The following is a 72,089-nucleotide window of genomic DNA, read 5'->3' as shown; positions in this document are numbered from 1 at the left end:
CTCTTCAGTTCTGGTTTGTTGACTGAGGGTGCTTCAGTCACAGCCCAAGTACCCACCTCAAAGGGAACAGAACTTTGATAGGCATAACAAAACTTTGTCACTGTAAAAAACTCCAAACCTAAATCAAATCAAAGCAACAAACAAAACAAACAAACATGCTACCGGACAAAAAACTTTGTCCGAAACATATTAACATACAAATGGTAACAACCTAATCTTCAATGCAAACAATTTAACCAATGTAACTCTACAAGTAAAATACACCTGGTATTTTGGGTAAAAGAGGTGTCCCTCTACTGTGTCAGTACTCAATCAATCTACTGAATAACAACACAAAGAGAATTATGCAACCTCATCAATAACCTGCCTGCACAAGGTCATTGCTTATGCACAATAATCAAACACATGGTAATACAGCCAGCTGTAATATCCATCTTGGTAAACAAACATCTAGTAGACAAATATAAATCCTGCTAGATGGCTTGTATTAAAAAAACTTTCCAGTAACTACAGGACAACCATGTAGAACCCCTTTAATATTCATTGGAAAAGGGATAAAGTTAGTTGTGAAGGACTAACTAAATATCCATCAAAACAGTTGTGTGCACACCAATGGCACAGCAAATATGGGTGAGGAGGATAAGAGAGGTTCATCCTAAAGTACTTGTTGATTAGCACTTGTGTCCAAAGGCCCCTATTAGGATCAGGTGCTGTTTGTCCTAACTGCATCAATTTTTTTTTAGTATGTAAGAGAGATGGTCACTGTACTTAGGATTTGACAATATTGTATTTATTCTGGAAATAGTATGCTTATGTCCAAAAAATGCCAAAATGCTGACATTTTTTTGATCCTGCTTTTGCAACATTCTAAGCTTTCCACCTCTCTACTTTTAATTAGGAGAATTTTGTACAAGGCAACTAAAGGACAAGCAAAGAGAAGTGGAAAGAAAAATCCTGTTTCCTCCAGTCCCCTACAACATTCATCTATACTTGAAAATACCATCCAGCTACAGGGTCAGTACTGAGTTGTAGAGTTCCTGAGACAAACCAAGTCATGCATAAGCAGTTTTTGGGGAGAGTTTTTCATTGCAAGTGAACAAAACTTGAAATCTAATGAAGCACATAATCATACAAAGCACAGAATCTTCTGGTTTGAAAGAGATCTGAGAGAACCTAGTCCAATCCCACAGCCCAGCAGGGTCAGCTACAGCAGGTTGTGCAGGACCATATCCAGATGGGGTATGAAATATCTCAAAGAATGGATGAAGTCTAATCAAAGTCCTAGTGCAAGTTTGGCTCCCTCTGATTTTCAGGAATGACTGACATATTTTCTTAGGAAATTGTCAGCTTGGTTTGCTGCTATTGTTTCAGTTTCTGTTGGTTCAAACTAACAGCTCTGCAGCAGTTTCTTCTGCTTCTTTTCCCAACAGAAGGGCTGACTAATTATTTTTAAGCACTCATTTTTTATAAAAGCTGAAATCAGCAAAATCTTAACAACTGGAATAGTCTGTACCCTTAAAACATAAGAATATTGTATTCTCTGGCCATAACCTTCTGTCATCCAGCATGGGAACAGAGTCCTGGGCTGACACATAAAAGACAGCTAACTAAAATGCCACAGTATTCTCTTCCTGGTGCCAATTCATATCTAAAAGCTGAGAGAAAAATACACTCCTGGTGACAGCTTTGAAACAAGTCAATGTGTGACAGTAATCAGTTCTCTTCTGTCAAGTTGGATTCCAGAAAAAGAATAGTTCTTTTTAGGCTCTGTGCCAACATTGTCAAGGAATAAGAACAAAGGCACAAAGTAGTACTTGGCTAAACCCCTCAGAAATAAAAACTATGGGCTTTCAGTGAAAAGGGGTGCTGGCTACCTGAGGAAAGGATAATTCTGGTAGATTGCAGAGAAGTCAAGCTGTAATGGCTGGCTCAAAGAAGGGCTCTGACACAGTGAGAAGATAAGAGGACGTGTCTGCGCAACAGGTTTGTGGAATTTTTGCAGGATGACAGAAACAGAAAAGAAAGATTTAATAATGCAAAGAAAAAAAAAGAGAAGAAATAAAATTACAGAGGGAGAATCAGGGGGCTTCATATCATCTACAAGGATATGATAAAAATCAAACAAAACCAGCATGCTGGTAATGTCAGTGCTATCTGCTGGAGTGAGGGACTGATGAATAGCAGTGTTTATGGTAGAAAAACCAGGGTTCAGAGCCTTATCACATCAGGGAACAAAAATCAAACATAAAGATGAGACTGAGCAACATATAGTCCCACCCCTAATGAGGGAAAAACCTCTCCTATGTTTTTCTGTCTCCGAGCTTTTTCTTTTTGTTAAATCACAAGAGCAAAAAATCTGAAATTAGAGAGCAGAAAACCTCTTATGAACTTCTGGAGTGACAACATCACTGAGAGAAAATGGTAATTTCCTTTCTCAGTCCCTAACTGAAGGTCTGCTTGGCCTTCCCCTTCACAACAGAGGCAAAAGATTTTAACAATACTGAAGAAGCTGTTCAGCAAACCCAGGCATGCAAATGTGAAAACCACATCTGTAAAGCAAAAAAGCTTTGACCAGCTTTAGTCAGTAGCCTAAATGCAGCCTAAGAGACACCTAGGGAGCATCACAGAAACCAGGGAAGAGACCTCTGGACACCATATCTAGTCCAACCCCCCCACTAGGCTGCTGTGTCTCTATTTCCTCAGCTTCTCCACTTTACATTTAAAACCCAATCCTCTTTGCTTTGATTGACTTTTAACTTCAGCGACCATGACGTAGCTGTTAGCCTTTCTGTCTCTAATGTCGCTTCACATGCTGATAGAAGGTGTAATCCATATCCTTAGCATAAAATCCTGAGATATTTAAAAATTAAGATGAAACTTCTTCCTCTTGGTTCTGTGCAAGTCACCAATAACAAACCCGTCAAGTTTCAGGTAGCCTTTCTTAACAACAAAGTGTTTCTTCAGTAGTTAAAGGACACTGTGCCTCTAGCCAAAGTTGGTTAAGAAATTTCTGCACTGTAAATTGGAACAGAGAACAAAATCTGATTTAATATACAAAATAATTCTCTCCAAACGTCCCAGGCCCTTCCAAAACTCATTAAACTTCATGATTTCATAATGATGTGCCAGCTAAAGAGAATAGCAAGGTGTAGAAAAGGCAAAGGAATGATGTAGTGAAAGAAGAGAAACACTGAATCTTTATTGCAGAAAAAAAAGGTTGTCTAAACATGGATTTACTGCCCTTGCCCGCTGCCTTTCCCCTTTGTCTTTGAATTCACTCAACAAATCTCTGAACAGAGCAGTGACTAAAGAACAGGGCTCACCATACAGGAGTCAAGCTTTCAGCAGCATTTGTAGATTTGTGTAAGCTCTTGCCATGGTTTTACAGCTGGATTCCTGCTGAGTGTTTGCTATGTAACTAACAGAAGGATAATACTCATCAACTAACTGGACAGGGCATATCTTGGGCTCTGACCTTAGGACTAAACTTATTGAAAACAAATCTCAGCAGAAGTGGAATCTTGCCAGGAGCTACAAGGCAGTATCAGTTGTCTCCAGCCCTCCAAACCTGAGGCAAAAGGACTCGTGCTGAACCTAGGGTTCAAAACAATGTTTGCACCGTGCATCCACCTCTTGTGTCAAGTGCTTTTAATCTCTCCTTTCATGACTGGAGACCGGTTCTAATCATTTGTATTGCACAGATTTTCTGACATGGTTATGCAAACATGATAGAGCCAAGCCTCAAGGCACTCGGTATTTTCCTGAAAAGAAAAAACAAACAAACCAGGAAAAGTTTGCTGAAAGTAACCAAATAAAGTAGTCTGAATGAGCTCAAAACAAGACGTAAGTTGTAGTTAACTCTAGGCTCCTTCTCTAAATGCTTGTGTGTCACATCTGAGACAGCCAGAAAGCAATCCCCGTCATTTAAATCACATGGTTTACGGGGCTGGGGCTCCAGGAACATCATGACATTCGTAACGAGGACTCGGCAAGGATCGCCCCTATCTCTCTGGAGCCAACGCGCACCTCGCTGTCACATCCCCGTTCCCACACTGCAGCCGGAGCACTACGCCAGCAACTTCTGCGGCCGTCCTGAACTCCCGCAGCCGCCACCGCTCCAGCGAACAGCTCCGACCGGCTGCGCCTCCCGCATGTCCCGGCCGGGCTCCGGCTGCCAGGCAGCGGTCCGCAGGTGCGAGGAGAGCGGGGCACGGCGCTGCCCTAACGGGGACGGTGCCTCCCGGGGCTCCCTGCGGTCCCTGAGGTGCCGCGCTCGGCCCCGCCGCAGCCCGCACCCCCGGGAGCGCAGGGCCCCGCGGGGCCCGGCCGCGAGGGAGGGCCGGGGGAGGCGGCGGGGCGGGCGGGGGAGGAGTGAGGCGGAGGGCAGGGCCGGGAGGCGCCGCAGCGCCGTGGACGCGCCGTCGCTGCCCCGACACGGCCGGAGCGGAGGGTCCGGTCCCGCCGCCTTCGCCGCCGCCATGGCCGGGCGCCCCCCGCACGCCGCCCCCAGGTAGGGCCCGCGCCCCTCCCCGCGCGCCGCCGCCTGCGCGCTCCCGGCCGCGCCGCTCGGGGCCGCGCCGCGCGAGGGCGGCCGCGGAGCCGCCGGTGCCGCCGGGTGAGTATCGGCGCCGGGCACCGCGCGCTGCCGGGCACCCCCACCGCGCTCTCCGCGGCACAGCAACCCGCGGGGCGGACGGGCTCCCCGGCCCGAGGAGCCGCGCTTGGGTTCCGCCGTGCCCGCGGCGGAGCGGAGCCGCTGCCGGGCGCGGAGGGGCTCCGGGAATTGGCGTGCGGCCGCGGAGGGGCGGGCGACGCGCCGCACCTGCCGGGAGGTGCTCGCTCACCGCCGCGGTTTTGCCTCTACGGCTAAAGCAGCAACTAGAGGGCTTTTCTTACAATAGAAAGCAAAAATAGCCATTGTCGTCTAAATTCGCTCTAACAGCTGGTTCTCATGCCGTAGCATCTCGAGAGAGTCGGTAAGTTAATTAGTGCTTAATGATACCTTTAGGATGTTGTGCTTAAACCACTTCGACGCGTGTCCGCTACCTAGTTAATCAGATTGCTTCACGATGAAAGAAAAAGCTAAAAATCACTGTAGTTGTGTTACCCTGGCTCCACCGAACGCGCATTTATAGCGGTCATGAAGAACCGATTAGCGCAAAACTTCCTGCGAGACGGAAATGGATGTACGGATAGCAGGAGCCTACCGGAGATGCAAGATGTGGTTAAGCATAATTTTCAACAATCACAAGTAAATTGCATTTTGATAGTAGCAGGCAGACAGAAGTATTATAGAAATTGTACCATTTAAAACTATGATAGATAAAAAGCATATGTTGTCAATTATTACTATTCGTTTTGGTTTAGTTGTTCCCAGTGCAATGTCTAAAGGAGTCGTAAAAAACGGATAGAAATAAAGTTTGGAGAATGCACAACCTAAAAAGGAAGATTGTGAAACGATGTGTAACTACCTAAACACACAAGAGGAACTACTTGGGGGAGGGAGGGACAAGGACACCTGAGTGGGCGATAATTACTTTGAGGAGAAATTGCTTCTATTTACTTGAAAGAAACAAAAAGCTTTAAAGCAATCCCTTAGAGAGACTGATTGAATAGTGTTTCATATCAATAACATTTACTGACCAAACCTTAATAATGCTTTTGCACTTCCATCTGAATTGCCTGGTCTAGAAATAGGCCTTGCCAATTTTTCCCCCGACATTTCAGGGTGAAGAGAAGATTACTTAGCTTTTTAATTTTTGTTATTGATCATAGCACGTAATTTTAATGCATTTTTACACTATGAATAGCAAAGAGATTATAGTAACTTTAGTATTTTATGCGAAGTCACTATCTGAAAGAAGGATGCAGACTTTAAGGCAAGAGAGGCTTTTAGGTTATCTGACATGACTTCTTGTATTTCACACTCTACAGAAATAGGGTAGAATGCAGTCTTGACCCCAAGATAAACAGATATTCCAGCAAGACAGTCTTGAAGGTATCAAGAATTGGACAAGCTGCTGCTTTTCTTGCCTATGGTCTTGTTCTCGTTGTTACAAATTTACCTCCTCACAAGCCTACAGTCATTTTCCAACTCCACAATCGTTGCTAAGCTTTTCATCACTGTGTTTAGAAACTGAGGAAGCCAGTCCTAGTTCATTCCAGAGCTCTGCCATCTGGTCATCTCTTCACCTCTGCAATAGGCCTATTAACCCAGATAGAATTGCCTATTTCTGTAGCAAGGCCAAGGCTAATCCTATTCATGTGAGCAAGGTACCTCTTTCATCTTCCTGAAGAGTGATTCTCTTCCCAGAGCTTAAGCAGGTCAGACTCCCTACACCAAGAGCTACCATTCTCTCATTTATCTCCTGAGGCTCTTTTGACAGCTGCTTGTTATTTGTTAATCAAGGTAACCCTTTCCTTGCTGAAGCTTTAATTGTAAGCTTTCTGTCTGGGAATAAGGATCCCAGGACTCCAGGAAGGGTGACCAAAACAGCAAGTAGTTTATTCAGGTCATGCCTGTCTTCATCAGGAAACCCTAAATTAAAAAATAAAAAAGCTCATCTGGTCAGCCATGGGACAGATAACTTGTCATCATTCACCTGCAGCTCATTATGCCCACCATACAATATTTAGACAACTTTTAGTTGAGATGCAGTCACAACAGCTGTTGAGAAATGCAAACTTTGAATGTCAGCATTTGGGAGTTAGCTTTACTGACCTCACCAAAGAAAGTTTTCACTGTCAAACTGTTAGAAATCAAGGGTATTTTTCATTTTCCTTACAGAATCACTTCAGGCTTTATTAACCTGTTTCTGTGCCTGTTTCCACCTTATCTCAGTCACCTACACATCCCTTCCTCAGTGGAGGCCACAGCTCTGCCCACTTGCTGACTGTCACACATCAACCGTCACTCCCAGAGCTCAAAAACTCAGCTGCACATCAGCTCCTGCTCAGTGCCTTCCCTTCCTTTGGCTTCCACAGCTGGAGGCAAAACCATAAACCCTGGGCTGGGATGCCAGCAGTCACTAAAGAGCAGTGCAGGCAAGTGGCCTTCAGGCTTCTGATAATTGAGCATTTCCAGCAGCAGCTTCTTGCAGTGAACACTTAGCCTGGGGGTCAGATGAGCAGCTGCAGAGAACTGCACAGAGCTGGTAGCTGCCACTCTCCCTTCAACCAGCATTTTTGATGCATGTTGCAGTTGGGGAGCTGGAAATGTGATCTATAAGGACTTATTTTTGGGGTTTTTTGTTTGTTTGTGGTGGCTGGTTTTGGTTTGTTGGGGTTTCTTTATGGAGGAGGAAAAACATCCCCACATTAAAAAAATATACCAGCTTGCACTTTGCCTCATCAGGTGAGAGACAGGAAGAAAAAGGCATGGACTTTTTACATATGAGGCAGGAACTTCCTTGTTTCTGGCCACTGTGTTAGTGACTATCTGGGATGCTGCTGCTTAAGGACATACAACCACCCCGTTCTGTAAAACTGCAGTTTTTCTGCTCAAGCTTATGAAACCAAACCTATAAACATATGCAGTTTTCTGTATCCGAAAGAAACATTGGCTGCCAAATAAAAGTCTTTCAACACGTCTTTTGGACTGGAACATGCTTTCAACACACCTTTTGTGTAAATACTGGAAAGAAAGGGAGGAATTAAAAGTGTGCTTCAATTCAGAATTGGAAACAGCAGTGGAGCTTAGAAGCAACATTAGACTGAATAGTAATTTGGAAAAATTAAAATGCCTGTACATTCAACAGAGATGAGAAGTAGCAGGTTTTATGTTTTAAAAAGTGAAAAGACAAGTCCGAGAATAGACAAGTTCTTTCTCTTTCTGAGAACTTGCTCTGCATGTAACAAAAAAAGTGTTGAATCACCAACACAAAATGATCTTTGCTACATCTCAGAAATACCTGGTGTAGCACAGAGTGCCCAAAGAATGGTTGGGAAAAGCCTTTCTGGTTTTACAGGATCCTGGGGGAAACCAAGCACTGTTTACATTTGATGAACATGCTAGGGCTGATAACAGATGTAAGGAGGTAAGGTAAGATATTTGAAGCTGAGAAGAGATCTAAAAGCTGTGGCTGTGTCAGAGCTTCCTTACAGGCAGCAGGCATGTGGCACTCACTGAGTGCCTCTGGAATTTTCACTGTAACACTGTCACAGACAGAGCTGACAGCTGCTCTTGTGCTCCAGCAAGGCAGCCTGCATCTTGTATAACAGAGAAAACAGATTTGGTGACTTTGAACTAAGATGCTTTTAGGAATGAGTGAAATAAAACTTTGATCCTTTAAGGAGACAAGATTGCAGGCAAAGACTCCACAACATCCATGGGAATAAGCTACAGATAACAAATCATTGGAATAAATCATTAAAGAAAAGAGAATGCCAACAAAAATAAAATAATCAGAAAAGCAACACATAAACAGAAATAAATACTAAACATTTATTCTGAAAAATTACCAGTGATGAGTGAGATGGTACAAGTGAAGAGGAGCAATGGGCAGTGTTTGGTGGGACTGACCACGTAGAGCACAATTTACAGGCCTGTTCTCCATATTTTTCCACCTCTGTGAGTAAAGGAAAATCAAATGTATTACAAATCTTATTTAAATTAGAGAGAGCAAATAAGTCTCCTGAACAAGTGAGTAATGTCAGAACTCCCATTATCAGGAAACTATGTGCATTAGAGCAGCAGCTGGCGTCACATATGAGGATGAAATTTATTTTTCTGCACTGATGCAGAACCAGTACTGCAGCCCAACCAGAGGAATCGGTTTAATACTTGCTGGGTATGCTTTTTATTTGCAAATTAGCTGACGAATGTACCAGATATTATGAGTGTAGCAGCCAGAAAAATTATCTGATAAGTTTCAATATTCACTAACTTCTTCCAATGTTAGTTTCAGTCTCAGTGCTGGGAATTCTTGAAATGACGTGCTGTGCCCTGTTTTCATGGACAATTTCTTTAAGCAGTTCACTAACCTGGCTAACCTCTGTTGTTAAACATAGACAAAATTCTCAGAGATGCTTTCCTTCAGTGAGATCAGGGGAGAAAAAAAAAATCAGCTAAAACCAACAGGAACCTAAATTGTCAAAGGTAATAAGTCTGTGCACGAGGGATCTGATCCCTTGAGGGATGGGACTGTGGGTGAAGGGAGGAGGGAGACTCGTAGAAGTAGTAAAGAAGTTAACTATGGAATTTCCATGCTTTGTTTCACTAACCCACTTGTACACTACAGCTTATGTCCAGGCTTGGCATCTCCATTTCTTCCTTATTTAATCAATCGCATCTGGTTTGAATTCTCTAATCCTGCCTACCCTAGCCTCCCACAAGAATTTCTCGCTATTTTCCTGGAAATATCCATTAATCTCCTCGTTCAGCTCCAGCTCTAATCCGGTGCATCCCTTCTCCCCTTTGTGGCTGCAGTAGTGTCAGTCACTCTGCTCACACCCTGCCTATGCACACCAACCCTTCTCCTCCTTGCTGCAAGCACTAATAGCCGCGTAGTTTTGAGCAGTAACTCAGAAGAAGGAAAACTAATTAAACTTCTACATCAAAACAATAGTTTTAATTACCAACTCACTGGATAAAATGCAGCAGCAGCTCCTCTTCTCCTGATGTGTGCTCTCTGGGGAGAAGCAGAAAGGGGAAGCCTGCCTGGCACTCACAGGGATGAGGCACTTTGTAAAACTTCACATCTCTCAGGATCTCAGTGCCAGAAATTGGTGGGGCTTGTTTCCCAATTTTTTACCACCTCTTTGCTTATCAGTGAATTCAGAAGCGCTTCAGACAGCATGTGCAGTACAGCTTCCCTTCCTCCTGCTTCACTGAAAGAGAGAAAGAAAATATACTGCATATTTCTGGGTGTCTTTTAACCCGAACTACAAAGTTAGCATGTGCAGATTAATACTACAATATCTGGGATTAATTTGCTGCCCAGAATGAATTTTAAAACTTCTTTTTTCAGTCTTGTCAGCCTTTGGGTTGTTGTCATTAATCTCTGGAGTTTCCCTCAGTAATTTTCTTCACTGCAAGACTTGCCTGGTTATTATTAAATATCTGGCTACTGCAAGTGGCCACAACACACAATGAGTAGTTATCAAAGTTAGGTTTCCTCTTGGTTGTGGCGTCACAATTTCTTTTACATCTAATTATTCTTGACTGCTATGTAAGAAAGTGTCATTTGTAAGTCTTAATTAAATTTAATTTATCACTGAAAGAAAAAGTTATTTTCTAAAGCTGCTAACACAGAACTTGATGGTAGAGTACATATTTCACTGCTAGTGAAATTCAGAACTGGTCAGCAAGTCCTGTATAATCCTAGGCAGTGACTTTTAAGACTGAAACTTAGCCTTTATGCACTGTCCTGAGCTGGCTCCATGCACTTGCAATAACTATCTTCCAAGTATTATGGGAGTTTTTTTATTTTCTGGAAAAGTTTTGATCTATTACATGAATTGCTAGGAAATTGAAATTCATTGAACAAGTACATTGTTGTGGTGTAGTTAAAACTTTCTAAACAGAAAAATGCACAGAATTTTGTAGGACTCACTTGTATTTTCTTTTAGCAGTGAAAAATATCTGTGGTCCTCATGTAGTCTCTGTGAGATTGCATAGTTATCAAAATTTCATGTACAGGCATTCCATCAGCCGTGGAGCTGTTCATTACATGCCGTGGCTCCTCAGAATATTAAAGGGAGAAAGAAACGACTCTTAGTTTCCAGAACTGTGTTTAAATCAGGTCCCAATCCGTTTCCCCTAAGATGCATTTATAACCGTCTGTGCTATTTCAATTTGAAAAGAGAAGAAATCAAATCAGCAGGGTAATGTTTCCACAACATACTTATAGATTGTTTCTCTTCTATGTTGTCAGGGCAATGTCCTCCTTCTAAGTGAAAAATGTGTATTACCATTGTAGACATCTAATAAAAATGAACAGGTCATTTATTTTTAAAAGGAAAAGATATGCGTGCTGTGGTGTTGAAATGAAAACCTGTTATCCTCACATAAACTCTGGAATAAGGCCTTCCCCTCAACTGGAATAAATCAAAATGCTTCTTGAACATTTAAAAATACAGAAGTAATAGCCCAGGTCTTAGGGAGCTTAGTTATAGATCACATTGTATCTGCTAAGACCTTCAATCCTAAACTTAATACATGCCATAAATTCAGTGAAATCCAATGGTCACTTTATCCACTTTCCCAAAGGTAGCATATATGACCTGTATCAGTGTTTACATGATGTAATTTAAGGTTAGTAGAGCTACCAAACACAGAGTTTTTACAAATATACCCATACTTCCGAGATTTTGGGAATCTGTGCATTATGGAACAGTGTATATGACTATAAGAGAGAGGTGGCTTTTGGTACTAGCAACAGTTGCAGATTTTTATTTCATACTAGATAAATTATTTCATAGTTAAGTATGTATTTGTGTGCAACAGGTGATTTTCTGATTCAGAAGGCAAGGCTTTTAAGACATCACATATAAGAAAAATAATTGACTACTGAAAAAATAGCGACAGACCATAAACAAGTAATATAAATACAAATACTAGTCCAAGTCCAATAATGAAACAAACAAAGAGGCTGTAGGACTGGATTTACTTTGCATGAATTGCTTTTGCATACACAGAACCAGACCTCTGTGTTACCTGTGTCTTTCTGTAGCTGCAATTGTTACAGTGACCCTCACAAATGAAACAATAGTAAAGAATATGGTTAAACCTGGATTTAAGTACATACTTCTATTTTCGTTCCTCTGAATTGAGAGCTTAATGTTCAGAGTAAAATTTAAGCACAGCCAAAGGCATGAAATAAGTGGCAACCTATGATCTTAATGAAGTTAATAGGAAGAGCTGGTTTATGTTTTTTTTCATCAGTTGTAAGTGTAGGAATACTCATTTGGCAAGTACTCACAGAATCACGCTGCAGGCAGTGATAAAGTTGTCTGAGAGCTTCACCTGAGCTCAGGCCGTGGGGCAGATGGTCCTGCTGCACCTTGTGCATCCCAGTGGGAACAAGTTAACCATGTCAAACCCAGGTATCACAACATTTCATAATTAATCTGAAGTTCATTGCAAAGCAGTGGCAGTTTATCTACATCATGCTACTAAGGAATTAATTAAATTAGTAACACATTGACCTGATTCACTGTTAGACTCCCAGAGATAATGTCCCATGATCATTACGGAGTATGAAATGCTGTAGATTTTAGAGAGTAGAAATAAACACTCATATTGCCAAAAAAAGCTCAAGTTTCTTGGACTGAAATATCATGCTTTTTTAAGCTGGTATAAGTGAGGAGAAAGTTGTGAATGTTGCTTTCACCTACCACTCAATCCTGTTTATCACATTACAGTCCATGGAAAAAAGAAATTCACAAATTGAAGCAAGTTAAACCAAATATAACGTTTGCAATATCTTGACAGAATGGCACAAAAACATGTTTTTTCATATTAAAAGCCAAGTTGATTAGAGGCAGCTTCATTTAGTTCACATCTCTTACAATGTTACCATTCTTTTTTTAAAAAACATACTTTTAAGGTAATGAGTTTTGAGATTTTTTTTCTCTCTAATCACAGACTGTACCTATTGACATATTCACACAGCATCAAAATTGGTAAGATTTTTGTTTCTTTGGGATATTAGTAGCAAATCAGAATTGTTCAAGAATATTTCAGGCATGTAAAATATGTTAAAATAAGATCTGTTGTGAATAAACCATGACAAAATGTATTCTTTGGCATTAAAATAAGCAGAATGTACCCTGACATTTTAACTAGTTTATAAGTGTAACTGCAGGTGGTCATAGAAACAATACCGGATTAAAGAGAATAGGAAATTTCTGTGAATATTTCAGATAAAAACACTTATTTTTAGACCATTGTTTTACTTTTCTAGTATCATTAGTCAAGGTAAAAACATATTGCTTTCTGAACTCTATTATAATCCTAGACAATGTTTTGGAAGGTTTAGCAGGAATCTAAACCAACTTGGCTTTCTTGCGAATTGAAAGGGCTTGGAAAAATAATGAAGTTGAAGAAATATATGCATTCACTAGAAATAATACATTTCCTGGATAGGTACTTTTGAAAGTACTTTAGATACTGTTAAGGTAAAATATTTCCAATAATCAAATTGAGTTTAGTAGGGACCAATATCCCAACTATATAGTGTCATTTTGACCAGTTCTAATCCATAGATATGTTGGTATAGGTGCCAAAGGAACTAATTACAATAGGCTACAAATCGCCTTCATTTTACAGCTGCAGAAATGATGTTACAATTGGGCAGTGTGATTACTGAGAACAGAGGAAGAGCAGACTCTCCTTAGAAGAGTATCAACCAAATCTCCTGGCCTTGCTTACAGCAGCAAAGTCTGGGTTCTCTTGTTGAGTAGAAGGGATGCATTCAAGCATTTGGGTTCAAAGCACCTGCTAAAATCTGTTCTGCCAAACAGGAGACCAGAATGTCTTTGGTGGCTCCCAAAATACCTGCAAGCCACCATTGTGTTGAGAGTGAGGCTCATCTGCCTGTTTCACCTGAAGCACTCCCTCCTTCCCACCTGAGAGCATCCACACAGGCTGACCTGGATATTTATTTGCTGGTGGGAAGGATCACTCTGCAGTGTCACTGTCCCTGTGACACTGGTTCACCTAGTGCATGCCTTACAGATTCCTGATAATAGGAATTCCTGATCACCTCATCATATTTTTCTCCCTCTGCTCTGATTGACTTAGATCACAGAAATGCTTCTCTCCCCCACCTCCCCCCAAAAAACAAGGGAAAAAAGGAAAAGAAAAAAGAAGTTGTCATGCTTTACTGACCCGTTCTGTGGCTTACTGGTGGCTGAGGAGTCTTCAGGCATTTGTAATAAATATTTTGTTATAATTTCCTATGGTATTCAGAGATATTAACTTCTGTGATATGGACAGGTGCATCTTCACTACACTGAAGTCAGTTTTCATGCTTTTTAATAAAGAACACTGTACATCATGATACTATAACCACTTGGCTTGTCATATGCTTACTTTTTTGTTTCCAAGGCCCCAGGCTGTTCCATAATTCAAATTCTGTTATGAAAATCTGGTTTTCCAGTATCAGCAGTCCATTTTCACTATGAGTTTTGCTTTTTATGTTTTTAAAAGTAGCTGAAAGTGATGCTGCAACAGTGGGAAATTCCCAAGCTCCTATCTTAAATATCTGTATTTAGGTACAGACAGGACCCCTTCCTTAATCTCATAATTCCAAAGCCAGATTTCTTATTTCTGTGGAGAGGTGGTACAAAGAATTTCAGTATGTCTGCTGAATATTAGGAAAATGCCATTCAAAAGATGAAAGTGATGTTCACTTTCTGATCATGCACATAATCCTGACTACCTGCCACATTTTAATTATGCTTGTACAGTCTATTTGATTTGTAATCAATCTAAAAAGGAAAACACACGAACAGCTAGCAAGGTTTGATTAGCTACACATTTTCTATTCAAATAAAATTGTGACATATGCATTTACTTCTAAGTTATGAACATCTTTGTCACATTACTCTTACCTTCAGAAATATTCAATATCTGTCTTGAATATAATCACTGAAAAACTTTTATAAATTAAATTTGAGATCTTTAGAGGATGGCCTTAAAAAAATTGTCAGATAGTGAAATACTTGTTTGCATGTGCTGTGCTTTGAGGCTTGTTTTTGTCACTATCTTACTGTTGTTGCTCTGATGCTCCAAATGAGAATCACATTTGTTGATGACAAAAGCTGTTTGAGAAGCTTGTCTGTGATGTTTGGCTATATAATATAAATAGGATGCCAAAAATACTTAATGAATGAGTTAAGGTGAGATTTACATCCTCCACATAAAAACACCTGTGTTCCTGTGTGGTGTTGCACTGCTTGTCCTGGGACTCCCAGCTGACAGTTTGTGCACAGCAAAAGGATGAGAGGAGCAGCCAGGGAACACAAGTTGTTTGTTAGATACAAGAAACATATAAAACAGGCTGTGAAAAATTACCCAGTGGTTTATGGCATGACAGCCTAATTTTCAATGTCTTTGATTTCATCCTGAAAAGTGCTGTGAATTCTATTTCTAGTTGAAATCTGTGGGAGCTGCTTGCACATTTGTTATGTATTTAAATTGGATGAAATTTCACCAGTTTCCAGCTGTGTCACAATGTTTTTTTCAGTCTTTTTAAAGGAGGATCAGGTAACATCATACATTTGAACTATTACATTGTGCTGCACTAACAACACATCCTATATTAAGAATAGGCATTGCCATCAAAAATGCAGAAATATAAATTTCTTAATAAATATACAGTCATGAACATTTTTTTGCTAGAATGGAAAAACAGTTATTTCCTCTTTTGTTCTCCTTTTCACAACACAAGGACCAGTGGTGTTGTACAGTACACCTACATACGGTAGGTGAATAAGGGATTTTTTGTGGGACATCTTTTTAAGAATTTTTCAGATTTTATATTGGTTTTTGCTGACTTAGTAGGCTGAAATAGTAGCAATTCTATTGCTTTGCTGTAGAGGAAATGAAACCGCCTTGTTCTGATGTTTCTGTGATACCTATGCCTGTATCTCTCTAAAATCATCTTCCTGGTCAGCACTGCTTGCTCACTTAAGTTATGTGTGTACAGACTAATTGCTCAAGGAATCCTTCCTTTAACAAGATTTCTTATCTTTCCTGCAGTCAAACCCTCAGCAGAGCCTTAGTTTCCCACTGGCTGGCACTCCAGACCTGAGTACACACTCCTTGCTTTTGGGGCAGAAAAGCAAGAAAAGCAGTCTGAGTTGTCTTTCAGTCCATCTCCATAAGGTAAAGTCCTTTAGCCTTCCCTGCATTTAAGGGTCTGTCCTTAATCTTCTGCAAGTCAGTCCTTCTTCTTCAGCAGACCTTGCTGGTCCCTAGCTGTTGATCCAGGTCATCCTTTTGTACCTTCTAAAACACCCTGCACCTCAGGAACTCAGCAGCTGTTCCTGTTACCTGTGAATTGTTGTGGGCATTTCCCACACGAAGAGATCTCACAGTTCCTTCTGTCCTTTCCTGTAGTTTCCTCTGACTAAGGTACAAGGCTGGAAATAAGGAAATAATAAGGAAAAGTTCCAGAACTTCTTTCTGGAAGTTTTCTTTATTAAGTAGCCATTCTACCAGCTTAACAAAGTTCTGTCTAGAATTGGCTTGCAGCATCTCAAGTTCAGGGGTAGGTGGGGAAAAGGCAGGATGCCTGTCAGCTGTGTGAAAAGCCAGTTTTACATTGGGCTGACTCTCTGTCAGTAAATTACTGACCATCAAAAGCCACCAGCCCAATCATCTGTTGTTCAGCTCCTGAGTGCCAACTCTTTGATTTGGTTGTCAGCTCTCTGAACTGAATATATCCTGCCATAGCTATTGAATGTGGAGGAGTTTGTCAGACTTGTACATAAAGTTATTTTAGCCTTAGTAATTCAATCAGTAAACTCAAGAAGGAAGGAATATTTCTAAGTAGATCATAAAAAATGTAGTTAGCTTTTTTTACATTTGTTCTTCAGTAAAACTGTTGTCTGTTCTTTGATAATATTTTAAAAATATGATTTGAAAGAAGGCTGATGATTGCTACTGCTTACAGAGACTTATAGATTTATTTACTGGTTTATTTTGGAGGTCATTCAGGGCTCTTTGGGTATTGTGAAGTGTACCCCAGCATGGATTATCTTTTCTCTGCATCTGTTTTTCATCAGCATGTAGCTAAAGACTTGGTCTTTTGGCAGCTGTATCACTGATAAAATGAAATGTAAATCAAGAGTACCCAGTAGACACTATGAAATGAGAAATCTGAATATAAAGCATTTAAACGTCTAGTCTTTTTAGTGTGCTCATCTGTAAAACCCAATCCTGTACCTGTCAGAGTGCACAGACAGTGAAGGGAAATATTCAGTATTTTTGTTTCCCATGAAGCCAATAGCAGCCATGGGAGACTGAAAAAAGTCTATTAATACCTTACAAGATGCAATCCTGATATTGCCAGTGATTATATTCTGTTCTTGAGTTCCAAATCCATAATAAAATCAGAAAGACATTTGTTAGAGATATTTATAGAGCATCTGTTTGACTAACCATCTGTGCTCTGATTGAAGCATACACATTGTCCAGACTGAATAAAAACCATTTATATGGATTAGAATAGTAACTTTGACACTGTTACATCTAAAGATTTTGCTCCTAGTGACTTTGCTGACCTGTTTACTTGCAAAGGTAAAATTTAAAACTGTAAAATTTGAAAGGTAGAATGAGGAAAAAGTATGACCAGTCTGTCCACTTCAAAAGGCTTTGAAGTTAAGAGATGCTGTTTGAACACTGCATGCCTTTCAAAACTGCTTCTTGCTTAGCGTCTGGATTAAGCTGGCTGCCTCCCTCAGTTGCTTAGGAGCTTTCAGGTTTATTTGGGAGGGTAGAAGTAAGAAGATGCTAAGGTATTTTGCTCTGCTTTCACTTCTCTCATATTTCTATTTCAAAATGAGGTTCATCCCTTTTTTGTTGTTCATGATGTTCACTACAGATATTAGCAGAACAACAGAAATGGAGCTCACTACAGCTTGGCATTAATTGCACTGAGAAATCTCCCTGTGTTCATTCAGTTTACTTCCTTCAAGATTATTTTTTTCATGGTTCAGTATGTTTTCTATGTTCAAAATGCCAAGATTAGGAGTCATAATGAAAAGTGAAAAAGCAGCAGGCTGTAATATGATTGATTCAAAAAATATATATGTAATGGTCACTTACTATTTATTGAGATTGCTGCTTAGGAATGATTATTGAACAGCAAGTTTTGGGAAGCTGTTTATGCTTGTTCAAGATGGTAGGAAATTGAAGTTTCTGATACTGTTTCACAAGATTCATTTTCTTTAGTGATAACCTGGGGAATTCTTTAAATTACCTCATCTTAGTTGATGTAGCACCATCTGCCACATCTGCAAAGGAGATAATTATTTTTAGGAGCAGCTGTGGGTTTTTTGATTAAGTCTTGAGTCATCGAGGTCAGTATTTTTGAATTATTTAACATAGGAAAGATGAAGCAATTCGTTTGCATTTTGGACAGTAATACACCATGTGTTATTATTACAGTCAGTGATATAAACCTTACAGTCATTTACCACAGACCTCTAATTTCCAGGAAATTTGTTTGTATTCTTTGTGAGTGCATACAGCTTGTAAGAAAAAAGTTATCAGTTACAATTCATGAATCAGCACCCGATGGTTAATACGTGTGGAGACTTCTCTATTAATGTAAATACCAAAGTGAAAATTATGCACTTAATCCAAGTCTTATATCCAGGTTCCCAATTTCAGTTTCAAAAGCTGAATTATAGGTTAGGATCTTTCACACCAAAAGAAAACTCTCAAAGTGAGCCATTCCTTAGCAGAGATTGATTGCTCTGCCTGTGGCTTTTTGTGATACCTGCAAGTCAGATGAGCACATCTAACACAGATCAGACTTCTCCATCACATACTAAACAAGGGAGCCAAGAAAACTTGAGAACTGAGACCTAAAAACTCTAACAGCTTTCTTTATCTTCTAGTGAAAAGGCTCCAATCTGTGCCAGATGTCTTGAAAGTCCAGCACTTGGTGTAAGCTCTTAATGTGAAGTAACGAGCATAGTATGTGAATGCAGAGCTATCACTAGATGATGAGCTGGCTGCATCTCTGCAAGAGTTTCATTCTGCTTCCTGCTGTCGAGGAACTAATGAGAGCAGAAGCTTCTAAAAGCCAGAATATCTTTTCCCTGGAGAGTTAGTGAAAAATAGGTTTATATTACTGCCTTTGCTACAGAGCGAGGGTGGCAGAGCTGTGTGGCCTGAGGAGGGTCTCTTGAGAAAACACCTGCTGAAAATGAAAGCTTAGGAAGGGTACCCGTGGGATAAAGAGAAAAGGAAACTTTGCCCTAACTGAGAGTTGAGATAATTGAAAAAGAGATGTTGAGAAGCCAAATCCATGTTCAGTGCTGGAAGAAAGACCTTTGCCCCTGAAAGTATCTGTGCAGGACCTCATACACTGCACTTCCTGAGTTACAGAAGACTCATTTTTATGGTACTGAATTCCCAGCCTGCAGCAGCACAGCTGGGTGCTCATTTTCCCCTCAGCTGGCATGCATTGCTGCACATCTCCTTTGTGTCACACCTAGTCATGGACCTGAGTGACTAGCAAGAGTGGCCAGGGGGGTATCCCTGTGCTTCTTCTAGAAATCATGTAGCCATAAACTCAATAAGGAAAAGGCGGTGGAGTCTAAAACTGAATGTAGGTCTCCTATTTTGACACTTCTTTGTTAAAATTTTCTCCATTTCAGTGACTGAACCCTGACTGGTTTAAGCTTTCTGCAAGTGGTGGGAGCCCAGAGCTCCTGTATCTGGCACAATTCAGGAGCTGAACTGCAGTGCAGCCTGAGAACAGGGATTCTGCTCAGCAGTTACAGAACAAGAGACGTGAACCTAAAAAAGAAGCTCTGAAAGTGCTTCTGAAAGTGTTAGAGATACTTGTAAATGCAGTGTCCCTTGTCCTGTGAAACACAGTTGCTGATTTTTCCTGTGCTCCAAGTTATCAGCTGGATGTGAAATACAACTCTTGAGGACTGGGATAGGTGACAAGAGGATTTAGGTTTACCAAATTTTGGGAATACCGAAGGCAGTTGAGTTTCCTGTCTGAACTTTAGTATGAGTGAGTGCCTAGTCTCATTTAAAATATTTAATGGCATTTTACATTTATTTCAATTATCATGTGCTTTTAACAGGGTTTTCTACAAATGAAAAGTGGGCTTATTTTGAAAAGAACACAGATTTTAAAGGATTAAGAAGCTTTTACAGATCATTTCACTTTCCACATGACTTGGAGGAGAGCTTTACTTTGTATGGGCCATGTCATGTGCTACCCCTTGCTGAAATACTGTCTAGAGATAGCGCAGATTTGTTTATACTCCAGAATGTAACTCTTCAACTACATTTTCCAGCTATGCTTTAATGTGATATTCTATTTGTACTGTTTAATTAAGTTCTAAAGAAGGCCTTCAGGTAGTTGTCAAATTGTTATCTTTGCTGCTGTTAGACTCAACAACACTTCAGGCACTGAAGTTCAATTCCCTGCACACTGTGGAACTGAGAGCAAATAGTCATTAGGAGCCCATCAGCTCCCTGTGGCAGGGCCCTCAGCCTTCCTCTCGGTGAAGAGCAGGAGAAAAGAGTACAACAGGCCTTGTAGTTCAGCCTGGAGGTCAGCCTTGATCTGTAATTTTCCGTCAGATTGCAGAGGTGATGCATCATATAAAAAGAGGCAGTGCACAGCTTCTGCTAGGAGTGGTGAGTTTTACCTCATCTAAAGGCTGCATCTTAATGTGGACTTATCAAGGAGGATACTTAACTTATATAAGATTTGACCCTCTGAATATGAGATTGCTACTTTAGATGGAGATAGAAAGCCAGAATTGATTTCATGTGTTTAATTTCCCTCATTTTGTTAAAGAACTCAGTATAAGAGCTATAAAATGCTATTCTGCTGTGTCAAATGCCAGAGAAATTACTGCCCAGAAATATTACTGTGTATCTATGTCATCTGAATAAAGAAGCAGAGTTTTGTAAACAGGCAAAAGTCTTCTTTCTAAATACAAATGATGCTGGTATCTTCCAGAGTATTGAGTGGTAACATACTTTCCAAGTCAATTAATCCTCTGGTCTCTCTTGTGCATCTATATTCAGTCCTCCCATGTATTTCATGAAACTTCCCCCCAGCTAGAAATTAAAAATTCCTAAATTAGTTTTATATTTTTTAATTCACTCTTCTAATTCCAGTGCATCTAGATACTGTTTTTAAATTGTTGTGGAATAGCACCACACATGTCAGCAGAATTCTCATTGACACAGTTTCTTACCAGTGGGAATGCATATATTCATGGCTAGTCCTAAGCACTCCAAAGACCCGATCTGAGAAGCAGAACATGACCGTGTAGGATAGTTTTCTCTTAGTATGTTCCTGCATAAATAGTCTTTTAGCACATATGGCCTTTAACTGGGATTGTGTCATGACCAGAGGGAGAAGCTTCATTAATCTTGGAACAATGTGATTATTTAACGATGGAAGATCTTTGAAGACTGGCCTGAACTATTCCAGAAGAAAAGTATGAGGGTTGGTTCTTGCTGTGTATGCAAATAATTTGGCTGGGGGAACTTGGTTTTATGGTTTTATACTTCACATCTGCACAGTTCCAAAGTAAACATGTTTGTTGTGTACCACTGAATCACAAAACAGAATATGTGCATGACTTAGCCCCAAACCTACAGTGTACTGAGCTGTTCCATCTGGATTACAGAATACTGCCTCTGCTGTTGTGTTTTTTACTTTGCAATCACTACCCCTTTTCTTCCTTCCTGGCAGGTAAAAATGCAGCAAATATTCCTGTTGTTTACCAAGCATTTCATTTGCTGCTCCAAGCTGCCTGCTTATGAAAACAAGCTAGTGCCACTTTTTACAGTGGCATTCAAGACAGACAGGTCTGGTTGTAGGCAGTTTATGCTTTCCTCTAGTGTTCAAAAGACATCAGTTTGCTATTTTATATCCAAAAGCTCAAGATAGTCTTCCTAAACGGGAAAATTAGCAATAAATAGACTAGTAAGTAACATCAGCTAGCAGAATACAGACAGCATCTATTATTCTAAGTTACAGCTCTTTACTGACCTGCGTTTTGGGATTACTTGAGTTATTTATGTGGCTGAGTCACTGGAAAGGTTTTTGGGGGCTTGTTTCTTTTTTGTTCTTCAGCAACTTGGAATCTCCACTGATGCATGAAGTCCCAGAGCACCAAGGCAGCAGCACAGACAGTTCTGCAAGCAGTTTGGGAAGCTCTGTCACAGCATGTAAGAAGGTAACTTTTAAGTTTATGTTCTATTCAAAGTCCAGTATATATACAGCTTTGCTTTTTAGCTTTCAGCTTTAGTGAGGAATACAAAATTTAAGTTATACTTAGAAAAGGTCTGGTCCCAAAATACATTATACATATATGGGAGGTAAACTCCCATTGAAATTTTCTAATTTACCTCATTATCTGACATTTCATTATATGAAATAAAAGCCATGCATAGCATGAAAACCTTCAGGACTGCTTCTCAGTAAATGACAAGTTTCTGGGGCCCAGACAAGTTTGCTTCCTCAGGTTAATGCAATGGAGGGTCCTTCATGAAAAAAACTTTGATTGGAATGGTTTCTACAACAAGAGGTGGTATAGACTGCTATTATTGTTTCCTAAAACCAGGTTTATATGTTGTTATTATTAATTTAATTTAGAGCATTGGGGGGGGGGGAGGGGGGAGTGACACCTGTGTGTGTATGTATGTCATTAGGAGGGGTCAAATGTCATTTTATGCATGTAGTTAATTTCAGTACAACTGATAATAAAAGGTGAAGACCTTTTATTCCTCCTTCGTAGAAGCTTGTTATGGCAGCACAGTCTGAGGGAAGGGGGCACTACCAGACACTATTGAGGAGGACAGGCTTTCACCTCTCACTCTTCAATAAACCTCAGAGCTCTACTATCTCCCACAGGCATAATTCTAGAGCTGAAAAGATAGCATTCATTTTAAACTTTCACAGTTCATTCAGTCGTCTCATAATTCTGTCTTTAATAATGCTTTCATTCTGGGCTTGGAGGTTTTTGTTTGTTTTCTGTAAGAAGAGTGAAGGATAAAACATGTAGATGCTAAAGATTTTTCCTTATGCTGAAAACCTTGCACAGAAAATTTGTTAGATATGTTAGATATAATATCATTGATATAAAAAGAGAACTCGATAAGACAGATGTGTATGATGGGACTGGGCTTTTCTTCCTCACCTCAATGTGGCTAAAAGCTAAAATGTCAATATTTCTTTCATTTTATCAAAGGGTTCATTTGCAAAATAACAGTTTTTAAAAATACTGCTGACTCATATAGACAGAAAATCTACTGTGTGGGGAAACATCTTAAATTTTCATTTAATCTCAGAGTTGTTTAGTTTACATAAGAGTGAAGGAGAGTGGCACAACACTAAGTGCCACCACTGCCTTTACAAAAAGGGCTCCTTCTTGGTCACATTCACAAGTATCACTCTCTTTTAAAGGGTAGCCTGTATCACATGAGCTGTTCATTGTAAAACTAGTCAATTTTATGACTGTCAGCACACTAAAAGAAAAGTTATTAACTTCTGACAATACTTCTGACAAACAGCAGGATGTTTTTGGCTTCTTTACACTATTGTCAGAGAAAGTTTACTTTTTGTGTGTGTGTGTGTGGAAAAGGATGAAGAGTTCTCTTTCAGCCTGTGTTAGGTGGTTTTGCAGTTAGATGTGTAATTGGTGGTGGAGTGAAATGCTGTGGGCTCCTGCTGCAAGGGAACAGTTTAAACAGTTGACTTGCAGGTTTGAGTAGTTATATTTGGCGTGACTGGCTCCTGTCAGGAACCATATGAGATGTAGCCTGTTACTACACAGACCAACCTAAATGAATGCAGGAGATGTGCCCCTTGATATCTCATTTTATTCTGTATATCCCACTTTCCTATCTTTTTTGATGAGTAGTAATTAACCAAAGCAATTAAGATGTTCAGTCACGAAGACGCAGATGTTTCATTTGTGGAGCAGAGCCTTTTTAATGCTGTCTCGGTTTTAGATATTTACTGTATTTTAATGTCTTCTGATCTAAATCAGGGAGCAGGAAGCTGTTACACTAAACTCTTATGCAGTATTTTCCTCTGGGAAAGAGTGACTTTTCTAATCCACACTCTGCTAGAGGCTGATTTAGTTCATTGATTGACAACACACTGAGTAATGCTGACGGCTGAGTCTCTAGATGAGAGTGGAAAACTTTTTTTTAGAACCATGAATTACTGCTGATTTCACATTTAGTGCATGATGCAGATTCATCCTGAATTATTTTCTGAGTGTGATGATCCTGCTCCAAACCATATATACAGCAGTATAGTGTGTGCAGCTGTCACATGAGTATGGTCAATACATCAAATTCTACTTTCAGTTTTCAGCTGATAGCAAAAATTCTAACAATGTGTCAGTGGGATTGGCCCTGCACTTGTCTTAATTAAATAAGAACGAAGATAAGTACAAGACAGGAGGATGAAATTTTGGCAAGTGATAGTGTTTGCCATAAAGAGCAGGACTGCAGACTGACAGCTGAAGGAGAAGAGGGTTCGTTTTCTTGTCCTTTGGTACAGATCACCTCAGTATATTTTGAAAAAAAATGCTTAAATGCAAGAATGGCAGTGGTAATATGCTGGTAGAGATACAAAGAGTCCCTGTTCTCACATTGCTTTTGATTACTTAACTTGCTCTGTTAATTTAGATCAACTTCTTCAAGCTTATACACTTTTGATCACTGCAGTCATATATTATTTTACTATAAGGACTTTGTATGTTCTTTTAAATGCATGAATATCCAATCAAGTTTTCATGCATGTGCAAACTCCCACTTTGTCTAAACGCATGAACGTATTTAACAGGGAGAGGTGCCTTACAATAGCAAGGGGCTGTAAGAAATATTCCATTTATTCTTACCACATGTGTGTCTTTGCTCACAACAATACTGTCTGTTACCAAAGAAGTATGGCCAAAAGTTCACATGGCGTCTAGAGATACATTTTTGCACAGCAGGTGTGTGTAACCCTGCCTGTAACCAGCATTGCAGGGTAGCCCAAATTATCCTTCCTCCACAGAAGTACCAAGGGGAAAGCTCTGAGCTATATCATGTCTATATGGTCCTAATGCAAGAGTTTGTGTTTCATAAGATGGAGTTTAAACTGATCCAAGATTTACCCTTCGCTCCTGCTACCACTGGCTCAAATGTCATCTCCATCTCCACTCAGACCTGTGTAAAACCAGACCATGTGCAAGGACACCTCTGGCACACGTTCCTGCATTCCCCCATCCCCACAGCACTGTCTTTTTGGAACCGTTTCTGGAGCCTTTCCAAATTACTTTGAGCCAACCTCTGTTCCTTAGATCTGACCAGCTGACCTCTGCCAACTTATGTACTTGGGGTTACTTAGAAATCACATGCTGTCCCAAACTTCCATGTAGTAATTTCTACCCTTGACTTCACAGTCTGTTATGAAAAGCTGCACACAAAAATTAAATGCAATATAAAGCCTTGGAACTCATAAACCACCCTGGAGTGACTCAAGCTTGGCAACTATGACCTGACCAGACCAAAACATTTATCTTTATCAGTATTTGCTTCATGATAAAAAATCTCTGAAAGAAAATTAAAGCTACCAAGGGTCATTTAACATCCCACAGGAGACAAAGTAGGTGAAGTGTGGACTGCCCAGCTCATTTCATGGGTTTTTCATGTACGATATACATCTGCTATGATTGAGTTGTTCTGAAATGCACACCATGTCCTTCTGAGACAGAGATGAGCAGCACCAAGGATATCTGCAGCTTGTTTTGACACAATAAATTTCTGCCTTTCACAGTTTCTCAGAAACCGAGTTTTGGGAAAGAAAGATCTAAAGTCATTAAGGTTGAAGAAAAATTCACCATGATCTTTAAGGGAATTAAACAAGATTGCTTATTGCAGCAAAAGCTGTTTGAGCTTAAAGTTTCCTGTGTATACAAAATTATGTTTTAACAGGTTATTAGAACTTCAGCCCTTGAGGATGAGAATGTCTAGAGTCTAATTAAAGCTGAAATTACATATATATATATATATATATATATATATATATATATATATATATGCTTATGTGTGTTTTTGTATATGTTCAGTTCTATGTTGTCTTCACAAAGCCTCAGAGAATGGTAATTTTTCAGAAAGAGGAAAACAATGCTTAATTCCAAATTTTACCAACCAGTTCATAATGCTTCAAGATTTCCTCAAAAAAAAAGCAACAAACCCATACAACAGTTGATTACACTAACAGGAAATTGTTTCTTTGGGATATGGAGAGTATTGTTTTTCCTGTCTAGTCTTGGAGTTATGATGGCAGGAATCTTTTTGCACTGAGATGGGAGGTTATAAAATTTACTGAGTGCAGAGTTGTTGCACTGGTAAACACAATTAGCTAGCAGCCCCCAAGAGGAGGCTGGTGAAGCATTCATAAGCCTTTGGCACTCTCAGAAGAAAGTCTTTGGGTACTTTACTTCCCATGAATATTTTTTGAACCTTAAATTTGTATTTTAAAGATCTTTGGAAGAAAACCCATAGCAGGGCTGGTGTACTGAGAAACAACCACAAAGGTGGGAAGTCTCCATGGAGGGCACCAAAAAAGGGGAATGAAGCAGGCCAAGCTCAGGACCTGTGGTGTTCCCCATTACCTCCTCATCCCTCTCCTGCTGACTTTTATTCAGAAATCAATAAAAGTATAATACAGGGTGTGAAATATTAACTGTGCAACTGACTTTCTACCATAAAGATAAAAATTAGAGTGGGAGTTAATCTGTGGGTGGTAATAAGCTTACTCCTGGATGCCCCCAAGGATTAGAAACTGTGTCAACTGGCCAGATGAGCTTTCCACAGTCATTCATCTTCCTTGAGAAATGAGAAGGACTCACAAGTTATTCTCATTTCTTTTCCTAAGGAAGGGATCTAGGCTTAGAGATCAAGTGTTCTTGAAGTAGGACAAATATGTGTCAATACAAAACAGGCAGTCAGGTAAAGGAAAGTACTGTAGATAGATTTTTCTTTCCCTAGATATAGCAACAAATTTCTATTTTTAAATATAATTTTTAAAAGTTCAAAAATTAGAGTACAGACTATTTTCAGGTAGTACAAGAATTGCAAGAAGTAAAAATAAAATATTCATCTATTTCACAAATATACCTCTTAACATTGCTGCCTAGTGAAGATGATAAGCCATAGGAAATGCTCTGTAAGTAGCACCAACGGTGCACCAATATTTTCCCTAGCTGTTTTAAAGATACTAATGGTCCCTCTTTTTCATGGTAGAATATTAGTACAGAGGCAGAAAGTAAAGAATTCAGTTTAATTTAAGGATTAGATTTGCAAACTCTCTTTGCCTCTTTAAAGTCTACAGATCTCTGTAGCCCCATTTTGGTTTTGTTTGAGTGGAGCTGTGGCACAAGCTGTAGGGCTGAGTCAACACAGAGATTCAACACAAAGTTTTGGTCTCAGGGTGCTGACTGACCTCAGGACTCATTACAGAAGGTCCAAAATACTTCAGCTTCTCAGAAAGCAGAAAAACTTGTTTAAGAAGGAGTTTGGAGCCTAGAAGTGCCAGAAATGAGGCTGCTGGCAGAATGAGCAGTACTGATCTACTGTGGAGAGAGATACAGTCAGTCATAGAGGCTGCAAGTTGGTGTGCTCTGGTGTAATTGAATAATTTGTTTCCCTAATATGTCTGTTTATCACTTTTATGCAGAACAAAACTAATAGCAATATTTTTCAATAAAAATACTGGGTTTGGGCAATTCCTTCAAGTGTCTGTCTCCAAGTTCTGGAAGAAGATAGGTTCACACTTCAGGGGATATATAAGTTATTTGACTAAAGGTGCAGTAACTGGATGGGTCCAAACCAAACAGGTCTGTCTTGTCCATCTTCCCCCGCCAATCCACTTCCCCCAGTTTTGTCAACAAAATTTCCATTTAGTTACAAAGATAGGGTTCCAGCCCCCAAAGCACAATAGGGTTATTATTTTAACTATTTTTAACTGTTTTAACAGATTCTCTGCAGTAACAGTCTGCTAGAATCAACAGACTACTGGCTGCAGAATCAGAGGACACCATGCCAAATTGGCTTTCTAGAAGACAAGTCAGAAAGCAGCTGTGCCTCAGTAAGTACTCACTGCCATCTCCTCCTTGAGAGCTCTTTGGATAGGCTGTGGAGCTGACAACAGTGCATGTTAAACCAAAAAAAGTCTGTAATTTCCATCTTTCTTTTAAAAGCAGATATACAAACTAAAAATACAGATTTCTGTATAAAGCACATTAATAAAGACTGCTGCAGAGGTTTCCCCATATTTGGCTTTCAGACTTTGGTGGCTCTCTGTGTTTTTTATGTTCATAATCTGCAACTCACAAGAGAGAAAAATAAGCCAAAGAGAAAATTATTCCGAACCATAATTTGTTAAGTGGCAGGTTGGAAAGAGCAGATGTTTAAAAGGCTGCTCAATGTTCCTGAAGGCAGAGAGACACAATTAAAGAGAAAAAGCTCTTTCCATGTTAGATGAAAGGAAGCTGCTGAAGAACTCATACAGATTTATTTTGCACTTGAAATTAAATTTCAATCTCATTATTGTGGGTTATAATGCCATAAAGATCAGTTTTTGTTTAACAATGTGCATGAAGAAATAGGAATTATGTTGCTTTATAAACTATCTACATGAAACTGGATGGAAATACATGGCTAGGTTTTTAATGGTTTTTTACTTGATGGAGGGGTCAGAAGAGCCAATGTTTCCCCAGAATCCTATTGGAATACTATTCCCTGGTCTCAGTGAGCAAAGTAGGGCTTTAGGAAAGATTAGCTTTATCTCAGGTAAAAGGTTCCCAGCACTGCTTGTGCTTCACACAACCTAAATACCAGCTGATGGTTCTCCTGGAGCCTGCTGGGATTCCCTCAAGGCCAGGGATTTCAGCTCCAGCTGATGAGCCCGGACTGTAGCTGCCAGGAAACTGAATCTCCATCCATGGACCATTCGTGTCCTGCCTGGGGTGACACAGAGTGCCTGAGGGCAGCGGGAGGGACACAGCAGTGTCACTGCAGCCCTGGGATTTAGGAATATGGCCAGAGGTTACTGGGCTTAACTCAGTCATACCCGGCGCTGCTCTATCACAAGACAGAGTGAGCAAAATACAACACCTAGTCCCAGTGTGCAAGTGAACAACCTTGCAATTTGAGAACCTGAACACTTCCTCAACCAGAGCAGGTTCCTCAGGCAGATAACCAGTGGTATCCTCGTTTTTTATACAGGAAGGGATTACTTTTAATGTAAAACATACTGACTGTAGTCACCTAATTTTACTATTTAGTACTTAATATCCTAAAAATTAGGCTTATTTTCTCAGAGGAAATTACTACCTCAAATAATAATGTAAGAATTAATTCTGGCTTGCTTTTTTACCTGTTGAGCTTTTGACTTTTTGCTTAATTTTCTGTAGAATCTTAGAGGAAATTATATTTATCTCTGATAGATTGGGCATACCAAGCAATGATAAGTTGTTGTAGAAAGATTATGCCGTGCTAGCGTCCTTATTTCAGGCAACCTTTTCTGATTTTGCCATGCTGTCTGATTTAAAAGGTTAAAGTACCTTAAGGAGCTTTTTCCTCTACACTAATATTATAAGTGCTTTTTTCCTCTTTGGAGAATATTTGTCTAATTGGTAAACATTTCATTAAACTTACTTCAGTTAACAGTGGTACTGTTTAGCAGCAGTTTACCACTGAGATTAGGATACCTAGTTTCCTGTTAATATAATCAGGTAGTATTTTGAAAGTAGTTTAATTATAGATGTCTTGTTTTGATTGTTTCTACTGAATGAGAACTTAATCAAAATCCACCAAATAGAATAAAAATGCGTAAGATCCACATGGTGATGTATAAATGCAATTAAAATTTCTGTAATGTCACATTCTTCTTACCCTCGCGGAGTGACCTCATAAAAGTAGTTTCACATAAAAATAGATACTTTTTCTTACTCCAGTATTGCCAGCTTTCTTTCTCTGGATCGATAACAAATGTTTCCTGCTTTGGACATGCTTTGATGAAGACCTTATTGGAAAAGAGAAAACTAATAGATACTTTGTCCCTAATTTCTCCCCAAATATCTAGATTAATTATCAGTGCTGAATATTTGTGGTTGGCTTATGTTAGTACAAGTTAAGAAATCTAAATTCTTGCTTAATTAGATGACTTATAGTTCTCTTCTAGCATTGGACCATCCTAAAGCACAGTCTCTTCATCTTGCACACAGAAATGTCAATGATGACTTTATCTTAGCAGTTGGTAAGATTTAACACGTAGTCATTAAAGTATTATTTAGGAAAAGAGCAGGATACAAAACTAAATTAAGAAAAAAAAAATGGTCCTATAAGATATTTGACACTCATTTGGTTCAAGATGCTTATAAGTGAATTTTCAAGATATTCTCTGACCTTTCATGCTCCAGGCCAGCAAAAAGCCATTAGAAATTATATTTACACTGAAAAAAAAAAAAAACTTCTCTCAAAATGGACCCAGGCTCCAATGATCTCCCCACAAAATCATCACACCCCACTGCTCTTTGCATGCCCATCCTGTCCCAACACAGGGAGAAAGACATTCCCACTGCACAGAGCCTAACAGAGAACTGTCCTTGAGAACCACTGATGCAGGCAGGCAGAACCTCTCCTTCCCAAGCAGTGTGCCTTTGTGAGAGGGGCAGTGGATTTCCAGACTGGCAGAAATCCTGCAAACTTCCTGGCAAATATCTTGGAGAAGCAGAAGCTACACCCCTAAATGGCAATATGGAGGGTGGAAAATACCTGCCTTTCAATTAAAACAAAGCACTTAGAAACAGTGCTCATTTCTTACTTTAGCATAAGAAGATAAAACTTTTTGAAGAGTCAGGATGTGACAAGGGCTCATTTTAAATTGTTTTATGTCGGGAGTTTAGTTCAGGCATGGCTTGAGGAAAAAGGCCACGAAGCCATGCAGCTGAGAGAAAAGTAACAGGTAGCTGTGAAGCAGTTTCAAAGCAGTTTCCAGCCTGACTTCTATAAACAATTAGTCTCTCTCAGGCATCATTGTATAAACAATAAGGTTCTCAGGCAGTCTTCCCATAACAAAGGTAACATCCTCTCTGGGAAAAGATGGCACCCTGGGAACAGTTATGGAAGTTTTGAGAACCGTTCGTATCACAGTGAGAACACTGATTTTGTTTGATGTAAACAATCAACGGTATTGTAAAACAAAAGGAGTGGTTAGAGTTTTCTCTGTTAGCCTATCATAAAGCTGTATTTTGGAATACGCATGAAGTTCGTTAACACTATTATTTAAGGTGACGGATCGATCAATAAAGCTGGAGTTCGATGCATTATAGGATGGTCGTTCTCCCCCTCACTTCAACAGTTTTATATCTCCTTAAAGCTCAGAAAAAAACTGGATTTGCCGGCAGATGGATGAGAGAACAGTTTCAATAAAGTGTTAAAGGTTTTGAAACATTCTTGAAATAGTCCAGCAGCTTTTCCATTTGCAAGTGCTCCTACTCTGTAACTACAAAAATGCTCACTCCAGAATGCTCCACACAGGGATGTAAGTAATGCAGGCAGAGGGAAAGGACAAGGCCAGCAGCCCAAACTTCAGTCAAATTAAGTCCTGGTTAAACACACTCCTTTCTAATTGTTGGCTGCTCTCCTGTGCCCCTGTGCCCCTGGCACTTCCTGGGAAGTGGTCTGATGGTGATGGTGGAAGCACAAGGGAGAGTGGAGGGCAGCATGACTGGGGGAGTGGGACAGTGGAGGCAGCACAGCCACGGCATGGGCTAATGCCACATGGAAAAACCCTAATCCATCTGCAGCACAGAAGGAGGAAGAATTACAGTTTAGGGTTAGTTAAATTGGTTGGTTTAGTGCAGGAGAACATACCCAGCCTAGGAGACAAACTTGAGCTTTGCAAAGAGGGGAAGCAATGCTTACTTTAGTGAGTGACAAGGGAGAGAAAAACCAGATTGTTACCAAACCAAGCAGGTGATGTGATGATGGACCACATGGCCTGTGGTGTCTCTATTAGCTGACGTAGTGAAGAATGTCCTTTTGCTATCAGAGTGGCTGGATTTTCAGAGCTGGCTGCTTGCCTTGCAACCACATGGCTTTGCTCTCCTAACCAGGTATTTCAGCATTTTCACCTTCATTGCAGTTTGGCCATCAAGCTTTCAAACAACTTCAGGGGGAGGTTAAGGATGTCCCTATGCACTAATTTGAGCTGGTCAAATCAGGGCTTCTGTGGTATCACCTCCTCCTCCAGCTCCTGCTTCATCTCATTTACTGCCCTGGCACTTGTACAAATGTGCAGTAAATCAATTCAGAGAGAAAAGTAACTATGAAATTAAGAAATTAGTCTTTCTAGCCAAGTCTTCCTTGAATCATCTTGTCAGATTGAACCATATTGTCAGATAAATGCCATTGCTCACCAAGGAATGGAACAAAAACATCCAGGAAACAGCTACCACAAGTTATTCCAAACTGAATGATAACATATGCAGGAAGGAAAAATCTTTGGCAAGGTGCATTTTGATGAAATAAAGGACAGCAGTTTTCACTTGAAATAAAGTATATTATGAGTGGTTTCATTCTTTTCTTCACCCAAGTGTTTTTAAAGATATGGCACTACATATCTTTGGATTTTAGGTAGAAATACACAGATTTTTTTTTTTCCATCAGTCTTTGATACTAGATTACTTTCAGGTAACTTGCTAACAATAGTGCAGACACTGTGTCAGGGACGTTTTCTATCCCTTAGTCAGGGTCCATTTATCCAATATGTTCTTCAGAGTGTCCAGGGAATGAGAGCATGGTCTCACTGAAGAGTGATGGTGTAATCTTACAGGGGCTCAGAAAGAAGGATTATTCCCCAGGCTAGTACTAGTCAGCAAGGCTTTTTACACAGGCAAATACAGAAGTTTAGTCTTGAATCTCAAAGGAGGAGTTTTTTGTTTGTTGGCTTGTTTTAAAACAAAGCTCTGTGTGTTCCTGAATAGTGACCATGCACAGCTGAAACAGGTGCTTTGTTTTATTATGTTTGAATGAAGTTTTACATTTGCTAGGAAACATAGCAAAGCCCTGTTTTACATTTGCTAGCAAACATAGCAAAGCCCTAAAACCACCAGATCTATGTACTAAGACCTTTTTCCTCCCTCATGAGATTGCTTGCACACCTCAGCACTGTCACAGACAGGGAATTACAAGGCTGTTTATTTTACCTTTTACTCCATAATTACTCAAACATCTTCAGGAACAGCATTGTCTCTTTCAGAAATCAAAATCCATCCATTGCTTTCCAGATCTAAACCATAATTACTGGGGATATTTTTAGGTTTAAGTCTCATCTTCCTATTCAGCTTGACGATACCTTAATTACATCCTGCCAAGGTGCAGGAACCAACAGCAGCAGGCTAAATCCTGGCAGTGAGTTGTAGTCCTGTCTCAGGCATGTGTGGGTGTTCATGCTGCTGTGGTAAGGAACTGAACCTTCCAGAGAGCCCCCCCTGGCTTGCACAGGGAAACAAAACCCCTCCTCTCCACCAATTGCTCTCTGCCTTATGGAGCACAGTGCAGGCAGACTGAGCACTCGCTTCAAAGACCACTGAAAAGATTACTTGTATAATCTGTAAAATATGTTTCACTTTCTGCTCTTGTATGTACTTGACTCTGAAAAATATATCTTCACATATGAGCTAATGTTAAGACAGAATTCAAATATGCTCTTAAAGGGTTGCATTTCCACATTTTCAGTACCACACATGTATCATACAGCAGTCAAATTCACAGCCTCATGAATTTCAGAGTGTGAAAGGTTGACAATAGATTTTCTTCTCTTTCCTGTAACTTTAGACTTGGGACACTCTTTAATCATCTGTCTAGATATGCCATCTTCTTTCCTGTCCTTCTGTGACAGTCTCACACTGCAGTGGTTTTCTGTCTGTCCTTAAGCAGATGCTTAACCCTACTCTGACAAAGCTGTAAATAAGCACTGGGAGGATTGGGCATGGTATTGCAGCTGTATCCTCTCCAGCATTCCACTCTGGCATATTCTCCACGACCTGCTTTATCAAGAAATGAGATTCTTGTGCTACCTCCAGAGTGGACATCTGTGATTGTGCTGCTGTTACAACCACAGTCTCTCTCTAACATAAATTGCAGGCTGAGGTTTGCAGAAATTTGTTAAACATTAAGTATACAGGGCACTGGAGAGAGGAGATGGTGCATGTGGCATAAATATTTATTGGAATATTTTCACTAAGTCTTAAGTGGCAATTAATTACATCAAACCCAAAGGAATAAGCTTTAATGGGAAGAAAATATTCACAGCTGTTTTTGAAGCAGTGGCTTATGAAGAGATAACTCAGGAAGATTCATTAATGCAGTCCAGCCATTAAAGTAGGGATAGGCTCTAAAATATCAAGAACCAAAAATCCACCAAGTCATTTGAGATAAGCACCTTCTGAAGAATAATTTGGACTAAATTTCAAATTCATTACCGCTAAAAATGCTAGAAGGAGAGCAGTATAACACATCCTTCTGACAACATACAAGGTGTACCAGAAAGAGAATTGTGGCTGGGCTGGGGAGACAAGGGAGAGTCATGTCAGGGCCTTATTTAGGTGAATTTGGGTGACTCACAGGAGATGCACTGAGCTGCCTGCTTTTGGAAACATTCTATTAGGGCCTGCAAGGAGAGTGGTTGGAACCCTCATGTCATGTTACATAGCAGTTGTGCAGCTCACAGGAGAGGTTTTTACATGGAAACTGAAGGGAGTAATGTGGCTTTTGTCACCATCCCAATGAAAATATAGGGCAAGAATGGGAGAAAGACTTCCTCTACTCACAGCTAAAGATGGAAATTGCCTCTCTAATCATGCAAAGGACCATACAACAGAAGGAAGGCTCAGAGCTTCAAGTTGATGTTTCCCCAACCTGCCTTGAATCCTGTTGTAATTTTGAGCAGAGAAACTGCCAGGAGAGCACCATGGTCCTACTTTGACACAAATGGATTTTTTTGATGGCAGCCTGATCTGACTTTGGTGAGATAAGGAAGGTACTGCTGTATCCCACTGAGGGATACCTGCCATGAAGCCTTTGGAGTTATTTGTAGTACAGAAGATGGGCCTGAGCTGCTTCATACTCTCAGGTTATAACTGTGTGCCGGGCTGGAGGTAATTTTCTTCGCAGTGGCTGGTGTGGAGCTATATTCTGTATTTCTGCTGAACACAGGGAATGAACAGAGAAATGTTTTTTGCTATTCCTGAGCAGGGCTTGTGTGCTGCCCCCAGCAGTGAGTTCACTGGGGTGCACAGCAGCCTGGGACAGCAAACCCCAGCTGGCCCAAGGGATGTCCCATAGATGTGACATCCTGCTCAGCACAGAAAGCAGGGGGCACAAGGAGAAAAGGGAGCACAGAAATTCTCCCACCTGTATGATACTGCTACCTCACATTTTCATTCATGCAAATCCTTTTGCAAGTAGCTACAGGGCATATCTAGTACTTCCAAACTAATATTTTAATTTCTACATTTCACAGCTGGTTCCTCTGCCAGAATCATTTTGGCAAGCATGGAAATTAATGTGAGACAAGCATTGCATCCAAATGCTAATGGATGATTAGCTCTGTCTTCCAGAAACTTTTTTTTTTTAATTCTGAGTCACTATAAGGCTATTTCAAACACCTCATATAAGACATATTCCAGCTCAAGATCTTCTTTAACCATTTAAATATAAAAGGTCAAATTTTACTGTGCATGGAGGAGAGAGCTACATCTCTTATACCATTCCCAGTCTCCTATCTACTGTAACTGTGCATTCTGCATATTAGTGATAACTGCTAATGACCCCAAAAAGAAGTGATGAGAGCCAATGGCAGTGAAAACAAGTCACCAGAATTTGTTCAGTGGAGGAAAGGAAATTGTAATCTAAAAACAAATACCCACAACAGAAAAGCAACAACTGGCAATTTTTAGTTTCCTTATTTCTGATAACATTGTAGATATTCACAAAATTATATAAGTCCTTAAAGCACTATATACTATATACATTTTATATAAACTTCTTCAGTAGATACATGTCTGTATGCTCAGGAAAAGGAGACACTTCTTAGGAGTTACCCAAGACAGCACACCAATTTAATAGCAAGAAATGAAACAAAATCTTTCCTGCTTCCCAAAACTACTCTGAGGTGGAGTAATAGGAGGCAAAATAATAGTAATGATTAAAAAAGTGGGAGAACACTGAAGGAACATTCTGAAGAATATTACCTGAAACCCACACATTTCAGCTGGTAGTTTGTTAATGGTTGAGATCTCTCTTTCCCAGAAATTATAGGAAAGTGTCTTTTCCATTACATGCTTTATGATGGCGGTGTCACACGCCTCACTGCTCTGCATGAAGGCATTTTAAAGCCTCCTATAAAAGCAGAAGGAAGATGAATGAAGATGACACTTTGGGCATTATGAAACCATATGCAAAAGAAAGTCACGTGCACATCCCTGCTTCAGCTAATCCTCATTTCCTCGTCATTAGTGCCTGTGTGTGACTGCACAGTGATGTATTTACATAGCTGAGGAATGTGTGAGTGTTCCTGAGTGGGTGCAGGAGCTGTGTGCCCCAGGCAGGGTGTCTGAGGGCTCTGCTGCAGCTGGGGCTGCTCTGGCTCTGGCAGCAGAGCCCTTGTTTATCACAGATAAACACAGGGGCCCCATGGCAGGGTGAGAACTTGAAGAGCATACCAGGGTGGATGTTCTTCTGCACAGTTTTGTGCTCTCAGCATGAACCTTGGCTTGCACTGTGGGTTGCACCTAACTGCAGCTGAGTGTTTGCCAAAGGTGATCTCCAAAGAGCTTCTGCCAGGACCTGTACAGACAAAGGGTGTGTCCATGTGCCCTGAAAGATGCTCTGCAGCTGTCCATACAACAGCTCTAAGTTCAAGAACAAACAGAAATCACCACACATTTCAGTGTCACTGAAATGACCACAAACACCACTCCTTACAGTACTGCAGGAATCTAGCACAGGCTGAGATTTCCAGCTCCTTTTCCAAAAAGATCCAATTCAATCTTCAAGTAGATGCCAAGACTTCTCATCTTGGTCTTCTGCAAAGAGACTGGGAGCTACAGAAACCCAGACTTTAATCATCACTGTAGGAGTTCTCCTTTCTGTAGGATGAGTGTAGACCTGCAGATTTAAGATGACCATGAAGAAGGCAGATGTTTTCCTCGTAGAAGCTTGTCTAGGGAAGAAGTTCAGACCAGAACACCTTTCTTATTCCCAGCTTTACTATTTCAGATGCCAGAAATTGAAAGCTAGAAGATTCTTGTTGTACTTCAGAGGTTTGCTCTAAATCCCTCAGAAGTGTTATTCAAGTATTTTTTCCTCCATCTGTGTATGCAACTAAGTATAGAGAACAAACAACCTTTTTTTCTTTTTTATTTCAGAGCTTAAAACGGTAATGATAAAGTTAATAATCCAGCTGACTCATGGACAGATCTTTATTTCTGTCAGCTGCTATGTAATTTAGTACAAAAACATCTGTGATTACAGCAGCTCCATGATCTGGCTCTGGGAATGCAGGGCATGTGAGAATGAATGAGTGTGCAGAAGTACAGGTACTTCTGTCTGACACACAGGGATTGGGGATTGATTCAGCAATTCTGACGTTATGGACACTTCCTCCAGATTGCAGCAGATGTTCAATTGAGATATTCCATGCTCTTTTAAACTGACAGTATGAAAATGTGGGTAGTCATATTTTTAAAGTAATTTTTCTAGGTATCTGGGAAGAGTTAGAATCAAATCCACCAAAATTAATTTTCCCAGTTAAAATCACTTTATTTACTGTGAGAGTGCAAAGAATTTCCCCATTTGCTTCTTGAACAGTGTATTTGAGTAAGCAATGTCCTTCCAAAGCTACACATCTACCCTGCACCCTTTTTGGTTTTTAGTTCCCTCAAAGCTTGAAGAACTCTGTGAGAGGAAATTATTTAGCTTTACTATTTCATACTGGATTCTGAAACCCAGTAAAACAGATCTCAACTGAGGAATCACCTAAATCTGTTCAAAAATACATGTGATTAGGCAAAACATTCTCCCAAAGCAGCTTTGGGTTTGTGTGAATAAAAATAATTTGACAAACTAGTTGAATTATATTTAACTTAATTTGATTAAGTTTTTTTTAAAGAATCAAGAGAACACCTAGGATTACAGCCTCTGTAAAAATGCATGATTAGAGTTTCTGGTTGCCTGTTTACCAACAGAAATAATTTCAGGCTCAAGGGAAATAGTCACTTTTGAGCTCCCTGGATGCTATCTGTCTAATTTGACAATAGGCCAGAGGTTCCAGAGCCAGAGTTCCTACAGCTTTCATGAATACAGATGAAACTGAGAAATTGTAAGGGTGTGAACTTAAACCTTCTTTATACCACAGAGAAACCAGACAGAGCTGCACTTTAATAAAGTTTTCTGAGAGGAAAGTGGCAGAGCTTACATGTCAACATGCTGAAAAGTTAACCTTAAGATGCTAATACACAGATAAGCAGACTTTTCCAATCTCAGCAGTCTGACAGCCAGCTGTTTTCCAGACTGATTCATAAGCGCAAGAACCTGTACCATTCCTTCTTTTTCAAGTAATCTTGCTGCCTCAGAGCTCTACCTATTAATAACCTGTCCAACAGCTGGGGCAGAGCTGCCCTGCAATTTGTAGAGCATGCATGAGCAGACAGATGATGTGCACACCTACTGCAGCAGAAACAGGGGTCAGTCCCAAAAGGTTTGGTTAAAAATGACAGAAACCATCACTGTCACCAAACTGTATCCATCACAAAGCTGTAATTTCTGTTGCTTGTAACAGTGGTCAGCTGTAGGTGAATGTATGCTGAATGTAAATTCTCTTAATGGAAGGATGAAACAATCCTTTTTAAGGGGAGAGAACATGAGGTCTTGGTTTAAAAATGTAATTTTATGAGGCAGGAAGCAAGAAGAAGGAGTGAGGCCAGGATGGGCCCGGTGAAGAAAAGGAAGAGCTGAGGAAATTATCCAGAGCAGTTAGATTTTGCAGTCCTAATTTCTTATAGTGCATATTTAACAAACAACTGAGCTCAATCAAAAGCTATCATCAGACCTGTGTGCTTCCTTCCTTCTCAGCCCATCCTCTGAAAAGCAGAGAACTTACAGAATGATCTGCTTTCAGTAAAGAATTTTTTAATCAGAGAAGACACAGAGCCTGTTTTGCATCTAGAGACAGCAGTTTCTCATCTACTGGGTACAGTCCTGAAATCCCTTCACAGAAAGCTTTGAGTAGAGATCTATCAGGAAGAGTTTCATAAGGTGTGGCAACCACGGAGCTGCTGGTTTTCCCTGCTGCCCTGCAAAATGCCACCTCCCCAGTCCTTCTTCCCCCAGTGTAGTCCAGACCAAAAGGCACCTAAGCCTGGGAGACTGCAAAATAAACACAGCAGCCCTGCCCCAGTGTGTGAAAAACAGGGCAAAAATGGCATACGTGGTCTGAACTATGATGCATACTAACATTTTACTTAAAAAAATGGAGGGGACCATATTATGTATTATAATGTTACTCTAATAATGTACTCTAATTATAAGTATAATTAGAGTAGTGGAGGCCAGAAAGAAGAACTAGCTCAGTTTAAAAACTCAAACCCAAATAGGCTGTTCCAGTCATGGGTGTTTTAGCTGCTGATCTGACAGCCTGTATCAGCTGTATAATACAAAATTGACTTTCTGCTGATAGCTCCACTCACACCTTGGTAATACCTGCTCATCCTGACCCCCCAGAGACGCAGGGCAGGTGGAATTTGAGTCCAATCAATCTCACAGTCACTACTATGGAGTATTTTCACATGACATCTTTGTTTAGCAAAACCATTTGCATTTTTTAATTAGGCTTAGCCACATTGCCTTCCTCATCTTTCTCAAGGACTGAAAAATCCTGTAGAGCACCACAGAATGGATTGCTGTGCACAGATAAGCAGAATGGATTTAAGTACTTATAATGCTTTAATCTCGTTTTGTGCTTCTAAGTGTCATACAAATGTCTTTGAGAAAAATAATTGATTTTTATAGTAGTTTAGAGCAATGCTATACCAAATAAAAGTATCTAGGTGTGTTAAAGAAAACATTAAGCAAATACTTAACTGTCCCAGAAATCTGAGCATTCATTTAGTAATGTACCATCAATGTTCTCCTTTCTAAAAATCAAACATCATCATAATTTCCTTGCTTCAGTTGTTTATAGGATTAAAGAATTCATCTCTTTGGCTTTGGAGACTGCAGTCAGTTGTATTTCTTGGCTTACCAAAACCAGCCTGGGCAGAGACTGCCAAGACAATCAGAGTTTGGGGCTCGAGGGAATCAGTCTTTCACCTTGGTTTCATTGTTAAATAGCTTGGTTTTAGAAATCATTAAATATTTTATACTCTTTGGTGCATCTGGTACAGTGTTCTTAGTGATGGTTTCAGTCATTTTAAACAAAACCTTTTGGGCCTGACCTCTCTTTCTGATGAGTTATTTAGCAGAGTCTGGCCTATAATTAACCACAACAGTTTAAATTGCCAAAATGCAAAGACGCAATAAAGTTTTAACTTTAGTTTCTATGAAATCTTTTCCCTGGAAGTGTCTAAAATTCAAAAATGCTATTTTATGAACTTTTGTCTTTTTCCTTCTGGAGCAGCCTGATCACTGATGCATTGCTGTATTTCAGTGTCAGGCCCACCCTGCTGAGCAGGAGCTCAGAGGAGGCAGGAGAAGGATAAAGGTGCAGGACTGGCTCCTGAGCAACCCCAAACTGATTTCAGGTTATTTTTCTGCTCATGAACAAATTCTCCTTTAAAATACCACCTCCTGCAACAGTCTGATGGAACCATAATTTTTCCATACCAACAATTTTCAAATGCAGGAAATGGAAAAAAGTCAAGATTAACTTGAGCAAAGCTAAATGATGGTATCAATTATGGTTTGTTGGTTTGTATTTATCATTTTTTATTTGGACTGGCTTTCAAATCAGATCTGTTAACTGTCACAGTTATACTATCTAGTCCTCTGAGATTCTATTTAACATTTAAATGGGTACAGAAAGAAAGAAAATAAATAAGCATAATAAGACCTATCAAAAAATGAAGAAGATTAATGCAGGCCTAGAAGGTTTTACAGAAATGTACATTACCTCTTCAATCTTGCACAAGCAATAATACTTTCTATTCATTCTGCAGTAAATACTCCTTTTGATGCCACTCTATAAATAAAAGTGATGACAGAAAAACAACTAACTTTGTAAAGGTAATGAGAGAGAAAAAAGGGTAGAAATATCAGGCTGGCTATTGCTCCTGGCCTTGATGGGTGCAAAGTCATTTCTGTGAAGGAAGTTTTACACCCAACTTGTGCATATTCACTGGGGCAGTCACAGAGCGGTTGGTAACAACATTCCCATCATATGCAGTGAATTTGCCCAAGATTCACTGAGCAAATGAATCTTTGCCCACATTCATTTGGGCAATGAATCTTCAGACATTTGGGATGTCTGGAGATGCAATGCAGGGAGACTTCTACTCTCTGAAGCCTGAGTCAGAGGGAAAACCTGACAGCAGCTTTTCAGCACATGAATCAGAACTTTATTGTAGCATTTATACTGAGAGTTGGAGCCAGAGACCTCAGGTATCAGTTATGAAAGTTTTCTTGTAGTAAATAATTGTGGTGAAGTGACCAAAGCCACAAGCTTCCAAAAAGAGTTTGCAATCATCCTCCTTTCACACAAGTCCTACCACACCTAGATGGTTAAAAATTAATAGTGTCTTGAAAACTATTTTTCTGTTTCCTTGTTAGCCAATGGATGATCTTATGTGACATTTTAGAATATTTCTTTAGAAACCATCATTTCACAGCTATTTGGCTTTTTATGTTTCTAAAAAAATGGTACTTGCAACTCTATTGGGATCACAAGATTTAAGAAATTGCAGTTTTAAAGAACAGAGAGGTCAGTGATTAGGGGACCTTACAGACAGTACACATAAATATCTACACACACATTTATATCTATATAGCACAAGAAGTCCAGGAGGTTTTATTTAGCCATCCCATTAGCATAAATAAGACAAGTGAAAATAAATGCAAAGTTCTATTTGGGAGCTTTGCAGATCAGCATCAAAACAAATGCTCCTGTCACACAAACTGCCTGTATGGGTACAATCTGCTGGAAAGGGCATTTTGTGCTATCCTAATATAAGTCAGAAATATATGAGTGATTCTGGTCATTTTCAGAGACAAAGCTCACAGCAAGTTTCTAGACAAAATCTGGCATGTTGCCACTCCTTTGATATTTTCTGTGGGTTACAGTTTACTTTGGCTCACAAGTACAAAGTAAAACAATATTTTTTCCTCGGGCTTTCACTGACTTCAGCTCCTGAGGGAGCCCATCGTGCAGCTGTAGGTTCTCTGAAATAGTCACCATTCCAGTGAGCAGCTCTATTCTGATATTGTGCTGTGGGGAAATTACAGTGATCTAATCTTTCTAAAGCCAGGAGACTCAGACTTAAGTCTAATAGAAGTTTAGAGCAACTGTATTTTTTTTCTACTTTACAGAGATGAAATTAGGATGAGAATAGGTTCAGAATTTCAAATCTGCCATCCTATCACAGAGTTATTGCTAAGAGCAAAAATTATTGTGGTCAAAGATTGCATTAAATCCTTAAAACAACTGTCACAGCAATCACAGTTGATGTAAAATTCAATCACCCTCTTCACAAACTGCACCTTCACAGTCCTACATTTAAAAAGGGATAAAGTGTTTAGAATAATAGTGTATAAGGAACAGCACACACCCTGAGAATAAACAATCCCTGCCCAAAAATATGGAGGAGAAACCGCATGGAAATAAAATGCCAAGCCTTTAGTATTTCAAAGGATAATGCTAAATAATAATTAGAAATCACTGCACTGGTGTGGGTTGCATGTCCCTCCCAAGCAGCGAGGCAAGATGCAAGAAGCACAGCAGGGTAATTTAAAAGTGACATTGGGGAGCTGCATACCTGTCCCAAACCAGGACAGAGAGGACCCAGCTGGCTGTCCTGACATACAGCTGCCCTTTGCTCCTGCCACTGCACTCTGCTCAGCAGCAGATGGGGACTTTTAAAGGGAACAAAACCATGGGGGAAGCTCCGACTGGGAGGGGCAGCACAGTCTGATCCTGCCTTCCCTGCTCTGGAGCTGCACTTGCTGCTGCAGCTCTCTGCCACGAGGGCTGCATTCCCACCAGCACTTGAACTGGCTTTTTGCATAAAACTGCCTTCAGCCCTGGGCTCAGCAGGTGCTCACCTTCTCATATGCCACAGTTTGTCCTGCACATCCTCAGGTTTGGGCATTTACACTGCTCTAACTTGGCACCCAGGAACTGCCTGCTCAGAACCACTTTCTCCTGAGATCTCTCTTGGGGCTAATTACATTTTTTACTTCTTTGTAGGAAATTAGACATGAGTTTTATGGGCAGATAGCAGAGCAATCCCAAACCAGTTGTTCTCTCTAAGTGTCTGGAGGGGTGTCTGAATTGGCACCTGGCATGAGTTGACTGACTCCCATGCCTCATCCTGACTCAGTGATGTGTCAGGAAGAGGATGGGAAAGGCAGAACAGCACAGTTCATAGAGATTAAAACTCTATAAACTCATTTTCAAGACAGCATTTACACCCTGAAATACCAACCAGGACAGCACAGAACATGGAGAGTTCTACACAGTTCTGGTGCAAATCCAACCATCTGCACAGACATTTAGCCTGTGGTGAGGGGTGTGGCACCAAACCCAGCCTGCTGGGGACACCGAGGCCAAAGCTGGGGATCAGGTGGATGGGGCAGTGGTGGAGAGACAGGGATGAAACACTTTGTGTCACCTGCATACACTCCTGCTACCACTTTAATAGTCTAGTTAACTGTGTTGTCCTAATCCAGCTACTAATGGATTAGAAACTAAGAAACTCTGCTTAGGAGTGTCCTTTAGGTTACAGAGTCATAGGCTCAAATGTCAGAAAATGGCAGAAACACAGTGCTCTGATTCTACATAATTTCCCCCTTTCTGCAGGCTTGCTGTTCACTGAGTCAGGCAGCAACACTGCATTGCATAAATGTGGGCATATGAGGTAAAATTCAGGTTGCACAAGCCATCTGTAGAGAGTTCTCATTTTCAAGTCTTGTCTCTTCCTTTCTTTTAAAATAGATATTGAAATTTTTGGGAGGGTGGTATAATATAGATGTCTTTGATTTTATGGGGGGAAAAAAGCCTGCCTCCTGCAGCCCTTCAAGCAAGTGTTGACCACAGTCCTTCACAGCACAGAACACAGGATTTGGCTCGCTTTGCTTAGCAGGTTAACTATATCCTGGAGCCATTTGGCAGTGAGGAAAAGATACTGTGTTTACATTACATCCTTAAATATTTTATAAAAAATAATTGCTTAATGTATAGTTCTTTTAAGAAGTGAGGTGTTTACATAATTTCTGCACCAACTCAAGAGCAGATTTCAGGACTCCACTGATCCATAGAATTTACCCTGTGCATGTCTTACCAGTCATAGAAATTACCATGCAAAATCTGAAAAAAAAAAAAAAAAAAAACCCCAAAAAAAACCCACTAGTTTCTCTATTTGATTTTTATATGATTGTGGAAAATACAGACTTCTTCAAGAGCTCAGCAAGTTAGTGATGATAACCTGGCTGGAAGTATCCCAGTAGAAACGTTTGATGAGAGGAAGGTTGGGGGTCAGACCCAAATCTGTGCTACTGATGTACAAGACTCTGCAGAGTGCAAGAGTTCTATTCACAGTGTGCCAGTGCATTAGGTGGTTTAGGGACATGCAGCATCCTGCTTTGTGCTACATTTCAGTGCAGTGGTACCTGTTCCCCACAAGAACAGCTCTTTTCTCTCTTGAGCAAATGGGATTTCTACACTTGGAAAAACGACTGAACCAAAAGCAGACACTGGCACCTACCCGGGAAGTTGTGGGTGACTCTCTCACTGTGTAAAGCCTGAATTTGGGTGAGGAGTTGTTTCCTTTTTGTATTATGCAACACCATTTAAATTTTGTTGTTTTCTCCCTGCAAAATAAGTATTTCCTAAGACAGAAAAAAGGGCGATATCTTGACATTTCTGTGTGATTTCCAGAGAGAAAATCAGTGTAAGTGGAAAGCAGACACACTTTGGAACTGAAAAGGTGTTTGTGGGAAGTCAAGGGTATGAAGAAGGAAAGGAGTGGCTGGGAAAGGACTGACATTTAAAAATACCATGATGAGGAGAAGGTTGGCTTGCAGCTAAACTAAGCTGCATCTGATACAAAGAAAAAGAATCAGAATTAAATTGAGGTTAGCAAATCCTGACCTGACCTTGGCTCTTCCTTCATAATTTATGCAGTGTTTCCATCCTAAAGATTATTAATTGTTCTCTCATGTTGTTTTGCCTTGTTTCAATGGAGGCGTCCCTGATAATTACTAGAAGTTAATCAAGCAAGGCAAGCTAATGAGAGCTTAAAACTTGTATTATGTAAGCAGAAAACAGGGAGAGATTTTTCATAATAGATAATTTTCTCTTTGAGCACCACTGGTGAAGTATCTCCAACAAAAAGATCCTCATAGTGAACTTCCTAGAAGGAAGCAGTAGTGCAGAGCAGGCCAGGATGGGATTCTAGAGGTGATTTATGGTTGCAGTACCTCCCCATCTAGTCCTGCCTGCTGCTCCCAGCAAATGGAAAAAGTAAATGAGCTCATCAGTGTATTTCACCACTGTGAAACTGGCTTTTTTTCAAAGTTGCCTGTAATTAAAACTGCAAAATCCACAGAACTGGAAATGCTAAAAGACTGCTTTGGCAGTGTAACAAATCACTGTCAATTGAACTTGACAAGTGTATCTGGAAGCTGGATTGATTCAGTTCTGCCACAGGTTTTCTAGTGCAAGTTCATTAGGTTCTGAAAATCAGTTAAACATAAAAAAAGAAAGACAATTTGACTTAAAACACCAGATATTCCTGTTTGTACTGAGGTTTCATGTGCTGAGGCATGAGTGAGTTATGTGCCAGGCACACCTGAACAAAGGTGATGATTGTTTTGGCTGCTTGGAGAGGGCCTGGCTTTGGGGTGGCAGTCAGTGCCACTGCTCATCACAGCAAAGTCATGAGCCATCACCCCACGGAGGCAGCAAAGGGCAAACCAGGGTTTATCAGAGAATCTGGTGTCTGGCTGAAAACACAACTGCTCTGTGCAGCTTTTTCACAGCTCTCCTCAGTAACAGCCCAACCTTCAACATGGGGCGACCCTGCTGGGGAGGACTCAGACTGGCCCCACACCTTCCCCCTCTCCTTCCCTGGCCAAACTGGTGGTTCCCTAAGCAAAAACACCTCCATGCACCTGCAGACTCACTCATGATAAATTCATATCTTGCACTGTCATGGACAAGTTCATGGGTGTCATTTTCTAATGACACTATTTGGTAACTACCTATTGTTGGTATGAGAAATGCCTACATGTGAAAACCCAGTAGAAAGTAAGAGAAGTGTTTGTCTAATCAACTGCAGCATGTTTAGGACATTACATAACCACCACACTATGTTGCTAGAGGATATTTTTACTATTTTGTAGCTTAGACATTTTTATAACTATTTCTTAAGAGTTCAGCAGATGACAGTGGCATATCCTGATTGTTGTCATTATCAGACACAGAAATATTTTTGCTAAAAAATGCTGGAAAATATGTTTGTAAGTTCATATAAAGATGACATTAAACTATTTAAAAGGGCAAAAAGCTTTCTTCTTCACTGGGTTTTTTTGTGGTTTATAATGGGAGCACTGGCTGGATCTTTCCATCTGCTGTGCTGGCTGTTTCTGCAGATGGTCATAATCTGTACATATGGCATGTGCATATATAAAATGAAATCAGGGTTGTCTTGGTGTAAAAGCAGGCACACAACAGGAGCTTGGGTGCCAAACACAACAGTGTTGGTGAAGGAGATAATTTAGAGCAATTTCATTTTCTATGGGATATTTACATGGAATTAGGGAAAGTATTTCCTCTTCACTGGAAAAGAAGTTAAAAAAAAAAATCACTCAGCTCTTTTATGTTAAAATTTGGGCCTGCAATTTATTTGGAGTCAGGTGTTGGCTTCAGCTGTGCCTTGAATTTGTGTTAGGCTTTGGGTTAAATGAGGACAACACCAAACTCTCATAAACCTCAGTCAGCCTGGTTTTGGAGTCCCTGCTTCTAACTCAGAGCTGGAGGGGGATTTTCTTATTAGAAAATGGCCTTCCAGTAAGCATATAATAAAATAGAAATCCTCACAAATTAAATGGTCTTTAGATCTGAAGTTTGTGTTTAAGTCAATCTCACTACCATTAAATATTCACTGAAACTTACAATAATCAAAGTGGCAAAAGCCCTTGTCATCAAAAGTAGAACTTTCTGGTGAAGAACTTGCTCACCAGGCAGTTCAGCTTTTCTGCACCTGTGGTGCCAGTTAGCAGAAATTTCCTGTGGAATATTGCCCCATGAACCAAGTTTTTAGAATTGCTTTTATAAAATGTTAAACTTCTCATAGACATTTTGGAAAGTTAGGAAAGGTACTGGATTATTTATGTGATGTGCAGAAAACTCTAAAAGCAGCTCACAATTGCACTTACTTAAAAACATTTAGCAACAAGTGACTGAAAGAAGAAGTCATTGGAAAAACAAGACATGAAGAATTTATCAAATATGTGATCAAATGTATTTTTACCATTTTCTCTACCTTTACTGACATTCTCTGTATTACAGTTTATTTGCAACATTTGCTCATTCATCAGACAAGCCAATTGTCAGCACAGATAAAGTCATGACTTTTACTCCTTTTTTCCTCCTTTCTTAACATCTATTCCACTGTTTCTTTACAAACCTTCCTACCTTTCTTGTACTAGGAAAAAGCTTCACAGTGAAAGGCTTCAGCTACAAGGCTAGAAAATGAAAAAATAGTGACTTTAAAAGGGTTGCTGCCACTCTAATACAACTTTATAAAGTGCTTTTTCTTTTTTTCTCATTACAGGTTTGTTTTGTGAATTTAGATGCCAACAGAGATGATTGCAGCGATGAGCAAGTGAAACAGGTAACTGTTTATGTCTTAAAAACAGGCACAATGGATCTATTCAGGCCTACCAGGGCTCTCTAGTAAAAATAAAGATTAAAATTCTATGAGCAAATCAAAGCCAACCCTAGATTTTTAAGTGCTACAGAGAGCAATGCATAAGGAATCTGAAATTGTCTCAGCACTGGACTATGTTACATATCATTTCTTATTCCCATCCCAGAAATTTGTAATGAATCATTGCAGTCTGAATTCACAGTACTTATATGAGTAGATTTCTTGCCTTTATGAGAGAATGTTCACATGCATCCATTTTCTTTTAATTTGGCATAATACTACATGAAAAGAGTTTCTGGTGTCCAGCTCTGGCACCAGTTTGTGATTTCTTTCTCTGTCCTACAGCCAAAAAGCCCCTGAAAATCTTCCACTCATCTAGGTCTTGTTCAGCTGAGCTGTCTTACTCAGTCAGACTCCACAGAGGTAGATTATGTACTCTTGAGGAGAGGGTCTAGATAGAACAGAACTAAATGTGTGTGTGATCTGTTTAACTGAAATTTACAAGAGTAGGAAAAAATAAATTTTTTAAAAGCAGTAAAAAACTCTGGTTCTTTTATAAGCACTGAGACAAACTACATCATGATATGATATGATATGATATTTAAAACACATACCATTCCAGAATAAAAACCAATAAATCTGCAGATGTCACATTTTAAAGAAAGGGCCTGGTGTCACTTTTGTGCTTACATCTTCCTTTATCAGTTCTTTTTATCATCCTGGCTCAGTGCACACCAATAGAGAAGCAATATGTAGTGAGTGAACTCAGGTGGGATCTCCTGGCAGTACCCAGGGAGTTCCTTGGTTAAACCTTTACAGTTCATTTGCTGGAAACACTTCTAACTCATAGAACAACCAGTGCTGGAGCCTTGATGCCTCCTGCAAGTCATTTGTTAGCAGGAACAGTTTTTCTGTGCTGTGTTCTGCATCCTGGATCTGTGAAAATTCAGTTGTCAAAAATAAATATGGCATCTTGCAGCAAAATGATTTTTCTGTTGAATCAGCGAGTTAACTGTGCAGAACAGCTTGAGAGGTTTTACTTTACTGAAGCCACAGAAGCACTGGTTGTTTTCTAAAATGTGGTGGTTTTATTGCTGTTTACAGTGTTTGTTGAGGAACAAAAGCTGTGAGAGGAAATAAAAAAAGTTTCTCCCTCAGTCTTAGAATTAGACATCTGTTCTCAGTTTTCAGTGTAGGTAATAAAAATCCCCTGCTAGCACAGGTACTATGCATTCTTTTCCAAGAGGAAACTCCCTCATCCCCATTTCTTAGTGTAATAAGCAGGTTTTGTAAATTAGCATTGAGTGGCATGAATTTTATGCAATACACTGGTGTGGTGAAAGCATTTCTGAGAAGACTTCTGAAGATGTTAGCACAGCTGTTGTGCATATGAAATAAGTATTTACTAGCAGGTACTTGATTTACTAATAGATACTGTTAGGATTTTGTATCACTGATGGAACTTTTGGAATGGGTTAAATTGGAGGGTTTTGTGTAAAATAATTGTCCTTTCAGACTTCTTTTCTTTTTTTCTGAAGAAAAGGTAAAGAAGTGAAGTAAAAGATATATAAAATGCCATCATTTCCTACCTTAGAAATCTGATAAAATGGGGCTATTTAGGCAGAAAAACAGAGATACTTCAGGAAGTGTCTGTGATAACAGAAAGGTTATAATTTTAAAGAAAAAAATAAATGATGAGAACTTTTTTATGCTACAGTGAAACATCAAACTGAATTGAAGCACTGAATTCAGTTATGTCACATAAAAATACTTAGTCTCATCTGAAGATCATTCCCCTGAAAAGTGAACTGTTTCCCACTATTGATTTTGCTTTTCTAAGCCAGAATGGTTTATTATATCTAATTCAATCCAAGGAGAACTAACAGTACTGCAGGCTTAATATTTTCAGGATGAAAAGGAAAAAAAAAATTAAGTATTGTTGCCTTGGTTAGTAACTAAAGCAGATGGCTGGGTGCCCAAATCTGCACTCCCTGAAGGGCTTTGCCGCACATTCTGCACTGACACGTGGGCCATGGTGGTGCAGCAAATGGAGGTGGTGTTTACTCTGCTCCTGCTCTGAGGGGTCAGCCTTGGTTCTCTGCTCACAGAACAAGGACACCAAGGTCCTTGGCAGAGAGAACTGCACCCTCAGAGCAGGTGTTGCCTTTTTGGCCTGGCCTTCATGCACAGAGGAGCACAAATGTCCCCTGCACGTGCTGGGGGCAATTCAGATCTCCTGTATAGCATCACTGATGCTGTGACTGTTCCTGCTTTTGCCTCTAATACATAACACATAGGGAGTGACTGTATCATTACAAATGGAAGGTCATGAAGGTATGCAGTGTAACAGCAAAGAAAGGCGCATTTCATCTATCTCAAATATTTTTGCTGTTCCACGTTTATCATTGCATCAGTTTGGTTGGCAATTTCCAGGTAACTTCCTCTGGTTTATTGCTAGTCATATGTGTGGAGGAAAACAAGATTTGCCCTGTTCTCATTACCATGCCTACTGAAGCTTTTGTGTTTCAGACCATGAGAGAGACACTTTTCACAGTCTAAGGAACTCACGTGTAACAGGAACTATTAAGATGCACCAAACCAATCGAGCTGTTTACCATGTGACAATGTGAGGGATGGCAGATTGTCATGCTGGACACTTGAGGAAAAGTTTATACAATCATCCTTGTCTTGTCTGGTGTCTCAAAAGAAGAATGCCCATTTTAATGCTGCCAGTTCTATTCTTCATCTACTTGAAGCTCACCAAGTGAGCTTTCTAAAAGGATTCCTCTAAGTGATATTTTATTTTAATATTTTTAACTGTGCAACTCAGACCTCATTACCTGAGAACAAACTCTGTTTCCTTCTACAGAAGCTGATCAGTGTCTCACCCAGCCTCCCCAAGCTGATCAGTTCGATGAACGTACAGCCACCAAAGGAAAATGAAATTGTCCTGCTCAGTGGATTGACAGCAGGAAACCTCCAGGCCGATTATGAGGTTCCCCAGGTAGGAGCCAAACTCAGCTTTAAGATCACATCACGCCTGTGAAGGGTGGAATTTAGAAAATGGGAAAAAGGAACTTGAAAGCAAAGACCTGAGATCAGTGTGAGATGAGTGGAAGTTTGTGAACATACAAACAGCCTCTGTCAGACAGATTTAAGTGTGGTGCACGGCAGGGGGACACACCAAATACACAAAGATAGCTGAGAGATCCTGCAGATCTGGGTTGCAGCTGCTAATGCTTTAAGCCACGTTAGCACTTGATCCTTCAGGGGAGGCAGGCACTGCTGGCAGAGATGACTGATTTGTAAGGCCAGATTTCAAGGGCAGCAGAGAGGGAAAGAGGTGATACTTCTGTGCATAGAGCTGGGCCAGGGCACCGGCCTTTCCAGTGGCCTTGCCACTTCCCACTTTCATTCCCAATCCATCTTCACCTCTCAGCTTCATTAAAACTGCAGAGTTACCCTGGAGTACAAAACTCTCAATCAAAATAAATGTGAACAGGTATTGCCAGGTTTGTCTGCCGCAGAAAAGAAAATAAGGGAACTTTGTTTCACTGAAATTACCTTGTGTACAAAAGCCTTCCTGAAGCAGACCCTGTGACAGCTGTATTTCAAAGAGCACTGAATTTTATAGTTTACCAATAAGCTGATCATTAAAGAGAGCAGTTACCTGGTTATTGAGCTTTCTTGCCACTCATGACTAATGGCTGAGTTTAGAAATGTTTAACAAATACAGGCACAAGGCTGTGGTGGGAGCAATGGAGCTCCAAACCCCACATCCCAAGATGTTGCAATCCACACAGGGGTGGTCTGAGGCCCAAACAAGGTAACTGAAATACCCAAGTTACCCCTGTCTCCACAAGCCTAGAGACACTGAGACAGGCAGCCCTCTCACAGAGAGTGGAGTCAAGAGGCAAAGAGGAACTAAATAAATGTCTGTCGAGTAAAGCTTTGCATTGAGACTGGATGAGATTTATTGGCCAAATATGCCACAGTCATCCTATTGCTTGGCTTTCAGAGAAATTCATTTGTAAGGTGACTGGCAGAGTTTTGTAAAAGGATTTTTATGCTACTCCCCCTCAAGCCGTTTTCACAAGTACAACCCCACAAAATGTGGACTGGGGAAAAAGCAAGGGAATGTCTGATCTAAAGCTGCATCTCTTTTTCATAGCATTTTTCACAATACCGTGCATGCTCAAGCCTGATTCAATTTCATAGCAGCTATCTAATTTATCTTTTCTGTTTTAACACACTAAGTTATCTGGTTTTCTTTTCAGACACATTTTTTAGGTGGAAAGGAAGAGCAAGCTAATGAACATGTTAATCTAGCGTAACACTCATCCCACTCTCTTTATTAGTAGATGATTGGTTTGCATTCACAGTCAAAAGGTCCAGGATGGGGTCACCTTCCTATGTTAGCTACTGTGCAAATGCCCACAGGGTCCAGGGCATCTTTTGCACAGCCTAAAACTTCTGCCTCAATCCAGTCCAAAGTTGGTGCCACCCAAGCTGGCTCTTTCCTGGGAGCCTGAGTTCAAAGCATGACAAGCTGTAGAAGCTTGGCTTTGGTTCAGGATCCATCCATACAACAAGCATGGTCCCATGCAGAGACATTGACTCAGCTCTGTTGTATAAATGTCCAACTGTTTTCATATCAGTAAAATGAGGACAACAAGAGTTCCTTCCTCTCAGTTTCTGTCCAGCATTCAACTTAATTGTACAGCTTCTCTAGAGAAGGCAGTTTTATATAAAGGCTGAACACATTGTGCACTGGATCCCCATTTCCAGTGGGAGGTTGTATTGGCCTGAAATAATGGGGCTTTGGATAAAGAGGGAGAGCAGCAAAGAAACAAAATAAAACACTATTTAAAAATGGTCTGTTGGAACATCTAAAGGTGACCTGCTCTTCACAGAATTATCAGGTCAGTATTTACAGGGCTGTCTTCAAACAAGCACTGCAACAGAAGTGACCTTGAAAAGGATTTCATGCCCACAAACAATTCCCTCCAGAGAGGTAATACAGGTAGTGTGAGGTCATTAATAACAGCATGTCAGATGACTAACATCAAATAATTATCTGTCATTAAAACAACAAGTTGATTGAAAACAAACAATCCCCTGTGATACAGCTGGGTTCTCTACTAAAACACTTGTATAGCAAAAGCTGTCAGTCCAAGGAATCTTATTTTGGCATACGTGTAACTGCACACTGTTACTAACATCAAAATCACAAATCGTATGGCATCTGTGCAACAGAACATTCCCGAGATATTTATAGAGAGGGAAGCTTAAAATAAGTGTTATTTTTAATTGAATAACTGAGATTCTTTTCCCCTCTAGTGTCCTTGGCTGGCAGATGTCTGCTTGGTTCAGTGTGCGAGGGGGGACAGGAGGAACAGCGCAAGCTGCATCATTTTTGAAATAAACAAGTTTCTGATTGGACTTGAGCTCGTTCAGGAGAGGCAGCTGCAGACTGAAACTCGTGTCCTAAAGCCTGAGGATGACACAAACTGCTCTGTGTCCTCAATAGAAGAAGATTTCCTCACAGCCTCTGAGCACCTCGAGGATGACAACGAGGCTGATGAATATAAAGCTGGTAAAAGCAGGGGGACTGAGCATAATTGTGCTGTTGCTCATACTGCAAAACAGCTATAGCAATGCTCACAGAAATTGCACTTGATGTTAATTCATGCATATGTAATTTAGAAAATGGACAGCCATTCATGTTTTTTAAGCTTTGTTCAAAGACAAGGTACATGCCTGTGCAGTACTTTTACAGAGCAGTAATGGACTACAAAGTTGTACAGCTCATTTCTTTTAGAAGTCACAAGTTAGTCTCCAAAAACTAATTTTTAATTTTTCTCAACAGGTCATGAAAAATTAAATGTTTCAGAAGCATCTTCAGATGTCAAAAAAAGTAAAGGAAAGGGATTTGAAAACATTCACTATAGAAAAGCCAGGTTGCCATTCATTCTTGAAGGGAACTGCATTAATAAAGATAATGCAGCTGCTCAGGTCTCTGAAACTGTGAATGTTGTGGCTGAAGATGGCATCTCACAACCTCAAGCTAAGTCAGACCAGGAAATACTGTGGCAGAAGGAATTAGCTGAAAAAGGTACTTCACCATTTAGTACTACTAATTTGACTAGCGGCAGTGAAGACTCAGCAGTTGTGTTAGAAGATGTATCTGTAACCAAAATGGCCAAAGAGGAGCCTCGGGGTGACCCCACAGCAAAACACAGCAGCAAGGCAGATGGGGAAGATTGTGCAGGGATCAGGAAAACTGATCCTCCCTCCCAGAATGAGCAGGCGACCACAGGGCAGTACGCCACAAATTTAGCAGAATCTGTTCTGCAGGATGCATTCATTAGACTGTCACAGTCTCGACCCAGTTTCAGTGAGGAGGCTGCAGTCAGCATCTCTGTGGGAAGCTCCTGTAAGTCAAAAGATGCATCTGCTTCCCGATCGTGGAATGAACTCCCAAAGATTGTCATAGTGCAAAGTCCAGACAGCTCTGAGAATGTACCTGACTGGCCAGGGTCTGCCTTCCCCAGCCTGAGCCACTGGGCTGAGGAAGAAAGCTCTGCTGAAGTTTCAGATTACTTTGAGGAAGAACACTCAAATGGACAAGACCAAAGTGCACTGGAAGTGGCTCTGGCTTGTGCAGCCACTGTCATTGGAACCATTTCCAGTCCCCAGGCTGCAGAAAAGTTCCGCCGGGAGCAGGAAGCTGCAGACTCGAGAAGTGGAGTGGCTGCTGATGAGGAGGTGCACGCAGCACCCTCACAGCTCCTCGACTGCACTGGCACGGAATATTCATTCCCGTCTGCACTCTGTGGCATGACTCAAGTGGCAAGTGCTGTAGCCATCTGTGGCCTGGGGGACACAAAGGAGGACAAGTACCCTGCAACTTCCAGTGGACTTCTGTCTGCTGCTCAGGCCTCTGCAGCCATCACCCTGCATTGCAGCTTAGCTGTAGGAAGCAGCATGGAGAAGCTGAATGAGAGCATTGCCGAAGCGCTTCTCAAAGAGGCATCCGTAATTCTGACAAAACCCAACACATACAAAAATGTAGGGCATTTTATGGAATCCATGAACAGGAAAATTATTGAAACAGCAGCAAGACCACGTATTCCACGTGCTGATGGAGTAATCAGGGATGAACTTGCACAAAACTTATCCAATATTATTCTACGACATGCTATGGAAGAGGTTAGGAAGCAGAAACAGCTACAAGCCCATTTAGAGGATGGCTCAAGTACACAAGACATTTTCACAGAGACTGCAAACGAGTTACTTTTTAATATAATATATTTCACTTGCAAGAAGATGAATGACATAAGGCAACTTGAAGAGTGTTCTCCTCTCTTTTCCGAAGGCTCAAAAGCAGAGAAAGTAACAAGAGCAGAAGGATGGCCAACACTGGTAACAGCCTGTGAAACTTCACACAGCCCCCTTGATCACTCTGCTGCTCAGCCATTTGGTACATCCTACAGCACCAGTACTAGCAAAGATCTTGAAAAGGTCACAAGCACTTGCAAGAGTGATATCAAAGACGTAAATAGCAATGAAGTTTCCGCACTGAATTCAGAACCAAGTGGAGATACAGGGCACAACATACTTGGTGCAAAAACATCTCCCAAGAAGAGATACCTGAAAAGAACCGCACGTGAATGTTACAAATCCCCAAATCAGAGTAACAATCAGCATCAGAAGAAAGACTACAGATCATTTTCAGACAGAGAAAATACTCTTGCAAGCAGTGAATGCAGGCACGGTGTTCAAGAACAGCTGTCTTCCAGTGCCACCATAAATACAGAAAACCAAGCCAAGATTAAGTGTGATTCTGTGCTAAATAATGATGTTCAGCTTAGCTTGTCTTTGTTAGGAAACCATGTGTTGCTTCCTTCTCAGCCTGTGCTACAGGTGAAAAATTCAAGGGACAAATATTGTATAACAGACTTTGCGGAAGAATTGGCAGAAACAGTTGTCTCTATGGCAACAGAAATAGCTGCCATTTGTCTAGAAAATTCAAATGGCAAGCAACCCTGGTTCTGTGCGTGGAAGAGAGGCAATGAATATCTGGTGACCCAGAGTTTATCATGCAGAACCATGAAAAGGAAGAAGGAAACCCATACCAACGGTTCTGTGGTTCGGAAGCACAGGGCACCTCGGCTCAGTGAGATCAAAAGAAAAACAGATGAGCATCCTGAGCTAAAGGAAAAATTGATGAATCGGGTAGTAGATGAATCTATAAACCTTGAGGATACACCAGATTCAGTCAATCTCTTTGCAAATGAAGTGGCTGCCAAGATCATGAACCTCACTGAACTCTCCATGGTTGATAGCATCTGGCAAGGTCCAAACCACCCCAGGAACAGACTGCACTGTGAAAGGTGGAGCCGAGCCAAGGCCTCAAGCTGTGAGAGCATACCAGAGGAGGACTCCGATTCCAAAGCCTCTTTCAACACCCTAGGCCTCATGAACAGCTTTGGTCACTCTCTGAGCCAGACAAGTTCTGTCTCAAAGCAGTCTAGTTGTGAAAGCATTACAGATGAATTTTCAAGATTTATGGTGAACCAGATGGAAAACGAAGGAAGAGGTTTTGACTTATTACTGGATTATTATGCAGGAAAAAATGCAAACAATATCTTAACTTCTGCCTTGCAACAGGTAGCCAAGAAAAATGGCCATCTTAACGTAAGACCAAGTTGCCCATCCAAACAGTCCAGCACAGAAAGTATAACAGAAGAGTTTTATAGGTATATGCTAAGAGAAATCGAAAAGGAAAATAAAGACAATGCATCATGCTCTCGGAATTCAAAGGACTGGTGTGGCAGTTTGCTGGCGCCCTCTCTGCGGTCACCTTTCTGCTTCAGGCAGTCATCAATGCCCGACAGTCGATCCTCAGGCTCCAGGCTCACAGTGAATGTCCCAATTAAAGCAAATTCCTTGGATGGGTTCGCCCACCACCGCCAAGATTCCCTAAGTGTCCAGCCCGTCAGTACCGTGGCTTCTGCAGGGCTCTGCAAGTCTGACTCGTGCCTGTACCAGAGAGGCAAGACTGACCAGATCACAGACATGCTGATCCACGAGACCTGGGCCAGCTCCATCGAGTCCCTGATGCGCAAGAACAAAATCATCGCAGATGAGGCAGAGGCTACAGAAGCAGACCAGTTTTACAGTGATTCTCCACCACATGTGGAACAGTATGCAAAAAGACTGGCTGCAAATATTGTTGAAAGTGGTAAAAGTTTGATTGTTGTCCAGCAGGATTCCTTTGATTATACGAGCCGAGAACACGTGGAAAGCAAACATCCCCAAAGCACAACCCAGATACAGCCCAAACCCAAAACGGAGGAGGTAAATTTGGATGAGAAAAAAGAGCATGTGAAGAGCCTTGGAAGCCTCCCTGCAGGACAGCTCAGGGAAGTGCCTTTAATTCAGATAGAAACTGATCAACGAGATGAGCCAGATAAAGACTCAGAGTCCTTAACTTCATGTGGCCCATCTGGAAAGAGGCATCAGAGCAAAGAAAAGCCTCCAGAAGCTTTAGATGGGAAACACATGGTTTCCAGTTCCCCAGTAAGTAGGTAAGTGACAAAACAGCAAATCAGCACATTGCTTTGGTCTTTGGTTTATTTTCCAGTAAAAGTTATTTTGATAAAGGAAAAAGATAAGAGTGGTACTTGTAAAGAAATAAGCAGGATAAGTTTTGACTACAAGTTTCTTTTGGCATAAAATCACCCAATCATGTGTCACAGTGACACTTTCTGGAGAAAACTTATATTGACTATGACATTATGGTATTAAGATTTAAATCTAATACTGCACAGACAAGCTCTCTTTCTACAGACATTTATGTCTCCTATAAGGCAGGAAAGACGGACCAAGTTTAAACTTTTATTTAGCGCAGACTGGTATCTGAACTAAAAAACAGATAAATAAAAATCAGTGCTAGTGTATAACAGACAGTTCTCTGCTATGCTTCTTGCAAGTAACATTTTGTGTACTTGGAAACAAGAGCAGACTTCTTGAGAGCTTGAGGTTTAACTTTGTGTTTGCAGCCTGGAGTTACAAGTAGTAAAAATTCTTTAGTGAAGGAAAAATAAGAATAAAAGTAGCCCTCACCTCTTAGTTCAAGACTTCTCTGGTAGAATTTAGATAGGGAAAAGAGCATTTTATTTTAATGTCCTTTCATGGAGTTTACATCACAGCTTACCACCCTCTCCTTACAGCTGTACTCCTTTTGTAAGGAAATCTGCAGCGTGCTTTTGTTGAGGTAAAGTGTGAGCCATCATGAGAGTGCAGTGCAAATGCAGAGTATTGCTGTGGGTGCTCTGAGGTGAAGGGAATGCTCTCTCTCAAGGTGTTGTCTCTTTATCACAGTACTTCATTGCATCTGTTCCTTTAGCGGTCTCTAAACTGCCAGTCTTGGAGCACTGCAGCACCTCATTATCTCAGAGTGGCAGAAAAAGTGCAGGTGCTGGTGTTAGAAACCATTTTGTAGCTCATTTTATTCTAGGCGGGGCTGTATTTCAGCATTTGACAAAGCTCTGCTTGAAATGAGAAAGCAGATAGATTGTAAGCACTTCCCTGTGTACGGCAGCAATTGGGTGGATAATTACCGTGGTGTCACTGGTCTTTCATACTGACTCCTGCACTAACCTTCCTCCTCCTTAAAATGCAACATGCTTTTAGTAAGATAAATTTAGAAATCCACCTATTTGGAATCTTGACTGCTTGAAAATGAAGTTATTTTTACACTTTATGAGCCCTTTCATCTTTTCCTCTGCCTCTGAAGCAGAGTTCTCAACATGGCTATGACATGGTTAAAGCAATAGGATTGGTAGGGCAGAATTGCTAAGCAGAGGCTACATCTGCCTGAGCATCTTGGCTCAGCAATCTGTGCAGTTCTGGTTCAACTTGCCTCCATTTCTGTCCATTGGCCTCATTTGCAGCATGAAATGCAGAGTTCTTCCAAAGCAATCTCAAATAGAAGCTGCCCAAGTGCTCTCCAGATGTGCTCCTATCCTTGCTGGGAAGGCAAAGCCTCCAGTGATTCTTCACACAGATCTGAACTATTTGTGGCATGGCTGTCTGGACTTAGTCTAGGCTGAAGTGAAAACCTAAAAATATATATAATGTAGCTATAAAGGCATTAGTAGAAATTGCTCTGATCCACTCCTACTGCATGAAATTACTTGCTAGTTCAGATACAGGCACATAGGACTCCAGGCAAAATGTCAAGCAGAAAGAGTCAATTAGGGAAAAAAAAAAGCCATGAAGACCTTCAGCAATGAAAAAAAGCTGTTTCTTGCATGTAGGCAGTGCAATAGAGCCACAGTTACACAGAAACTGTTCCAAGTGACTGTTCACAAGTGGGGAACTGTCAGTTCAAAGCATCACTGGTGTGAGATGTAATTGCATAATGAATCAAACAAAACCCAAAATGCCAAGAAACATCACCCACACAAATCTCTTGTGTTCTGGACCAGGTATCAGGAGCTGCCTGTCCTGTGCTACAAAGCTGAGTGACACCCCTGCCCTGTGGCCTGGCTGCTCAGAGAGGGCAGGGGCAGAGCCCTGGGCACAAGGCTGGGGGTGGCAGGCTCGGGGGTTTGACAGAGCTGACTGCCAGGGGAGCAGAGCCCCAGGCAGGCAATTCCCATTCTCCCTGCTCAGGCTGCTTCTCTGTCATCCAGCATTAGTGCAGCAACCTCTGAGAGTGAGAGCTTGGCAAAAAGAGATACCCACAATGATACTGTATCAGTATATGCCTAATCAAGGTGATTACTCAGGAGCAGTAGATTTCTGGTGTGACCTTCTGCTTTACCTGAAAGCAGATGCCTTAACCACAGCTTCAGATAAAGGTCTGAAGGCAAGAACTTCTCTAGAGAGATCCTGCAGAGGGTTATCAGTGTTGAACATAACATAACATTGCTTTAATCCCTAAATTGCAAATGCAGACTATCCAGTGAATATAACAAAACTACAGTTTTGCTTTACTTGTTATTCTGGCACTACAGTGATATAATTATTGGAGGGACTGATTGTTTTTCTTTGAATCAAAAGCCCAGCTTAGCTGTAAAAACTGAGGAAAAATACAGTTTCTTTTTTTGTTTCTGTGTTTGTTGGGAGCATGTGTACATATATATTGCATAGACACATGTGTGACATGTCAAGTGTGCAGAATTAAAGCATTTTTCCCTTAACCCTGTACTTTCTAAACTCAGTCTGGGCTACATCTTCAATCTGGTTTCTGACTGTTGTAATATTTTGTCCTTCCTCAGCCTAAGCAGTGAAGATCCTAAGGACATGGCAGACTCAGAGTCATTACTGATTCACAACTCACAATACTTTCCTACTTTCACTTCTCTCAGATCTACAATTTTAATAAAGTAGAAAACCCTGTCAAGAACTTTATTCACCCATTGCACGACAGGGATTTAGCAGCAATATATATCTCCAAGAAATTCTGTCATTCTGCAGTAACATATACCACATATTTCAATCACTGATTGACTGAAGTGCATTAAGCAATAAACCTTTACAGTGATCAGGTTTTTTATACATGCTAAATCTTTCTGTGCAAGCTATGCATACTTAAATCTAGGGTTTGTGTTTATTTATAGCAGTCATAAGAAAGTCCTTTTTTAAGAGCATCTCAGGCCAGATGTTCTGCTGGACTCTATGTATAAATTATAAGCTTGTCCAATCTTCTGCATGTGTATAATTCTGCAGCTTGGTTGACATTAATGAGCAGCATTGCCTGAAGATTGGTGGCACCAGTTTGTTTGCCTGTATTACAATATCAATGTGCCTTCCCTATCGCCCTGCCAGCAGCAGCCCTCAGAGCAGATCGGATGCTGAAATCATCGGAGAGACCAAAACAGCTGAAGAATTTCCAGCCCATCTCAGCAGCAGTGAAGAGAGCACTGGCAGCTGGTCCCAGCTGGCCAACGATGAGGACAACCCTGATGACACCAGCAGCTACCTGCAGCTCAGCGAGCGCTCCCTGAGGTACCCAGCCCACGTTGTCTCTTCCCCTGCACCCTGTGCTCTGCCCACCAAGCCTACCCTGCATCAGCAGTGAGAGGCAACAGCTCGAGGTTTACTCAGAATACTGTAAAGAATGTCTAATGGCAGACTTTATCTCTTTATTTTTTAGTAAGGGAAAAAAATTACCCATGTTCTGATTCTCTCAGCCAGGTCTTTTTGCTATTGGTGAGTAGCTCGATTCAGACAAAGAAAAAAACCTTCTGGCATCACTAAAGTGTCTCAGTCCTACTGCAAAAAGGCCATTGTACAAGTTAATTTCTATAGTCTCTCTTTTAATTTATTTGCTGTTGTTTGCCTAATGTTTATCTTGGCACCTCCTTAGCCAAGATTGACAAAACTGCCATTCCCAGCAGAAATCCATGCACTGAGAACAAAGATTGAGCCCTGATCTGATTAGACTGGCACAGGGGTGCAAATTAATAGAAAATGACCACCTTTTCCCTGAGTAGACAAATTCAAGAACTCCTACTACTATGACCTAATTTTGTTCCAATTCAACTCATGACAAAAGTTTGAAAATGTTATTTAGTCCTTGGAGTTTATATAGAGTGGTGGTAGTTTGACTTCAGCCCTTTCATAGCATCAAATTGAGTAAGGTTTTTCCTTCACATGCTCTTAGACTATGTTTCAAAATATTATCAAGTAATTACATCTTTCTCTTAAGTATTAAGATGACAAGGAGGGAAGACATTATGGTAATGAAGCAGGGAAAAGAAAGAGTCTCTGTCAGAGAGCACTGTTGGCTGGCTGAAATGACTGAACAAAACATGGCTGTCAGTGCAGCTGAACATTCATCCTGTTATTACAGTGTCAACCTTTAACAAGTACTTGGTCTGAAGGAGCTGAAGTATTGTGCCTTTCAGCTCTGCACTGGAACAGAAATTGCTACAGCAAGTCTGAATGCACAGCATGCTGACAATGTCTCAGATTGTCTCAACACACTGATTAGGAAAGGAACTGTCTAATCAATCCCTCTAATGTAGGGGAAAATACTGTTAGTTGGTTTTTCAGTAAAAATTAAGTGGTTCACTGTGACTTGCCACACAGAATTTGTTCATGGTAATTGACTTGCAGCCAGCAAATTCACAACCTGTCCATGAGACTATCACAGTATCTGCATAAACATTCACTGTCACATTTATAATTATGTTATAAAGTGAACTGGTAATATTTTTTCCAAATATCCTCAAGTGTGCTACTTCATCCTTGTGAAGAAGCCAAAGAGAATACTTCTTTGTATTTGTGGTCCCAATGAACAATTGGCTTTAATTAAAATCTCAGTCTTTCAGAGTAGTCAGAAAAATGAGGGGCCATCCCTATACCTGTGGGTTCCATCAGACCCCAAACAGTATTTGGGGTATGATGCAACACACTGAAACTGCTGCTGGTTACCTGTGTGGACTCACCGTTCAGGTAAGTGTGTGATGGGCAGCCAGTGCCTTGCTCCTGAACTCCCCATGTTCACAGGGAGCTGGATCTTTGCAGGTTTCTTGCAGGACATCTCTGTACCTGCTAATCCTTCTTTTCAAGGACTCAGACTCCATTTTTGTTTGAGGCCAAGTGTTCATTGCATAAGCCATTCACAAGAAGACAGTCCACTTTTTTTCCCTGCAATTTACAGCATCACTTGATGCACCTGATACATGCTTGATCTACAACTATTTTAATAAAAGCCTCATTACTTTAAGCAGACTAGTGTGTTTTATTCAGGGAACCACTTGCTGAGCACAATTGATTTTATAGAACAGAGCTCCTCCCCACTTTGCTTTGTACAGAAATAATTTTTTAGAAGATGTATGGAGACATGTTCAGCACAGCTTGGCACTAATACTTAAACTTTTGCTTTGTCAGCAATGGCAACAGCAGTACAACTAGCAGTCTTGGCATTATGGACCTGGAAATTTATCAGGAGAACGTGCCATCTTCTCCTATGATTAAGTAAGTAGTCACTGAAGTGAGACTTGATGTTTAGTCCAATTTTAACTGCAAATCATTTACACCACCGAAACCGTGCCAAGCCCTGCTTTGCACCTGCTGCTGTGCCTGCCCATGGCTTCAGAAAAAAGCACATGCAGGTGTCTGTGCAGAGTGAGGGCACCAGACAATGAAAAATAACAGGAAAACCCAGTCAGGTGGATCTCTTGAGAACACAGATCCATCAACCACCCTGTCTAAAACACAGTTCTCTGTGCTATCACTTTTCTGTTCTTGAACCTTCTTCTCTGAATACTTCAGATATTATCAAAACTCTAGTGTAATACCAAGGAAAGTCAAGCAAATAAGGATCAATTAAAAACAATTTTTAAAAAACCCAATAGCATTCTTTCCAATAATAATAACAATAATAATTTGGCCCACAGTAATTTTACCTGTTGTTTCTGGGAGTGTTTCTACTGAACATGCAGTTCAGTTGTCAAGAGATGTGTGAGTGCATCCTGACTAAAGATCCTGGTACAACCTGCCAGCTGGTGAATGTCATTATGCAGCCAGGGCACACCCACTGCACAAACCTACACAAAGGACATCACATACTGAACGTGGCAACTTCTGAAGTCAGTGACATCAGAAATTTGTCACAGTAAAATACAGACATTGGAAATTCAGCATTTCCACCCAGGTTATGAGACTTGCTGTGTCTTACCATAATGTCATTTGCTTGTCATTTTGTGAACTCTAAAGATGCACAGATCCTGGTGAAATGTAACACATGACATAACTAATACAAGTACTTCATCCTGCTACAGAAAAATGCTGCAGTTCAGTTTTTCCTGATTCACAGATTAAATAATGAAATATATTCAGCATTTTATTGTTTCATCCTATGTAACCTTTTTCTTGCAGTTTTCTAGGTCTTGCATTGAGGGAGAAGTTTATTCATCATGAAGCAATGTTGTAGACTGTTCCTAAGTATGACTAATAAGCTTTGTTGTTGTTTGTTTCTAAGTGAATTAGTAGAAGAAAAGGTTTTCCTTAAAGAACAGACAGAAAACACTGAGGGTAAGTTGAACTATATAAATTAAAACATACAGTTTGAAGATAACACAAGCAATTGCACAGTAACTAGTGGGATTGTTTTTCCAGAAAGTACTTCTGAGCTTTCAGTGGGAACAGCCAACTGCCAAAAGGACCTCCTGGTGATAAACTTTGATCTGGAGCCAGAGTGCCCTGACGTGGAGCTGCGAGCCACCCTGCAGTGGATTGCTGCTTCTGAACTTGGAATTCCAACTATCTATTTTAAGAAATCTCAGGAAAACAGAATTGAAAAGGTAACGTTTACAGAATTGGGCATACTATTAATGTCTACATAACTGTAACAGTTATGATTTATTGAAGTTATTGAGCTTAAAAGCAGATGCAAAAACATCTTCATTACAGCAAGATGGCAACACTACTGTTTATGAGAGAAAGGAATGAGAGGACAGGTGTGTCAGAACTTAAAGGATGTGAAATATGTAGCAGATTGTCTATGGCATAAGAAAATGTCACCATGATACTTTGATGAATCTGTTCACCTTATCATATCAATGATACATTAAACACTAATGCCCAAGGCAGCATTAACAGAGTCCTTTATGTGGCTGCATTTGAAAGGCTGCACGTGGCTTAGATGGAGTTTAAGTGCAAAGGTTTGAAAAAATAAAAATAAAAAACATTTTTGTGTAGACATCACTTGTATAATGTTCACCTACTTGGTCATTATAATGTGAGACATGGTTTGGACTTCAGATTTTCAGTCCTTATGCTGGTTCTGCGTTGCCTGTAACACCCACTACAGCAGCCTGAGGTTGGTCTGGACTTGTGCCTGGCTGTTCATAAACTGCTCCAGCTGAGGGTGCAGCTTTTGAGAGCAGAAGTCTCTTTCCAGAGAGAGTGGAGAGACAGATGACTGAGAAACCTCCTGAGGTGTTAGCCCAAGCCAGAGCCAGGAGCAACACTGAAGTCCAAAATAGCCACAAGAAGTGCAAACTCTATTTCTGAATGATCAGCTGGGGCTCCTTTGTAGACCCCACCAAATACCAACCACAGCAACTCAGGAAAGACCTGAAAAGAGACCCATTTCCAAGATCAGCAAGAGAGCTTAAGCTTTAAGACTTAAAAACATGTTAGTGTTTAAGTCAATTAATGAAAAAAGTATTACAAATCAGTATTTTGGTCTCTTATGGGAAGATCATTTGGAGTAGCAGAGATATTGTTTGATTTTCTTGAGTACATGCATTTGGGAATCATAAACATAATTTAAAATGCATTCAACAGCAACAGTCCAAATTGCATCTAATTAAAGAAACAGCTGTCAGCTTTACCCATGTGCTTTGGCAAACAGTTAATTCAATTGCAAAAATACACTAGAGAATAATGAAGCACATCCTGCCTACAACAGCATTCTTGGAAATCACGTGCCTATTAAATATCATTAAAATATATATTAAAAGTTTAGGCTGCAGTATGTTAATAGCAAATAGCTACACTAACAAGAGAAACAATCTTTTCTTTTGTGCTCTAAAACTAAAAACAGAAGGAGCAAACTAATTACTGTGCAATTCAAAAAATTGAAAAGTTTTGATTTTCATTTATGTGCTTCAGAAGAAAAAGGGACCAGATGGATGACCCTGTGTACCAAGTGGACAAAACTCAGGATTTTTTTTACAGCTGCTTAAGAACATATATTTAACCTCTGGTTTCTCAAGAAATTAAAAAAAAACCCCAAATACAGATACTGCCTATGTTTAAAACACACCTGTGATAAATGTCTTCATGTGACAAAATTTCACACAGAGTTCCCTCTCACCAGTACTATTTGAATATTTAAAATACTGTGGCATATATATATGGAAGTACAGAAAATTAAACATAAAGTAAAATATAGCTATTGGTAATGTAAAAATATTTTTTAAAGATGGATAATCTCACTTCCATTATTTTGACAATGAGTTGTCGATAACATGGCAAATAGTGATCCTTGATCAGACTGACTTTGTCTGGTTTTACTTTCATTGCAATAAATAAATAATTGACAGAAGCAGTCAATTTATAAAATGTCATGAGAGCCCATCAGTCTTTGGGGAGCTATGGAACTAGAGAAATTAAGTTTTTATCAATAGCAAGAACGTTGATGTTGCTGTGCACTGAATGGTGCCCACTCCCTCAAACAGCTGTACATTTACAAAGGGTAGGCTGACAAGAGTTTGTGTCTATGCATTCCATCAAACCTTAGAAAATGTTCACCAAATCTCAAGTGTATTTCATGGTGTTGTTTTTATTTAGTTTCTAGATGTGGTGCAGTTGGTGCAGAGGAAGTCCTGGAAGGTGGGGGATATCTTCCAAGCCGTGGTGCAGTACTGCAAGCTCAGCGAGGAGGGCAGAGAGAGCACACCCAGCCTGTTTGACTGGCTGCTTGAGCTGGGCTAACAAAGCTCCTGGTTCAGCTCTCCTGTTTTATTCCAGTTTAAATAAGCAGTGGTTTGTGTAATGCTCTGATTTCTGAACATCACTGAATAAAATGTGCAAAATGTACAAACTCTACATGAACAGCACAAGTCCGTGCCACAACTGACCCAGGAGCGAAGTGGATCTGAATTTATTGTGTCTGTGTCATGAGGGACTCTTGAGATGTTGTGCTGTAGGATGCACTGTACTATGAGGGGATGGATTTTTAGCCTCCTGAATTAATCAACTACACAGTAAAGACTTAATTATCTAATATATTCAATTTTCATCAATTTAATTAAATCAGTCAGGTAAAATGGGATAGTAGCCTACCATTCAGTTTTAAAACAACACTGATATTTGTACAGTTTAACTGTTAGAAGCAGAGTGTGTTTCAGAATGCCTGGAGGCACCCTTGTCCCTAGATAATATTTATGGGTTTCTGAAATCCCCATAATCTGCTAAGGGGTAAAAAAGCTTTTGAACACTTAGCACCTTTGCAGTGAGACAACACAATAAAAAGCTGCTGAAAACACATTTTAGTTTCTTCCCATGTGTTTATTTCTCTTCCATAGCTATTCCTGACTCCTGCAACCTTCCCAAAGAAATAAAATCCAGTCTCCTAGTTCCTATCCTTAAAAGACTGATTCCCTGGGAAGCAGTGCAGTTCAGTACAGCTACACATGGTAGATCCTGCACACAGCTCTGTGAGCCAGGGCAGCAGCCCTGTCCTGCCCCAGCCCTGCGACCTCGGGCGAGTCATTTCACCTCTGTGCCTCAGTGTCCCTGCCTGGTAAAAGGGAATCATGATAGTACAGCTGTTACCTAAAGTGCTGCTGTTGAAAGCACTATGTAACATTTTACATATCAATTCAAAGCAGTGAAAAAAAGAACTATTTTAATTTAGTGTAATTGAATAAATTGTTAATGAGGTGAAGAAATGCAGATCTTAAAAGAGCACCATCTTGTCCTAAAATTCTCAAGGTTAATTTTTGTAACTTAGAAAAAAGCAAAATGTTTGTTAAAATTTCAGCAGACATATGTGTTCATTTTGAAGATAACTGTTTGGACTATGTGTGAGAGTTCACATTCCTATAACATTTCTATAATTGTTTGATAAGATATATTCTGCTATTGTCCTGTTGAGATGATCTGTTGATATCATGTACTTAGTAATACATTCTCTCAACTCTGCCAAAGAGACTGGGTGTGAATTTAAATGTAAACATGACTTACAACATCACAGCTCTTTTGCAATTTGTTTTTTGAAAATACTTTTCATCTCTCTTACTCAAATAGTGGAATAGAATACCTGCCTGCTTTTCCCAAAAAACTATTTAAGAGAAGTTTTATTTTCCATATAACAGTATATGCTTCTGTAATATTCCTTGAAAAAAAAAAAACCTATCCTTTTGCACTAAATATTTTTGAAAATTTTGAAGTAGTTTTAAATAATTTATGAAAAAGAGCCATATTCTCAGTTTTATCTTTAAAACCATTACAAAACTTGCATGATTGCATCACTCATTTGTTACAAAATACAAATTGTTAGTGAATCAAAATCTAATGAGGAACATTAAATAACATGAGTAATTCTCAATCTACTCTGCAGTATAAACAGAACAGGAGAGGTCGCTTTACAGTCAAAAGAAAAGTGAATTCATTGCAAACACTGAACATAACTGGAGTCACTGGGCCAGCCCCTGAGAACTACTGAGCATCTGTAACTCCCACTAACATGAGTGGCAACTCTGAATGCTCAGCATTTCTGAGGCTGAGAGCTAATGAAAAGCACCAAGAATTATAAAGTGCTTTGTTTGAGTTAATGAATGGGAAAGTGTATTTAGTTTTAAACCAAATACAGTTAGTTGTCAGTATACAATTTTTTGTTGTGATAGAATAAATGTTTACAAAGCACAAATATCATGACAGAGTTGTAACAGTGTGATGCAGTTTCTCTGTACAGTAGTTCTTAATGTTGCAATTAATTCAGAAATAAATTTATGTTATAATGTGTGTCCTCTTTGCCTTCCTAAAATGTTCACAAATGAGCTATGGATTTTTTTGACCTATTAAATACTTGCCTGCCATCCCTGGAGCTTCTCAATGACAAATCTGATCCATGGCTCTGACCAAAACAAGGCAGAGCAAGGTCCAGGTCTTGTCTCAGTGACAGAGCTACTTGGGTTCCACAAGTCATTCAAGAGATAAAAGGCTAAACATAACATTCTTAGTATCACAATAAAGATAAATGATACCCTGAGTGCCCAGCATAATCCCCAATGTACAAGCCTCTATCAGTGCTCACTCTGGCTGCTTTCAGTACCTGCACAAGTGAGCAGGAGGGTGGGGAGAGAAGTTCTGGACATTTCCCTCTCCTTATGTAAGTTCACAGGGGCATTTACTGCAATATTGTTTGGATACCTCAGGTATTTCTACTGCTACACATAAAAGGAAACCATTACTTCACTGAATAAATCAGAAAAGCACTTGTCCATTCTTCTTTTTTTTTCCATTTTTTTAAAAATGGGTATTGAATACACCCAAATGAGAACAACATACAGCCTTAGGTAAAAATCTCCCTCTGCATGAGCATGATACAGGTTTTTAACATCAGGAGTGGCTGCTCACTATCTTTCTTGATAAAAACTAGGATACAACAAATTAAAATCATATGAGCCGGATTCAAAGAAAACAAAAAGAGATGAGAAGCTATCAAATGAGAGGGTGTAAGGAACTGTACACAGGTTTGAGTGGGAGCTGCAGCAGTTCTTGCAGAGCTGTCTCAGGGATGCCCTGGCCATCAGAGGCCTCATGGAAGCAGCAGCCAGGGCTGCAGTGCTCCCCTTCCTGGAGGTGGCTTCAGGGGAAGGTGCATTGCCACCCCAGGCTTGATTCTACCACCCACATAATGAAGAGCAACCTTTGGCCTGTAGATCTACTACTCTTCAAAAGCAATTCTACTGTATTTGAATTAGATATTTAAAAGATTTATTTTTTATGTTTTTGTGTTTAGACTTCTTTTAATGTTAAGGTTACTAGAAGCTGAAAAACTAAAATCTACCTCAATTTTGTTCATATCTCTGAAAATTTTTATTGTCTTCAAGTAAATGAACCATTTATGGCCTGTGATAAAAATAGCCACCTGCTAAATTCGGTAGATAACTTTTCTGAAGAGGCCAGTTTGACACTTGCTCTTGCTCTGTTTCATGCAGAGCTGCATGACAAGCACAGGAATGCCACTGTGAATCCTGAAGTCTACATTTCAAAATGACAGAGGGAAAAAGCCCACCAGTCCATTGATAAAGAACCCACATGAGCTACTTAAATAAAACAAACTGCAGCTCAGAAGGAAAGCACATCCATACTAGCCAATTTAAGAACCTGAGTCAGAGCCATTCCTAAGCCTTTGCCATGTATAAGCAAGCCTAGAACACCAGTATTTCAGTTTTGCCAACCCACTCTGAATCCAGTCATCACAAGGAACAGGCCCTCAGAAGGCAACTTGCAGCTGTGCAGTATTTAGCAGGACAGACAGCACTATTAGACAGCTGGACTATCAAACTAATTGAAACAATTTGCAGAAGAAAGGGCTGGGTGATGAGTACTGCATCCCCCTCCCAGCTTCAGCTAAGAATTAGACAGGAAAGTGCAGCAAACTGGCAAATAGAAGCAGGAGATATTTCCACATCCTTTTACTAACTACCCAGGAAATGTGAGTGATCCCACTGAAGGGGACGAAAAAAAAAAAAGAAATTCACACAAAATGCCACTTTGAAAACATGAGTGGGTGTGAGCATTACTTTCATCACCTATTCAGAAAGAATTGGAATCTCAGACGTCACAAGTCCAAGAACACATCATGTGCTTACATGGAAATCCCCGTCCTTGTGAAGGGTATGTTCTGTCCTAGAGCAGTTACGTGACACAAACTTCTTTCCCAGAAAAACAGAATTGCATATTCACAGAGGTTCATCCTGAAAAGATTTCAAAGGTCTAAAGGACAGAAAGAATGCAGCAAATATGATTTCTACAGTGACAAACCTAACCACTTCAGGGCTCTCCTGAGGTAATCCTTTTCAATAAGGTCACAGGGAGCCAAGTTTGTCAGCATTTCAGGGTAATGTTGAAAGCTACATCTCCAACCACACAGTGATTAAATTCGCACTTGGATAGTATAAGGTATGCAGATTAAAAAAGTGCCAGGTAAAAGGGCTTGACCATACACATTCACCATTTTCGTTGAGGGACTAAAGTGGAATCAGAGAAAGCGATAAAGCTGCTGCCAGACCCACAGATTGGTTCCAGTAAGTTACATTTATGCAATACATTCCTAATGCCTATATCTATAATTTACAAAATCCACATGTGGGTAAACCAAGGTGCAGAGAACCTAACATCAAAGCATTCACAGAGAATATCCAGAGTACGACTGAAGCTCCTACAAGGTACCAAGCCAGCACTCTTTCCAGCAGTGCTGTGAATCACACCAGGTGGGAAAATATTTCACATATGAGCAGGAAACTTAGATAATTCAGCCTGAAAAGCAGTTCTACTCACTCAAGAATCAAGGAAGAATAAGAAATAGAACCCAGATAGCCTGCCAGTCTAATGCATACTGTATTAAACCTCAACTCTAATTTCTTGCAAAAATAGAACAAGGGCTAGAAGCCAAAGCTATTACAGATGTGTGATTCACTAGCATAGTATAAGGAAAAAATCATGAAGGAAGACACAACAGGAAGAAAACCAAACTAAAAGATTAAGAGGGGGTGGGAGGAGAGTTTAGTTTCTAATCACAGTCCAAATAATATTTTCTACTTCGTGATAGTTCACAGCAAGTCAAATTTCAGTTTTTAACTACATAGCAGTAATTGCATACACCTCACCATAGTAATTTTCCTCCAATTTTGTCAGCTGGAAATCTCCCAGGACACAGGTGCCCATCAATCTAGGGACATTGAGCAATTCCAAACCAACACAGAACAGCACTGCCCTTCCTGGCCCTTTCAATTCCAACCTTCTGAGATACATTTTTGTCATTCAAAAATTTTGCACAAACACCTAGGAAGCACCACAGGTATTACAGAGACATTTGTGTCAGCCACTTTACCTACTGGTGAAAGTTACATTTTAAATGATCTGCAGCTCTCTGCTCACTTCTCCCACAGCACAGCATCACTTGAAATAACCAGGAAATCTGCCAAGTGATGACAGGGATTTTTGTGTCTTCATTTAGACACAAAGGTGCTGGCAAGCACTCAGAGGTAGTCCCAACACATCAGCTTTAGTAACTTCCTACTAAGTTTAACAGCATTTAGAAGTCAATCAGCCAGAGATACAGAATATAAAGAAAGTACCTCCAAGTTCATTCTCTGCTGTACACTTTCTTTCTCCCTCTTGGCCTCTTCATCCTTCTTTTGAGTCGGCTGGAGGACACCAGCCAGTTCTACTCCTTCACTTATGCCTGCAAGGAGCAACTGCCCTTCCAGGTGCTCTCAAGAAGTGGAGCAAGCTCTGCACAGTTGAAACCTATTGGCAATTTCTGGGAGAGGAAAGCCTGGCGAAAAGCTCATTGCAGGCTAGTAAATGACTTGCAGGTGTTTCTCATCCACTTCTCCGTTTATGTCTGTTTCCTTGGATTCCAATCTTTGGCAAGCAGAGTTTCTTCTTGCTGGACTTAAACACCAGGCCAGGATTCCAAGTTTAAATCACCACTAATATTAATT

General features: G+C 40.3%; 1 protein-coding gene across 2 annotated transcripts; it reads left to right on the top strand.

Annotated features, from left to right (window-relative positions):
- Positions 1–21,801: 21,801 nt before the first annotated feature.
- On the top strand, positions 21,802–68,323 carry SPHKAP (SPHK1 interactor, AKAP domain containing). Of its 2 annotated transcripts, none has more exons than XM_058812255.1 (11): positions 21,802–21,900; positions 27,702–27,812; positions 47,779–47,838; positions 50,744–50,878; positions 53,215–53,470; positions 53,744–57,467; positions 60,718–60,897; positions 62,788–62,874; positions 63,881–63,933; positions 64,018–64,202; positions 66,199–68,323. In XM_058812255.1, exons 1-11 carry the CDS (start codon positions 21,817–21,819, stop codon positions 66,340–66,342), a joined length of 5,019 nt encoding a protein of 1,672 aa, XP_058668238.1. In that variant the 5' UTR covers positions 21,802–21,816; the 3' UTR covers positions 66,343–68,323. The 2 variants fall into 2 exon arrangements, with proteins under 2 accessions (XP_058668238.1, XP_058668237.1); XM_058812254.1 differs by having other exon boundaries at positions 21,817–21,900; positions 60,721–60,897.
- Positions 68,324–72,089: the final 3,766 nt, after the last annotated feature.

Source organism: Ammospiza caudacuta, chromosome 11 (assembly GCF_027887145.1).
Source record: "Ammospiza caudacuta isolate bAmmCau1 chromosome 11, bAmmCau1.pri, whole genome shotgun sequence".
Lineage (NCBI taxonomy): Eukaryota > Metazoa > Chordata > Aves > Passeriformes > Passerellidae > Ammospiza > Ammospiza caudacuta.
The sequence above is the reverse complement of the archived record's forward strand: the minus strand, read 5'-3'. Positions and strand labels throughout refer to the sequence as shown.

Excerpts from the sequence above, each read along its gene's own strand:
- SPHKAP (XM_058812255.1), top strand. The coding sequence starts at position 21,817 with ATGCATGAAGTCCCAGAGCACCAAGGCAGCAGCACAGACAGTTCTGCA. Across the intron at positions 27,813-47,778 it reads CAGAAAGCAGCTGTGCCTCA|GTTTGTTTTGTGAATTTAGA; the intron begins GTAAGTACTCAC and ends TTCTCATTACAG. Across the intron at positions 63,934-64,017 it reads ACAGACAGAAAACACTGAGG|AAAGTACTTCTGAGCTTTCA; the intron begins GTAAGTTGAACT and ends TTGTTTTTCCAG.